General features: G+C 44.7%; 1 protein-coding gene across 2 annotated transcripts; it reads right to left on the bottom strand.

The window, feature by feature from the left end:
* Window positions 1-28,348: 28,348 nt before the first annotated feature.
* pirt (phosphoinositide interacting regulator of transient receptor potential channels) lies at window positions 28,349-56,572 on the bottom strand. Of its 2 annotated transcripts, XR_013499226.1 has the most exons (4): window positions 56,434-56,572; window positions 38,911-39,394; window positions 36,844-36,885; window positions 28,349-28,403 (listed from the first exon to the last, which is right to left on the bottom strand). XR_013499226.1 is itself a non-coding variant. In XM_078225978.1 (2 exons), the coding sequence occupies exon 2, from the start codon at window positions 39,387-39,389 to the stop codon at window positions 38,958-38,960; it is 432 nt and encodes a 143-aa protein (XP_078082104.1). In that variant the 5' UTR covers window positions 39,390-39,394; window positions 56,434-56,572; the 3' UTR covers window positions 38,126-38,957. The 2 variants fall into 2 exon arrangements, 1 of the variants encoding a protein (XP_078082104.1); XM_078225978.1 differs by lacking the exons at window positions 28,349-28,403; window positions 36,844-36,885 and having other exon boundaries at window positions 38,126-39,394.
* Window positions 56,573-72,089: the final 15,517 nt, after the last annotated feature.

The following is a 72,089-nucleotide window of genomic DNA, read 5'->3' as shown; positions in this document are numbered from 1 at the left end:
GCTTAATCATTTCCTCATATTGCAAAACTGCATTGCAAATATGCAAATCTCAAATTTTGGACTGAACAAGTATCAATTATGATGGCTCCAATTGAATATTTTTCTTCTTAAGCATCTAGTGACACATGACACAGGCAAAGCACATTCTTATGTCGGTTTCTGTAGCTTGTTTTTCGTAGAACAGGCCACCAGCCTGAAAGTGGAGGCTATAGCAAACTCCACACAGACACCCTTGGCCAGAATCGAACCCGGGTCCCGGGAGCAGGAAGGCAACAGTTAACCACTGTGCCAGCCAAATATATGTTAGAAAGAGCATCGACAACTTGAATTTGTACGCCTATAATGTAAATATCAAAATGCTTCTCAGTAGCATTATCAGGCAGGATGTGACCAAAAATCTGCTCAGAGAGGTAGGCTTTAAGCAGCATCCTAAAAGGGGAACGGTGGAGGGACAGAGATATTTTGGGAGACAACTCTAGACCTCGGGGCCTACAGTCACTGATGATGGAATGATTTAAATCAGGAATTCACAAGAAGCTATTGTTGGAGAGTACAGCAGCCAGGAACATACATCCCAGAAAGAAGAGGTCAAGTGTGTGTCTTTTCAACATCTGTAACAGCTCAACACAAAATTAGCTCAGGAACTTCCAGTGCAGTTTTCACTGGATAATCCACAGCATGCCACTTGTTCGTAAACAGTTTTAATCAGAAGCTACGAAGGTGCATAGTGTAGGAAGTAGAAATATTACAAGAATTGAATGGGTTTGGCAAAGGGAGTAACGAAGCATTGTGATGATGCGGTGGAGGCTGATCTCTATGTAACCGTTTCGGGTCGTTTTCACTGTTTGCCCTAATGGTGTTCCCCATGTTGCATTTTCTGGGACATTGCTATGCCCCAAATGGCAGTACAACAGTCATGACACATCAAAGTAATTTATTATATGTGAAGTCCTGAAACATTCCTGAGATAGTGAGCTCTATAAATATTCTTTAAATACCAAACTAGTCACGTGCTGTCTTTACTCATCTCAAGTACATTATGGTATGTGATTTAAAATATAACTTTCAGGAACAGATTCATATTTCCACCACAGGCTTGCAACATCGCAAATGCCACTCCCAGCGATGAGTAGCTGGTGTATCTTAAGTACGTCAAGCAATACAAAAATAAAATTCCCTTGTCAAAAATCAGAATGATTTGGGAGTCAGTGAAAGGTGTGACACGCTGTGCTTTTTCTCCTAAACATTGTCTTTTACTAGTCAGAACAAATTATTTAATATTTTGTTATGTGAATTTTACAATGCAACATAATTTTCTGACCTTTATGTCACAACTTGACGGCAAATGCACAGAAAACTGGGTGGTATCACAGAGTGTAATCTCAAAACAGCTGTAAAAGACCACAGTCCACTATAATAAAATTCTACTGGTCCTAATTATAAATAGATAGAGGAGTTTGGGGATGAGAGTCGCAGAATCATAGATTGGGATTTTCCGGCGGTGTTCACCCCAAAATCCTGCCCGAGGTCAATGGACCTTTCCATGATCCGCCCCTCGCCTGCTACGATTCCTGTGGCGGGCAGAATGGGAAAATTCACCATGGAATGTCATTGGACTAATAATCCCGAGGCCCAGGCTAATGCTCTGGGGGACATGGGTTTAAATCTCACCTTGAAATCTGGTGGAATTTAAATCCAGTTAAGCAGAAAATCTGGAATTGAAGGCTCCTCTCAACAATAGTGACCACAAAACGATCGTTGTAAAAACCCACCTGGTTTGTTTAATCTTCTTTGGGGAAGGAAATCTGCAGCCCTTACCTGGTTGTGCTGACATGTGATCCCATTTACAGCAAGGCGGTTAACTCCAAATAGCTCTCAAGGGCAGTTAGGGATGGGCCTTGCCAGCAACGTCCGCATCCCGTATGAATGAATTAAAATACTTCTTGGCCTTTTGGATTAGATCATGTGTAGTATCAAGCCCGAGATTAGGTGTAGTGTCTATTCTTGTCAGCATGGGTCTAGTGGCCTGAATTCTCCGACCGTTCATGCCCCACCGCCGCTGCAAGTCAGGATGGATAATTTGGTGCTCAGCCAAATCTCCCTTCACTGCAGTGGCACAGTGGTTAGCACTACTGCCTCACAGCACCAGGGACCTAGGTTCGATTCCAGCCTTGGGTAAATGCCTGTCTGGAGTTTGCACGTTCTTCTCGTGTCTGCGTGGGTTTCCTCGGGTGCTCTGCTTTCCTCCCACAATCCAAAGATGTGTGGGTTAGGTGAATTGTCCATGCTAAATTGCCCCTTAGTGTCCAAAGATGTGTAGGTTAGGGGGATTAGCAGGTTAGATGCATGGGGTTACAGGAATTGGGCAGGGGGGTGGGACTGGCTAGGTAAGATGCTCTGTTGGAGAGTTGGTGCAGACTCAATGGGCTGAATGGCCCCCTTCTGCACTGTAGGAATTTAAAGGGACCAGAAAATCCTGTTGGCTTGAATGGCAAGAAAATTCCAAACTTTTCAAAATTCCAAACAAAAGGAAATTCCAGCCACATGTCTCTTTTATGGACACCATGAATTGGATTCAATTTGAATTTGAATTGTCTTTTGGAGCAAGCAAGAAGATGGATTAAAAGTTTGCCCAGTCCATTCTACACATTAGCTTTGTAACTTTGAGAAAGGAATAACATTATTTTTAAAAAGTCTGAATTAAAGAATTGCAGAATGGGATCCCTCAAATAAAGGGTAAAAATGGAATTTAACTTGATCACCACAATTTTGATCTTGCTATTGCAAACTATCTTGCCTACAGAATTTTGGAGAGCTGACTTGATGCTTTTTAATAATGAGCTCAATGTATGAATAAACTCTTCCATTTTTCCTTGTTTAAAATTTCTTGATCAGCATTAATTGCTACCTTCATTTTACACATGTAGCAGGTTGCTTTTATCAAATAAATGTAGTGCAGAAAAGGGACTCGAGCAAATCTGATTGCTGTGATTTATTTCAATTGACATAGGTTACTCTTCTATGGTCTGCACTTGCAAGTCGAGAGCTTTCTTTCCCTGAGGCTTTGCTGAAGTAATCAATGTTTCATTTTTCCACAGCCCTGTAAGCATCACCTGCTTCATTTAGCCAACTTTCCCCTTAAAGCAGACCCTGTTTCAACAGAATGGCCAACATTCCACCTCATCACGGACTAAAGTTCTAAATTCCAGAAGAAAGGTGAAAGTAACTGGCCTTCACATCAAGGCAGGATTTGACATGAAGGAGCACCAATAAAATTGAAGTCAATTGGGGGAAATTATCTTCACAGGCTGGAGATATATCTAAGACAAAAGGAAGATGATCGACAATGTGTCACGGTTAATGATGGGAGGATATTTTCCCTTATGGGTGAGTCAAGAACTAGAAGACACAGTTTAAGAATAAGAGGCTTCCCTTTTAAGACTGGGATGAGGAGAACTTTTTTCTCTCTTTCCCAGAAAGCAGTGGAGACTGTGTTATTGAATTAATTCAAGGCAGAGTTAGGTAGATTTTTGATAGACAAGGGAGAGTGACAGGAGGCCAGGAAGATCTACATTCCATAGTTATTATGTAAAATGTTTATTTTAGTCAAAATCCAGGAACTTCTTCCCTAACAGCACTGTGGATGTACCTACACCGCAGGCAGTGCAAGAAGGCAGCTCCATGCCATCTTCTCAAGGCAATTATGGATAGGTAACAAAAGCTGGCCTAGCCAGCGACATCCACATCCTATGAATGAATACTTTTAAAAAACTTAACATGGTTCTTTGAGTTTTGCATTGTTCAATTTCAGTCTTTACAATAAAAGATTGAACTCAACTACTGTCTCTTTCTTGACTAAGAGTTTAATTGTAATTTTGTACATCATTCCTGCACAGTTAAGGACGAATTGATCATTTGGGGTGTGTGGTCTGCGTGATTCGGAATTCATGCACTCATACAGCGGTTACGTTGACTGAATTTAAATTTTCCTCTGTGGTGGAAATTTAACTCAGCCATTGTCTCCACAGGACTTTCACAATCTCACACAGAATTGATGTGGCAAAGCACGACTTTCACCATGGTGGAATCACTATTAATAATATCATGGTTCATAATGCTCACACCAGGAGACAACTTGGGATTACTGCCTCCAACCACTATCAATGAATGAGCCAGCAATCAATGCCAATAGGCTCTCAACGCGATGGAGGATGAGTGCCTGCTAGCTGTTATCAACTGGGTATCAACCAGCTGAGGTCAAATGCCAGCTTTCCAGGGTTCAGCCCATTTTTAACCAGTCAAAGGGAACTGTTAATCAAAGATCAACCTGCCAGGGCAGCCACATGCACTGACCGGTGATTGACTGTGGCCCAATTATCCAAAAGCATAGTTGCTAACCAGTTTGGTTGACTGTTTTTTCAAAGTGCGGGGGGGGGGGGGGGGGGGGCAAACAGGAAAGTGGAATTGAGACCACATGCAAATCAGCCATGATCTTCCTGCTCCTGGCGGAGCAGGCTTGAGGGGCCAAATGGCCTACTCCTACTCCAAAGTCTTATGTTCCTATGGTGGAAACCACTCGCCTCAGTCACAGGACATTTTGTCAAAGCTTTTTGCCTTGAACTGATCAAGACAAATGCAACAATACCAACATCAGGGAAAACAACAACTTTATATTCTATGAGAAGAGGGTGATTGGTTGGCAAGTGGACACTGATTAGTCAAGGCATTGCCCCAGGGAATGAACATTACTGCAAGAGATCCTCAGGCAGGTGTCCTAGACCCAAACATCTTCAGCTATTTAATCAAGAATCCCTGTCTTTTTTTATTCATTTGTGGGACATGGGCACGCTGGCTGGCCAGCATTTATTGCCAATCCCTGGTCGCCCTTGAGCTGAATAGCTGGCTAGGCCATTTCAGGGAGCAGTTGAGAGTCAACCACATTGCTGTGGCTCTGGAGTCACATGTAGGCCAGACCAGGAAAAGATGACAGATTTCCTTCCCTAAAAGGCATTAGTGAACCAGATGATTTTTTCTGACAATGGTTTCATAGTCATCAGTAGATTCTTAATTCCAAATATCTTTTATTGCATTCAAATTCCACCATCTGTCATGGTGGGATTCGAACCCGGGTCCGCAGAACATTAGCTGAGTTCCTCCAAAACCCTTCATAGTTAAAAGAAACCTACATATAGCCTCCACATTTCACATACTTCATAATTAAAAGTTTTCCATCCGTGGCAACATCAAGGAGAGTCAATTCTGCATGGACCATGGGCAGTGGAAGGGGATTTTTGATTGAACTTTAACTTGCTGTCACATAAACTCATGGAAACAATGTTCTGATCAATCCTACTCAAAATTAATATTGTGGGGAGTTTGAGGAAATCATGTTGCGTAATATTTCTGCTCGATATTATGGTGACTTGACTGCAAAGCCAAAAGCTAATTATTCAAATAGCAGTGTCAGAGTAGAGATAGCAGCAGCCTTAGAACAGTGTCCATAAATTTCTTTACCACACTGTCATATTGTGCTTACTGATGCACCATTGATTATGCAAAGACTAGATGTTGCGCAACAACAGGCTTTTATTAACAAAGAACTGGAGCACTCCCAAACCGATAGCTAATCCAGACTGAGGCAAAAGGGGCGGAGAGCAGCCACCTTTATACCCCGAGGGGGGTGGAGCCCCGGATTGAGGCTATATCATATAAACTATCACATAAACAGACAACTACAGTGGTTCACCACATTCACCCCCTGTTTAAAAAGAGTTCGGCGGGGGCGAGGTGGTGGAACGACAGTCACAAGTTATTGATTCAATTTACAAGTTCAGTCTCTCTGGTGGCTTGATCTTCCACTGCGACCGCCGCAGTGTCAGCCGTGGTGCCGGTTCAGGAGGCCGCGGTGATGAGTCAGACGCCAGTCCATAACCAGTGAAGCCGTCCGTAGCACCTTCAGACTGCCGAGTGTGTGGAGGCGGCTCCTGGGGCTCAGTCGTGCCGTACCCGGGGGCTAAATGAGCGTGCTGCGACTCTGGTGCATCATGGGCAACGTTGGGAGCTGGGGGAGAGGGACCATGGGACGCAGTAACTGCGGGGGCCAGATCGCGAATGGAGACCATGTCCTCCCGCCCGTCGTGATACGCCACATAGGCGTATTGGGGGTTGGCGTGGAGGAGCCGGACCGTTTCGACCAGGGGGTCCGATTTATGGGTCCGCACGTGCTTCCGGAGCAGGACAGGGCCAGGGGACATCAGCCACGACGGTAGTGAGGTCCCTGAGGAGGACTTCCTGGGGAAAACAAACATTCGTTCATGAGGGGTGGCATTGGTAGCCGTTCACAGTAGTGACCTAATTGAGTGTAGCGCATCAGGGAGGACCTCTTGCCAGCGGGAGACTGGAAGACCCTGATGCGCGATTAAATCACTCGGGAGGCTAGATTGTACCCGGGAAATAAAGGCTTTTATTACTAACAAGAATGGAGCACACTATAGACAATACAATCCCAGACTAAAGGGTCACCAGGCAGTGCAGTGACCTTTATACTTCCCCTGGTAGGCGGAGCCAACTGGAGTGTACCACAGAACAATATCAACAGGTAGAACAGCCCAACCCTAACACCAACAGTAACTACAGTAACATATCTACAAACACCCATAGTGCTGACCATCCATGGCTCAGCACTCATAGTGGTAACCAACTATGGTTCACCACATTCACCCCTCCTTTAAAACAAAGGCCGGTGGGGCAAAAAAAACAGAACAACTGTTCATATATTCACAAGTTCAGTCGTATTGGAGGACCGCACCGTCTCTGCGACCTCCTCAACACTGGCGGTAACGCCGGTTCTGGTAACCGTGGTGACCTTCTCTCCAAGGCGGTGTCCAGTGACTCCTCCAGTTCCTCACGGACAGGTGGACCACGAGGTGGCGACAATCTGCTGGACTCGGGCACGCCTCGAGGTGGTGACAATCTCCTGGACTCAGGCAAGCTGTACCTGGGAGTAAGAGGATTAAGTGGTGGTCCCGATACTGCCCGCGCCGTGTCAGGAGGGGAGATAAGGGTCGGGGGGTCCCTACCTAGGGGTGTGGAAGCGACTGGGGTTTCCAAGTCCCCTGCTGGCGCCAGATCTCTAATAGAGACCGTGTCCTCTCGCCCGTCAGGATATACCACATAGGCATATTGAGGGTTGGCGTGGAGGAGATGGACCCGTTCAACCAAAGGGTCGGACTTGCGGGTCCTAACATGCCGCCACAGGAGGACAGGTCCTGAGTGCGTCAACCAAGACGGTAATGAGGTCCCAGAGGAAGACTTCCTAGGGAAGGTAAACATCCTCTCATGTGGAGTAGCGTTGGTTGCCGTACACAGGAGTGGGCAGATAGAATGGAGCGCATCAGAGAGTACCTCTTGCCAACGGGAGACTGGAAGACCTTTAGACCTCAACGCCAGTAAGACAGCCTTCCAGACTGTAGCATTTTCTCATTCAACCTGTCCGTTACCCCGAGGGTTGTAACTCGTAGTTCTACTTGAGGCAATCCCTTTTGAGAGCACGTATTGCCTCAAGTCGTCACTCATGAATGACGAGCCCCTATCACTGTGGATATAGCTGGGGTAACCGAACAGGGTGAAAAGATCCCATAATGCTTTGATAACCGTGGCAGTGGTCGTATCAGAACAGGGAATGACAAAAGGGAATTGTGAGTACTCGTCAATCACATTGAGGAAGTACACGTTCCGATCTGTCGAAGGAAGGGGGCCCTTGAAGTCCACACTCAGTCTTTCGAAAGGGTGAGTGGCTTTAATGAGGTGTGCCCTGTCAGGTCGGTAGAAGTGCGGTTTGCATTCAGCACATACCTGGCAGCTTCGGGTTATGGACCTGACATCCTCCACTGAGTAGGGTAGATTCCAGGCCTTTACGAAATGGAAGAGCCGAGTGACCCCCGGATGGCAGAGATCATTGTGGAGAGCCTGTAATCGATTCTCCTGCACACTTGCACATGTTCCACGCGACAGGGCGTCTGAGGGCTCATTGAGCTTCCCTGGACGGTACATGATATCATAATTGTAGGTGGAGAGTTCGATTCTCCACCTCAAGATTTTATCATTTTTGATCTTACCCCGTAACGTGTTGTTGAACATGAACGCCACGGACCGCTGGTCCGTGAGCAGGGTGAATCGTTTTCCCGCCAAGTAATGGCGCCAATACCGAACGGCCTCCACAATGGCCTGGGCCTCCTTTTCCACCGCAGAGTGCCGAATTTCGGGGCCTTGGAGGGTGCGAGAGAAAAAGGCGACGGGCCTGCCCGCCTGGTTAAGTGTGGCGGCCAGGGCGAAATCAGATGCATCACTCTCCACCTGAAAGGGGATGGACTCATCAACAGCGTGCATCGTGGCTTTCGCGATGTCGGCTTTTATCCCTTCAAAGGCTAAGCGAGCTTCTGTTGCTAGGGGAAAGGAGGTAGACTTGATGAGCGGACGGGCTTTGTCCGCATAATTGGGAACCCACTGTACATAGTATGAGAAGAAGCCTAAGCATCTTCTCAGTGCTTTGATGCTAGTGGGCAGGGGAAGTTCCAGGAGGGGACGCATACGGTCTGGATCAGGGCCAAGGACCCCGTTTTCCACCACGTATCCGAGAATTGCTAAACGGCGCTTGCGAAATACGCACTTCTCCCTGTTGTAGGTCAGATTCAGGCGAGACGCAGTGCGTAAAAATCTAAGGAGGTTGGCATCGTGGTCCTGCTGGTCATGGCCGCAGATAGTGACGTTATCCAGGTACGGGAAGGTAGCCCGCAGCCCGTTCTGGTCCACCATTCGGTCCATTGCACGCTGGAAGACCGAGACCCCATTCGTGACGCCAAAGGGAACCCTTAAAAAGTGATAAAGGCGACCATCAGCCTCAATGGCCGTGTATTTTCGGTCCTCTGGGCGAATGGGGAGCTGGTGGTAAGCTGACTTCAAGTCAATGGTGGAGAACACCCGGTACTGCGCAATCTGGTTGACCATGTCAGATATGCGCGGGAGAGGATACGCATCCAGCTGCGTATATCCATTAATGGTCTGACTATAGTCTATGACCATCCAGGGTTTGTTTCCAGTTTTAACCACCACTACTTGCGCTCTCCATGGAGTAGAGCTAGGTTGGATGATCCCTTCCCTGAGGAGCCGCTGAACTTCAGATCAAATAAAGATCCGATCCTCAGCGCTGTAACGCTTGCTCTTGGTTGCGATGGGCTTGCAGCCTGGCACGAGATTCTCGAATAAAGATGGTGGGGTGATTCTGAGTGCCGAGAGGCTACACGTGGAGCGCGCTGGGCAATTTGGAGGCTGCTGTGCTCCCACTGAAAGTGGAGGGAGTGGCCCATCGTACTGCAGGGTTACATTCCTCAGGTGGACCATAAAGTCTAGTCCCAGGAGTATTGGAGTGCAAAGATGCGGTAACACAAGGAACCTGAAGTTCTCGTAAACTGTGCCTCGCACCGTCAGGTTGGCCACACAGCTCCCTAGCACGGTAACAGACTGGGACCTCGACGCCATCGAAATTGTCTGTCTGACAGTTCGTACTCGGAGACCGCACCGTTTCACGGTGTCAGGGTGAATGAAGCTCTCCGTGCTCCCGCTGTCAAACAAACAATGAATTTGGCGTCCATTTACCTCTATGTCCATCATGGACTTGTTGAGTCTGTGAGGCTTGGCCTGGTCCAGGATGATTGACGCCACCGTTGGGTCTTGGGTGCCACTGCAGGCAGCAGAGATGGTTGATGATGATGACCCCTGCTGGTCGTCCGCGGTCGGTGCCGACCAAAATGGCTGCGCCCATGGATCGCACGTGGTCGGTGGCGCTAAAAGTGGCGGCCCCTGCAGGTCGCACGTGTCTTGCGTCTCCGTCGTCAGGAATGGCGGCACTCTGGAATCGCACGTGGTGGAAGACCTCGAAGACACTGGACACAAGGAGACAGGCTCAGGAGAATCACACGCCACACTGCTATGTTTGGAGTGTGGTTTGGTCCTGCAGACTTTGGCATAATGCCCTTTCTTTCCACACGCGGAGCACAATACCGTTCAAGCTGGACATCGCTGCCGAGGGTGTTTCGCCAATCCACAGAAGTAACACCGCGGGCCTCCTGGAGCTGCCGCCGTCGTCAGGTCTGAGGTTGGAAACACAATCGCGCAGTTTTTCGGAGCCGCTGAATAAAGTAGAGTCGGTGGCTGTACTTGCCACGATGTTCCCACGTGGTCGGTGGGGTACGTTTCTAGACTTCTGGAGGCCGTCTCCATAGCGTCGGCCAATTCTACTGTCTTAGCGAGGTCTAGATTACCTTGCTCTAGCAGCCGAAGGTGAATGTACGACGAGCCGATTCCCGCCACGAACGCATCACGGATCAAGTCGTTCGTATACTGGGCCGCCGACACTGGCTTGCAGTTGCAGGCTCTGGCTAGCTGCTGAAGTTCACACAGGTACTGTTCTGTCGTTTCGCCGGGCTGCCGCCGTCGAGTGGCTAGAAGCTGTCGAGCATGGATCTCGTTTGGCAGTTTGTTGTACCGTTTAAGTAGTTCGATGGCCCCCTTGTAGTCTTGGGCATCGTGGATTGCTAAGTATACGGTGTCGCTTACCCTCGCGTGGAGGACCCGCAGTCTATTGGCGTAGTTTTGAATGGCTGTTGAGGCATCGATGTAGTCTTGAAAACACTTTAACCAATGGTCGAAAGTGTTCGACGCTCCTGCTGCACGTGGATCTAAAGTAAGCCGATCGGGTTTCAACATTTGCTCCATGGTTTTCAAAATTTTGTCAGTAATAAAATTGATGCACGATTAAATCACTCGGGAGGCTAGAATGTACCCGGGAAATAAAGGCTTTTATTACTGACAAGAATGGAGCACACTATATACAATACAATCCCAGACTAAAGGGTCACCAGGCAGTGCAGTGACCTTTACACTTCCCCTGGTAGGTGGAGCCAACTGGAGTGTACCACAGAACAATATCAACAGGTAGAACAGCCCAACCCTAACACCAACAGTAACTACAGTAACATATCTACAAACACCCATAGTGCTGACCATCCATGGCTCAGCACTCATAGTGGTAACCAACTATCATTCACCACAGACCCTTAGACTGGAGAGCTAATAAAACGACCTTCCAGACTGTCCGTTCCCCCTGGGGTTGTTGCTGGTGGTCCTACTCGAGGCTATGCCTTTTGAGAGTAGGTACTGGCGCAGCTCGTCGCTCATAAAGGAGGAACTCCGGTCGCTATGAATATAGCTGGGGAAACCAAACAGAGTGAAGAGGCTGTGCAGGGCCCTGACGACCGTGGCCGAGGTCATATCCAGGCAGGGAATAGCAAAGGGAAACCACGAATACTCATCAACGACGTTGAGGAAGTATATGTTGCGGTCAGAGGAGGGGAGGGGGCCTTTGAAGTCAATGCTCAGGTGTTCGAAAGGGCGGGTGGCTTTGATGAGGTGCGCTCTGTCTGGCCAATAGAAGTGCAGCTTGCACTCTGCGGAGACTTGGCAGTGCCTGGTTACAGATCTGACTTCCTCGATGGAATAGGGCAGGTTCCGGGCCTTGATGAAATGGAAGAACCTGGTAACCCTCGGGTGGCAGAGGTCATCGTGGAGAGTCTGTAACCGGTCGAGGTTCCTGCTGGCACAGGTCCCCTGGGACAGGGCGTCTGGGGGCTCATTGAGCTTCCCAGGCCGGTATAAAATGTCGTAATTGTAGGTGGAGAGCTCGATTCTCCACCTCAAAACCTTATCGTTCTTGATTTTGCCCCACTGCGCGTTACTGAACATAAAGACAACGGACCATTGGTCCGTGAGCAGGGTGAACTGTTTGCCAGCTAAGTAGTGGCGCCAGTGCCGCACCGCCTCCACGATGGCTTGTGCCTCTTTTTCGACAGAGTAGTGTCGAATTTCAGGGCCCTGGAGGGTGCGCGAGAAGAAGGCCATGAGTCTGCCCGCCTGGTTAAGAGTAGCGGCTAGGGCAAAATCAGATGCATCGCTCACCACCTGGAATGGGGTGGATTCGTCCACGGCGTGCATCGTGGCCTTCACGATATCCGCTTTGATGCGGTCAAAGGTCAGCCGAGCCTCCGCCGCTAGGGGAAAAGATGCAGATTTGATGAGCGGACGGGCTTTGTCCGCCTAGTTGGGAACCCACTGGGCGTAGTATGAGAAGAAGCCTAGGCATCTCCTCAGTGCTTTGCAGGTGGTGGGGACCGGAAGTTCCAGGAGGGGACGCATGCGGTCGGGATCGGGGCCGATGACCCCGTTCTCCACAACACAACCAAGGATGGCAAGGCGGCGCGTGCGGAATACGCACTTCTCCCTATTGTAGGTCAGGTTGAGGAGTGCCGCAGTGTGGAGGAATTTTTGGAGGTTGGCGTCGTGGTCCTGCTGATCATGGCCGCAGATGGTGAATAAAATTGATGCACCATTGATTACGCAAAGACTAGATGCTGCGAAACAACAGACTTTTATTAATAAAGAACTGGAGCACTCCCAAACTGATAGCTAATCCAGACTGAGGCAAAAGGGGTGGAGAGCAGCCACCTTTATACCCCGAGGAGGGCAGAGCCCCGGATTGAGGCAGCAGGGGCGTGTCCAGGCATATCACATCACATAAACAGACAACTACAGTGGTTCACCACATTTACTCGATCAACATTAAGAATGTCATGAAAAAAATGTTTAGTCCAATTTTATTATATGTTTGGAGGAAGCATGTTTCAAACGTGTGTGTAAATATAAATCACCATTTGTAAATTCAATTGAATCTTCACCTAACTAAAAAAAAAATGCATGTGATTTCTGAAATACTATAGACAGCTGCCTTGCAAGTATTAGAACCACAGAATCCATATAGTGTAGAAGGAGATCATCTGGCAGAGTCTGCACCAACTCCTTGAAAGAGGAATTTACCCAGGCCAACCCCACCTATCTTACCACATACAGTTTTGGTCATCCTATTATAGAAAGGATATTATTAAACTAGGAAGAGTGGATGGTTGGAGTTATAAAGGAGAGGTTGGATAGACTGGGACTTTTTTCCTTGGAGTGTAGGATGAGGGACATAGATCAGCTAAATGCTCAATATCTTTTCCCAAAGATAGGGGAGTCTAAAACTAGAGGGTATAGGTTTAAGGTGAGGGGGAGAGATACAAAAAGGGTCCAGAGGGCAATTGTTTCACTCAGAGGGTGGTGAGTGTCTGAAACGAGCTGCTGGAGGCAGTAGTAGAGGTGGGTACAATTTTGTTTTTTAAAAAGCATTTAAAGAGTTACATGGGTAAGATAGGTATAAAAGGATATGGGCCAAATACGGGTAATTGGAACTAGCTTGTTGGTAAAAACTGGGCGGCATGGACAAGTTGAGCCGAAGGGCCTGTTTCCATGCTGTAAACCTCTATGGCTCTATCCCCATGGCTATCAACCTAATCCACGCAGCTTTAGACTAAGGGGCAATTTAGCATAGCCAATCCACCTAACCTGCACATCTGGATTGTGGGAGGAAGTTGGAGCACCCAGAGGAAACCCACACAGACATGGGAGAACGTGCAAACTCCACAGTCACCCAAGGCCGGTATTGAACCTGGGTCCCTGCTGCACTGAGGCGGCAGTGCTAACCGCATTATAATCCTTTAAAAGTTTCCTGTATATGTTACATATTTGCATTATTGGGAACCACCGTTTTCATAAAGAGTCATGTTTCGAGCCCTTTATCTTGGTCAAATAATAGCCTTGCCAGTTATTCAACCTCCTGCTTGGATTAGGGGAAATTACATTCTGCTTCTCTACCATGAACACTGTCAATGATCACTGAAAACTGTGCTAGTCACTAATCTTTGGTTTTGCGAGTACAGCATGAGGCGGTAATACACTGATCCAATCTAGAAATATAAAATGCTTCTATGTAACAGAGTTCCTTTTGAAATCATTCACCTTTGCCACAAAACTCCTTTTCCCAGCACCAGCTTCCTGGTATGGTTGTTAAATATTCCGCATGTCACCAACTGTGCGAAATAGCCAAATGGTGTAATGTTTGACCCTTTCCCTACCCAGTTACGATGAAATAGCTTCACACTATTAACATAGCTTGGCAAATGCTCAGATGTGTAAAAAAAAAAGCTTTATTCGTCATGGTTTATTATCTGCAGTTAAATACACATCCTGTCGTGTTCAAACGCAATACAATATTGAATTTAATAGATTACACATTGGTACAAAAGTAAACAAACCCTTTCAAATGTGATCATGAGTGCTTATTATGTGGCTACACTTCTTGTATTGTGACTTTTAATGAGGGAAACTCAGGTGCTGGTTTGAAGTGGTTGTGGCAAGAAATATTGTTCTTCTGAATAGCAAAGGCAACTCAGGCAAGGATAGAGTGTGCTGGGGCTCATACAAAACTCAAGATGGATTATTTGCCCATGGGTTTTTGAGGTATCAGAGCTTTCATTGTTTTGAGAAAGCAAATTGTGTGTAACATTTAATCAGTAAACAAACGGTTTTCATTCTTCCATGGAACAGATTCTCTTTCATATTTCACATACCCGAGTGCCATGTGACCACCTGCTGGAAGAGATAAGATCATCAATTAGTAACTTGACCATTTTCAATATTAGAGATACAAAAATCAGGAAGTTAAACTGCTCAACTTTGTAAAACTAGTTACAGCTCCAAACTATTGCTTAAGTCAATAGCACATTCAACAACTTTTCTTTTAGTCTAAAGTGACATAACAACTTACATTTATATGATGTATTTAAGCTAATGAAACATCTTAAGGTGTTTTCAGTAGTATTATTAAAACAAAAAGTGTGACAGGAAGCCACCTAAAAATGATATTGGGCTGGATCTTCCTCTTGCCATATGGAACCACAAATCATGTTTTGCAATGTCGACCCCATCAAGGGTTCCCGTTCCCGCAGCATTTTTGTCTCCATGAGACATGATCACGCAACGTTCAGCCCTGCTACTTTCCAAGGCAGGCCCAAGGAGGTGACAGAGTGGGGATGGGTGGCATGGTAGGCTGGTTATGAGGCCCACCTTCATTGACTGACACATCAACCCAGTTCAATTTCCGGTGGGGTTGTGGGCCCTCTAGCTCTCACTTCTTACTCTACCCCGCACCTCATGGAAAACGTGGTTAGGCGTATTAGCCATGCTAAATCATCCCTCAGTGTACCCAAAGGAGTGTAGTGACCAGGGGATTTTCAATTTAACTTCATTGTAGTGTTAATGAAAGCCTAAAAAAAAACCTCACCAACACTCTCATGCCCGCTTGACTCCTTATATCCCCATAGCCTTTCCTGCTGCAGACTGTTTCTATGGATACAGATGGCCAAAAACATCTGTTTTTCCAGATGGCCTAGTTACAATTCCTAAGGGAAACTATGAACCAAAATAATCAACATTACCAATGACCTCCAGATTAAATAAAATACCAAGATTTCACTATTTGGAAATGAAGAAGTCGCATTGGACTCTAAATATTAACTCCTTTTTTCTCTTCACAAATGCTATCAGACCAGTTGAGTCTTTATTGTATTTTGATTTTAGATGCAGGAAGGATGTTTCTCCTGGCTGGGATTTCTAGAACCAGGAGACACAGTCTCAGAATAAGAGGGAGGCCATTTTGGACTGAGATAGGGAGGGTAGTGAATCTTTGGAATTCTCCACCCCAGAGGCCTGTGGAGGCTCAGTCACTGAGCATGTTCAAGATGGAGATTGATGGATTTCTACATAGTAAAGACACCAAGGGATATGGGGATAGCGCAAAGAAAATGGCATTGAAATAGAAAATCAACCATGCTCCAAATGAATGGCGGAGCAGGCTCGAGGGGCCAAATGGCTTACTCCTGCTCCTATTATGTTCCTAACAAGTTCACATTTGTGAGATGGGTAACAGGCACCCTGGAAAATTACCAGCGTCAGTGGAGAGAAGTGGCTGAGCAGGTCAATGGCAGCAACATGGTTCCGATAGAAACTACTTGCAGGGCCAGAAATTAAGAAATTTGAAGTAATCTCTGTGGCTGTCTGGAAGGTTCCACTAACATTAAAATTAGCTCATACTGTGACCTTATCTATCAGAGACAATGCAGTCCATGCTATGTTGCGATATCAGAGTCCCTATTCCTGAAGGCCACAGATCTGTTTTGACCTTCTTGCTAAATTGCAACCTCCTGATGCACTGGTTTGCGTTGATCTGAATGTAGGAGCTCTGGGTGGATAGGGCTCCCTTCTCAGTGCTCTCACTTTCTTGTCCTTCCCTCCTGCAGGAGTTGGCAATGCTCTGCCTACCCTCATCACCACCTCCTCCAATTCCTCATGCATGGCAACAGGCGACCCCTAGCAAGATGCATCCAACCAAACTATTCATTTCTGCCGTGCTGCCTAACAAAGTAGAATAGCACAGCACTCAATGTTTTTTTAGCCATGGTGCCCTCAGAGGAGAGCAAGAAAGAAAAATTGAATAGGATAAGCCTTTTCTCATTAAACCCTTCAATACTCGCCATTAGAATTCATTTTTCAGGCCGGGGAAAATACCTACAGGTTCTGAAATGAAGTGAGAAAATAATCTCCTTTTCATTCAAAGTATATAACTCCAAATTGAACTACTTGCTCTTAATCGGGCGGAAGGGTGGCACAGTGGTTAGCACTGCTGCCTCACAATGCCAGCGACCCGGGTTTGATTCCAGCCTTAGGCGACTGCCTGTGTGGAATCTGCACGTTCTCCCTGTGTCTGCATGGGCTTCCTCCGGGTGCTCTGGTTTCCTCCCACAGTTCGAAAGACATGCTGGTTAGGTGGATTGGCCATGCTAAATTGCCCCAAGGTTAGATGGATTAGCCATTGTGTGGGGTTACGGGGATAGGTGGGGCAAAGGGTTGAGGTAAGGTACTTTGTCAGAGAGAGCTGTTGCAGATTTGATGGGCTGAATGGCCTCCTTCCGCACTGTAGGGGATCTATGAATCTCTCCAGTTCTGCTTCATATTACCACAACTGTTGTTTACACAATAGACCCATGTCAGTCATATGGTTGCAGGTTTGAGATTCTTTATCCCGCAACGTTAATTACCAGCTGTGGTCCAGTGGTAACCTTTGAGTCTGAAGGTTGTGGGTTCAAGTCCCATGTTAGTACAAGATAAAACCTGAACTGATGCACCAGTGTAGGACTGAGGGAATTCTGCACTCTTGGGAGGTGAGACATTAAAATGAGGCTTCTCTGCCTTCTTAGGTGGAAATAGAAGATTGCCTTACCACAGTGACTGCACTTCAAAAGTACTTCACTGGCTGTAAACTGCTTTGGAACTTCGAGGTTGTGAAAGGCACTATATAAATGGAAGCCTTTCTTTCAAGGCCTGAACAGTGATCGTGCCCCAACGCCTTTCCAATTCACATTAAGAAATGCATCCATTATTCTCGACATCACACAAAGGAATTTACAAGCTCAAAGGTTCAAAATTACTAACCACAGACAGGTCCTGGCAAATCCCATGACTGCTTTTGTAAATGCAGACCTGTCGAGCATTACTCAACCGACAGCTGCTCAGTTTGGTTTAAAACAAAGCCTATTTTAATGTATGATACTTTTAACAATTTAGAAAATGTTGAAAAATTTACCACACAGGAGGCCACTACACCAGCCGAAGAACAAGTCACCTAATCTAATCCCGTCTTCCAGCATTTGGTCCGTAGCCCTGGAGGTTATGGGACTTGGGATGCATATCCAGACACCTTTTAAATGAGTTGAGGATTTCTGCCTCTACTACCCTTTCAGGCAGCAAGTTCCAGACCCTCACCATCTTCTGAGTGAAAACATGTTTCCTCATCTGCCCTCTAATCCTTCTATCAATCACTTTAAATCTATGGCCCCTAAACGTTGACCTCTTTGCTAAAGGAAATAGCCCTTCCCATCCACTCTATCCAGGCCCCTCATAACTTGGTACAGCTCAATTAAATCTGCCCTCAGCCTCTTCTGGTCCCAGTCTATCCAATCTTTGCACATAGCTGCAATTTTTCAGTCCTGACAACATCCTTGTAAATCTCTTTTATACCTTCTCTAATGCATCCTTTCTGTAAAGAGGTAACCAGAACTGCACACAATATGCAATTTGTGTAACTAGTATTTTGTATATTTCCAGCATAACCTCACTGCCGTTATATTCTATGCCTCGGTTAATAAAGGAGAGTATTCCATATGCTTTCTTAATAACCTTACCGACCTACCCTGCTACTTTCAGGTATCTGTGAATATTCACTTCATGGTCCCTCATTTCCACTACACCTCTCAGCATTCTCCCATTTATTGTATGTTCCTTTGCATTGTTTGACCTTTCCAAATGCATCACGATACCTCAAATTTCACTGGGCTGAATTCAATTTGCCACTTTTCTGTCCACCTGACCAGTTCATTGTTACCTTCTTGCAATCTATACCTTCCCTCCTCACTATCAACCTCTTGGCCAATTTTTCTGCCATCTGTAAACTTGATCATGACCCATACATTTATGACTAAATCACTTATACCACAAAAAGCAGGGGGACCTATTACCGAGCCCTGTGGAACCCCACTGGAAACAGCCTTCCAGTCGCAAAATCGCCCATCAACCACACAAACTAGAAGCAGGAGGAGGCCACTTGGCCCTTCTGATGGCTAATCTGATAGTAACCTCAACTCCCACATTCCCATCTACTCACATAACCTTTAATTCCCCTACTTATTAATTATCTTTCTAGCTCTCCTTTAGACCAGCGGTCTCCAAACTACAGTCCACGGGCCACATCCGGCTGGAAGTTTGGAGACCGCTGCTTTAGACCATAAGATATAGGAACAGAATTAGGCCATTTGGCCCAAGTTTGCTCCGCCATTCAACCATGGCTGATATGATTCTCACCCCCATTCTCCTGTCTTCTCCCCGTAACCCTTGATCCCCTTATTAATCAAAACCCTATCTATCTCTGTCTTAAAGACACTCAATGACATGACCCCCACAGCCCTCTGTGGCAATGAGTTCCACAGATTCAAACATTCTATGACTCTGCTTCCACTGCCTTTTGAGGAAGAGAGTTCCAGAGACACTCAGAGAAAATAAATCTCCTTATCTGTCTTAAATGAGTGAACCCTTATTTTTAAACAGTGACCCCGAGCTCTAGATTCTCACACAAGGGTAAGCATCCTCTCCACATTCACCCTGTCAAGACCCCTCAGGATCTTATATGTATCAATCAAGTCGTCTCTTACTCTTAGCTCTGGTAAATACACATTTAATCTAACCAACCTTTGCTCATAAGACAACCTTCACATTCCTGTTATTAGTCTAGTGAACCTTCTCTGAACTGCGTCTAATGCATTAATGGTGCACTAAGGCAGACTTTCATCTGTTTCCATAGTAGATTTTACTGGAAAAGGTCACCAGTCTATCGCCAGAGGCTTATATAGCTTAAGGGGTCCCACTCTGCATCAAGCGTGGCTGACCAGGAGTCTCTTACTGCCAGCCATTGGCGTGTTGGAAGGATTTGCAGGTTGATGCTGAATCTGTTTGGTTGCGTTATGAACGCACCTTCCTTGGCCGTCAAGTCCTGGGGTGGGACTCGAACCTGGATCTTCTGGCTGAGAGGCAGGGACACCACCCACTGCGCCAGCTTGTGAAAAACCTTGCTAAAATCCATATGGACCACATCAACTGCATTACCCTCATTAATCCTCCTTGTTACCTCCTCACAAAATTCAATCAAGTTAGTCAGAAACTATCTTCCCTTAACAAATTCATGCTGACTGTCCTTGATGACTCCATGTCTTTCTAAGTGATGGTTTGTTCCGTTTCTCAGAATTGATTACAATAATTTGCCCACTATCGAGGTTGGACTGACTGGCCTGTAATCATTCAGCATATCCCTTGCTCCATTTTTAAACAAAGGTACAGCATTAGGAGTCCTCCAATTCTCTGGCACCACACCTGTATTCAGTGAGGATTGGATAGCGATGGTCAGAGCCACTCTGAAAGATGTGCTGGTTAGGTGCATTGGCCATGCTAAATTCTCTCTCAGTGCACCTTGAACAGGCACCGAAGAGTGTCGACAGTAACTTCATTGCAGTGCTAATGTAAGCCTACATGTGACACTAATAAATAAACTTTAACTATTTCCTCCCTGGCTTCTTTTAACAGTTTAGGGTACATTTCATCTGGCCTGGTTAGTTGTCCACTTTAATCCCCACACTCCCCTGCTTAACTATAATGTTTAAATTGTCCCCCTCTTTTGTGAAGACAAAGGTCGGAATTTTCTAGCCGTTCATGGCCCGCCGCTGCTGCAAGCGAGGATGGAGAATTTGGCGCACAGGAAAATCTCCGTTCAGAAGAACATAAGAACTAGGAGCAGGAGTAGGCCATCTGGCCCCTTGAGCCTGCTCCGCCATTCAATAAGATCATGGCTGATCTTTTCGTGGTCTCAGCTCCACTCACCCACCCACTAACCATAACTCTTAATTACTTTACTGTTCAAAAATCTATCTATCCTTGCCTTAAAAAATTCAATGAGGTAGCCTCAACTGCTTCACTGGGCAAGGAATTCCACAGATTCACAACCCTTTTACCAGAAAATCCCACTGGCCGGAAAATTCCACCCAAAGTACTCATTAAGAAACTTGCCCACATCTTCTGCCTCTACACACCTTTTTGTCTTTTAATGGGGCCCTACTCTTTCCTTAGTTATTCTCTGACTCAATATATTAATAATACATCTTTGCGTTCACCTTGATTTTGCTTGCCAATATTCTTTCATGCCCGCTTTGCTTTTCTAATTTCCTTTTAGATTTCACAACAGCACTTTCTATATTCCTTGAACATTGTGCTCTCGGTGTCTGACTTAAGCTTTCCTTTTCTGCCTCATCTTACCCTGCATGTTCCTTGGCACTCATGAGGTGGAGATGCCGGCGTTGGACTGGGGTAAACACAGTAAGGAGTCTAACAACACCAGGTTAAAGTCCAACAGGTTTATTTGGTAGCAAACGCCACTAGCTTTCGGAGCGCTGCTCCTTTGTCAGGTGAGTGGGAGATCTGCTTACTCCCACTCACCTGACGAAGGAGCAGCGCTCCGAAAGCTAGTGGTGTTTGCTACCAAATAAACCTGTTGGACTTTAACCTGGTGTTGTTAGACTCCTTACTGTGTTCTTTGGCATCTAGGGAGCTTCAGATTTGACCATCCCACTCCTTTACTCTGAACCTCTTGAATTTCCCTTTGAATGCCTCCCACTGCGCCACATCAAGTCCAAGATAGGGTGCAATGCCTTATCCTGCCAGCTTAGATCTGGTTTGTCTCTCTCGTAGGGGGGCCTAAATTCTACTTAATTGGAATTTGAATTTGGTTTTTGGAGCAAGCAAGGAATGGATTTGGGTTTGCCAAATGAAGGATGGTGTAAAGAAAACACTGGGTGTCTGAGTTCCAAGAAGTTCCTTTGCTCAGAATGAACACTTCTCACCTTAAGTGCAAGGATTATTTTTTTCCTTAACAAGAGATGGTGGTGGGGTGGTATTAGAACTGGTCAGTAACCCAGAGGCTCAGGCTTCTAGGGTTGCAGTTTCAAATCCCACCATGGCAGATGGTGGAATTTAAATTCAATTAATAAAATCTGCAAATTAAAAACTAGTCTCAGTAATGCTATCCATAAACCCATCAACAACTGTTGCAAAAACTAATCTGGTTCATCAACGTCCTTTAGGGGAAGGAATCGGCCATCTTTACCTGGTCTGGCCTACATGCGACTCCAATGTGGTTGACTCTTAACTGCTCTCTGAAATGGCTGAGCAAGCCTTTCAGTTCAAAGGCAATTAGGGAGTTCATAAGTTCAGGAGATATTGGAGCAGAATTAGGCCATTCAGCCCGTCGAGTCTGCTTTGCCATTCAACCATGGCTGACATGCTCCTCATCCCCATTTTGCTGCCTTCTCCCCATAACCCTTCAATCCATGACCAATTAAAAATCTGTCTAACTCCTCCTTAAATTTACTCACTGTCCCAGCATCCACTGCACCTTAGGGTAGCGAATTCCACAGATTCACAACCCTTTGGGAAGGGGAACAAGTGTCAACATTGAAAGAATACATTAACAAAAACAGTTTACGCATTTGGGGCAAACTAGCCATTGAATAAAATCTATAGATTCAGATTCTGAATTGCCGGTACCTCACACCCTACTGCGCAATGATGTTGTCAAACAATAGCACAATGTGAGATTTAAAATTACTGAAGCACCGCAGTGCAACTGGGCTGAATTTTCAAGATCCACTCATGGTACAACAAGAACCCTCACACATGCCAGGAATGTCCAGGTAAAGTGAAGATCCAAACATCTGTCAATCATCAAGCTACTTTCTCCTGCAACTAAGGGCTCTGCTTTTCGAAACATTCAACCCTGCAGTAACACATTATCCAAAAGGAAACATTCATTCACCATCCCTTTCAGACTTTTGGATCATTCAATTTTAAATTGGCAGCTTCCCTCATACAACAAATAAAAATTTAATAAGATGGTCATAACACAAATGAACATTTGTTTAGATTCAGGTAATGGAGGCGGAAAAACAGCGAATGGAAACAAGTATGCTTATGAAGGATAATTAAGTCCACAGTATCTGTGTAGATGTGTGTTATTTCCTCTCTTGATAGATAAAGAGTTTTGTACAGCTTAAAGACAAGACAGGATGACATGATTGTATGGAGATCAGTATCTAGCTCATGTCAGTGGCACTTATCCTTGCAACAGTCAATGGATTAAAAACAAAATTCCAGGCATGCCAATAGACTTTCCTCAAAACATCTTAAACTATGTGGTTGGCTTCAGTTATAGCACATCTGAGCATAGATTCATACATCACAAAAGACCAAATGCTCAGTGTGCCTGGACCATTCTCTGGCAGTTATGCCATTAGTCCCAGTTTCTTGCCTCATAGACTTGCAAATTTTTCCCCATTCAGCATTTATCCAGCTGCCTTTCGAAAGTGACTATTGAACCCTCCCCCTCTCTTCCCCCGACCCTCTGCTGCTCTTTTACTCTTTCAGATCCCAGTTTGGAACAACTCACCATGTATCAACAAAAATAATCTCATACCTGCTAGTTATCATAAGATAAAGGTGAGAACAAGAGTCTCCCTTGTTCTCACATTTCACCCCACCAGTCTCCACATGCAAAGCATAATCCTTTGCCATTTTCGCCAGGTTTGGCAGCATCTGTAAGGAGAGAAAAAAGCTGACGTTTCGAGTCCAGATGACCCTTTGTCAAAGCTAGAAGGCATAGAAAGGAAAGGGGGGATAAAATAGGGGAAAGAGAGGGGGGGGGGGGGAAGAAAAATAAAGGAAGACAATAAAGTAGTAAAAGGTAGAGAACAGTTAAAAATTAAATGAAATGAAAACAAGGGGTCGAAGTGGGGGAGAGCTAATCATCTGAAGTTGTTGAATTCAATGTTGAGGCCGGATGCCACCACTAAACACATCTTCCCTTCACTCCTTGTCAGCATTCCGCAGTGACCATTCCCTCCAGGATAACCTAGTCCACTCCTCCACTATACCCAACACCTATGGCACCTTCCCATGCAATTGCAGAAGGTGTAACACCTGCCCCTTTATCTCTTCTAAGCTCACCACCTCAAGGTCCAAAACACTCATTCCAGGTTAAGCAGCGTTTCACTTGCATCTCTCAATTTGGTGTACTGCATTCGCTGTTCCCAATGCGGTCTCCTCTGTATTGGAGAGACCAAACATAGACTGGGTGATCGCTTTGCTGAGCACCTCCAATCTGTGCGTAATCAGACCCTGACCTTCCTGTTGGTTGCCATTTTAACACACAATCCTGCTCTCATTCCCACATGTCTATCCTTGGCCTGCTGCAATGTCATGATGTCCACTCCATCTGACGAAGGAGCAGCGCTCCGAAAGCTAATGACATTTGCTACCAAATAAATCTGTTGGGCTTTAACCTGGTGTTGTTAAAACTCTTACTGCTGCAATGTTCCAGTGAAGCTCAACGCAAAGTGGAGGAACAGCATCTCATCTTCCGGCTAGACACTTTACAGACTTCCGGTCTCAACATCGAATTCAACAACTTCAGGTGATTTGCTCTACCCCACCTTGACCCCTTTGTTTTAATTTAATTTAATTTTTAACTGTTGTCTACCTTTTACTTCTTTATTGTCTTTATTTTTCTTTCCCCCCCACTCTTTCCCCCTATTTTATCCTCTTTCCTTACCTATTCTCCCCCTTTTTCTCCATTTTAACTCTCTCCCTCCCATTGCCCCCACCCCCACATCTTCATCTGTCACAGCTTATCCTCCGATTTCAGCTTCTCTGCCGTTTGGCCATTCACACCTTCTATTCTCTCTATGGACTGCCATTAGCAGCCTTTCCCCTTGTTTTGGTGGCTGTGACTCAACTTTCATTCCCTCACCCTGCAGTATAAATATCTCCTACTTTCTATGCCTTTTAGCTTTGACAAAGGGTCATCTGGATTCGAAACGTCAGCTCTTTTCTCTCCTTACAGATGCTGCCAGACCTGCTGAGATTTTCCAGCATTTTCTCTTTTGGTTTCAGATTCCAGCGTCCGCACTAATTTGCTTTTATTTTTGCTAATTATCATAAATCAATGTGGTCTGACCTCTTTGGCCATGGTAACAGTTTCGCTCTAAGTACTTCATCAAAACCCTTCACAGTTGGAATGTCTCAATTCAATTTCCCCATAACCTTCTCTGCTCTCGGAGGAGCAACAATCCCCAATTCTCCAGTCTTTTCATATGGTACCAATTTATTAAAATTTTACTGCACCCTCTGCGAGGCCTTGATACTCTTCCTGAAGCAGTGGTGCCCAGAATTGAACAAAATACTCCAGCTGAGGCTCAACCAGTGATTTATAAAGCTTTGCATGACTTCCATGCTCTTGTACTCTATCTACAAATCAGAGTATCCCATGTGGATTTTAAATAGCCAAAACTGCCATCTTCAAAGATTTGTGTACATCAATCCTGCTCAAGCCTCTCTGTTCCTGCACCCACTTTAAATCACCCATTGTGAAACCTGAACAAGAAGAATATACTTCGCAGAATGATCTTATATCTCTTGCTCTCAGTGCATCTTGAAGTTCAATTGCCACTTACTGCTCAATTTATACTCTCATTCATGTGTGCATCCAAAAGCAAAGTGAGGAAGGCACGATGGCACAGTGGTTAGCACTGCTGCCTTACAACGCCAGGGTCCCAGGTTCAATTCTGGCCTTGGGTCACTGTCTGTGTGGAGTTGGCACATTCTCCCCGTATCTGCATGGGTTTCCTCCGAGTGCTCTGGTTTCCTCCCACAGTCCAAAGATGTGCTGGTTAAGTTGATTGGCTATGCTAAATTGACCTTAGTGTCAGGGGGTTTAGCATGGTAAATGCAAAGGGTTACGGGAATAGGGCCCGGGTGGGATTGTGGTCAGTACAGATTCGAATGGCCTCCTTCTATACTGTAGGGATTCTATGAAAAGGAATGGAAGAATGCCATTTGAATCCTTACTACATGTTTTAGTGTGTCATCTTGAATGCTATGCAGCTTCACCCTTGTTCAGCAAAAACAGTTGAAACATCATCACAGTACTGAGATGAGTTAAATCAACACGTTTTATTTTCAGTTTAGAAGTAGTTTTACAGATATTCATGGTCAAAGCTATTGTGCACAAGGACAAAAGTTGACAATCCCATGCAGTACTGAAGGGTGTAAGAGATTCCAAGGCACTATCTCATTTGGAGTATTGTGAGCAGTTTTGGGCTCCTTATCTAACGAAGGATGTGCTGGCCTTGGAAAGGGTCCACAGAAGGTTCATAAGAATGATCCCTGGAATGAAGAGCTTGTCATATGAGGAACGGTTGAGGATTCTGTGTCTGTACTCGTTGGAGTTTAGAAGGATGAGGGGGCATCTTATTGAAACTTACAGGATACTGCGAAGCCTGGGTAGAGTGGACGTGGAGAGGATGTTTCCACAAGTAGGAAAAACTAGGACCAGAGGGAACAACCTCAGGTTAAAGGGACGATCCTTTACAACAGAGATGAGGAGGAATTTCTTCAGCCAGAGAGTGGTAAATCTGTGAAACTCTTTGCCACAGCAAGCTGTGGAGGCCAGGTCATTGTGTGTCTTTAAGATGCAGAGATAGATAAGTTCTTGATTAATAAGGGGATCAGGGTTTATGGGGATGAGAAAAATATCAGCCATGATTGAATGGCGGAGCAGACTTGATGGGACGAGTGGCCTAATTCTGCTCCGATGTCTTATGGTCTTATCTCAAAGAGGAGGAGGAGATTTATCCACTTTACCCTGGCATCAACATCACAAAACCAGATTATCTGATCATTATCACATTGCTGTTTGTGAAGTCTGCTCTGTGCTAACTGGCCGTCACACTTCCTACACTTCAAAAGTACATGACTGACTGTAAAACACTTTTGGAATATCCTGTAGTCGTGAAATACAAGTATGTGTATATAAACACAAATCTTTCCCTTTAAAACCATGTAAATCACTTGGTAATCAATAATGGAAAATCTCAGTGGTTAATGTCCATAACGATATGGTCTCCAAATCAGAGATGAATGATCATTTACTCCAGAACAACAACTGGTGCTGAGGGACAGAACAAGTGTGCCATTCACGATAATTAATACTCATTTGTACTAGGGCAGCCCCCAATTTTTTTGGTCAAAACTAATTATTTTGTTGTATTTATAAACTTTAAAAATCGACCTCAGTGATTTTCTGGAACTGAATGAAGAAAGTATTTCAAAGAGAGATATTAGTCATGAATAGCCATCCAGCTCACCATCTCTACCTGACCCACCCACACTAATCCAACCCTCCAAATTTAAGTTGAAGTTTAAGTTTATTTATTAGTGTCACAAGTAGGCTTACAGTAACACTGAATTGAAGTGACTGTGAAAATCCCCTATTGTATTTGATACCATTTTAAAATAACCTGTCAGCGCTGCTTGAATGAAAATGTGTGGTTGAGTATTTATGTTCCAATTGCCTTAATGCAACAAACAACAAGAACAATACAGCACAGGAACAGGCCCTTCGGCCCTCCAAGCCCGCGCCGCTCCCTGGTCCAAACTAGACCATTCTTTTGTATCCTTCCATTCCCACTCCGTTCATATGGCTGTCTAGATAAGTCTTAAACGTTCCCAGTGTGTCCGCCTCCACCACCTTGCCTGGCAGCGCATTCCAGGCCCCCACCACCCTCTGTGTAAAATATGTCCGCCTGATATCTGTGTTAAACCTCCCCCCCTTCACCTTGAACCTATGACCCCTCGTGAACGTCACCACCGACCTGGGGAAAAGCTTCCCACCGTTCACCCTATCTATGCCTTTCATAATTTTATACACCTCTATTAAGACATGTCTTTTTTTAAAAAAGCTCTTTAATTCTTGACTCCAGTCCCATGTAATCTCTGGGAACCAATTCTCACCCCTTAAAGAAAATCTGTTCTTAAAAAAAAATCTAATTAGTCAAGAGAATATTAAATTGCTACTGACTGCTTCGTTATTTTGAGGCCTTGGCTGGGCTCAAAAAAGTGTTTGAACCCATTTTTCACAGATTGGACCCCTTATCTGGTGTCTCGTGTTTTAACTTTGTGAAACTAGAATTGAGTTAATTCCCTCGGAAGGGATTGAGTGCAACTCTATCCAACAGTCAAGTCTTATACTGCTCAACCGTATGGACAGTGGTATAACTCATATTTAAATCCCTCGCTTGGAATCCTCACCGTTTAGACCAGTCGCTCTCCGTCCAGCTGTTTTCTTGGTGGTAAATGCTGGGGGAGCCACACATTATTCAGCTCCACGTATCTGGGCTCCTGCCTCTCGGGAGGAGACATCTCACCCAAGCGCCTCACCATGTCCCAGCTGATGGCCGTGGCTATCTCCCCCACAGCCAGCTCCTTCTCCTGCGACACCTTGCTGCTTTTCGCGGACAGTCTTTGGGAAAGCCTTCTGGTCAGCTTAGCCAAACTCTTCCCCTGGACCACGATCTCTCTCTCCAGCTCCTCCAGGGGCACCTCGATGTTGCCCGTGCACCAGAAGAGCCACCAGACCAAGCTGAAGAAGACGACGATTGAGCCGCTGTAAACGAGGCAGTCTCCAAAGCCCCTGCCACCCACCCGCACGTTGGCAAAAATGCCAATTAACAGCAAGGTCAGGCCCCCCAAGTCCAAGCTAACAGCCACCCAGAATAAGACAGGGCACCTTCCAATGCCTCTCAGCACCATTGCCTCTTGCACTCAGCCCACCTCCAATGGATAAAAAAAAACCGTTTTGGGGAAAAGGATCCAAACTTGTCCAGGTGTTTCTCCTTGGGGATAACCCCGCTTCCCGTGACGTAAATCCTGTTCTGTTTGGACGGAGAAATTGCGGGTTAAAGTCTCAAAAGAGTGTTGCATACAAAAGCAAACATGACAAAATTCAAAACACAACAGAGGAATACTTTCACTTTTATTATCTTTTTGAATTGGAATATGCAACGCTTTAGTGGTACAGCACCTCTCACCTCTGAATAATACACCTAAAATAACTTTTTAACCACTTAGTCTTAGTTTTGTTTTACTTAAGAACTATGTTAGTCATACTAATGTGCCACAGATTGTGTCATTATGTTTCTGCAGCTTACAGTTTGAGGACTGTAGTTGCATAAAACTAACACTTTAAAAAAAAAAATCACCTGAAAATCTGATATCGATCCAGAAATTACAACAATAACTTGTATTTTTGTAGCACTTTTAACATAGCAAAAGGTCCCAAGGCTTTTCACAAGAGTATTATGCTAAATTTCACACAACCATGATTGACACATATAAGATTCTGAGGGGTCTTGAGAGGATGTTTCCTCTTGTGGGATAATTTAGGACTAGGGGGTCATTTTTTTAAAAAAGGGGTCCGCCCATTTACAATGGGGCTGAAGTGAATTTGTATTCACACAGAGACCAAAGATGTGCAGGTTAGGTTGATTGGCTATGCTAAAATTGCCCTTAGTGTCCTGAGATGTGTAGGTTAGAGGGATTAGTGGGTAAATATGTAGGGATATGGGGGTAGGGCCTGGGTGGGATTGTGGTCGGTGCAGACTCGATGGGCCAAATGGCCTGTTTCTGTGCTGTAGGGTTTCTATGATTCTATGAGAGCCGTGGGTCTTTGGAAATCTTTCAGAAAAGGTCAGCAGAGTCTCTGAATATTTTTAAGGCACAGGTGGATAGCTTCTTGGTAAGCGAGGGAGTGGTAGACTATCGGGAGTAGATGGAGGTAATTATTTGATCACCCATGATTTTATTAAATGTTGGATTTGGCTCAAGGGGTTGAATGGCCTACCTTTGCTCCTTGTTCGTATCTAAGCCCATAGCTTGGTCAAGAGGGAACATCTTCAAGGAATAAAGAGAGGTAGAGAGCTGGAGAGATATCGGAGGGAATTCAATACCTTAGGCTCTAAGCAGCTGAAGGTAGAGTGATTAAAATTGCCAACCCCACAGAGGCCAAACTTGGAGGAACACAGATACCTTGAATGATTGTAGGGCTGGAGGAAATGATAGAGAAGGGGAGAGATTTGAAATCAAGGATAGGAATTTTAAAATTGAGACATTACTTCATTGAGAGTCCCTATAGGTTTCATTGAAAGTCATTGTAGGTTCATTGAGAGTCCCTATAGGCTTCATTGAGAGTCACTGTAGACTTCATTGAGTCCCTATAGATTTCATTGAGAGTCCCTATAGATTTCATTGTGAGTCCCCATAGGCTTCATTGAGAGTCCCCATAGGCTTTATTGAGAGTCACTATACATTTCATTGAGAGTCCCCATAGGCTTCATTGAGAGTCCCTATAGGACAGTGAGCACAGAAGTAAAACGAACAAGACTTGATGAGAGATAGGACACGGGCAGCTGAGTTTTGGATGAGTTTTGTGGGACAGCAGCCAAAAATAGTCAAACCTAGCAAAGGCTTCAGCAGCAAATCAGCTGACGCAGAGGTGGAGTTGAATGTTTATGGAGGTGGAAATAGGCAGCCTTTAGTGATAGTGCGGATATATGGTTGGAAGCTTACAAAAAGGTCAAATATGACAACAGGGTTACAAACAGTCTGGTTCAGTCTCAGAAACTTGCCGGGGAGTGGGATGGGGGTGAAAGGCTTGGGGATGGTTTTGTGAAGGGGGCTGAAAACAATGTCTGAAGTATAATACGCCTGTGGATTTTTCTTTTTGCCATGCAGGTGGTAACTGTAAATTTGTTACCATTTGAAAACAACCTCCACAAGGAGCTGGTGACTGCAACCAGGAAATTATGTTGACATGTGGGCAAATCAGAAAGCAGTTGATTAATTTCTTTAATTGTAATTTTATAATTATTGCAATGTCGAAGTGAAAGGCCGCATTCCAGGACAAGGTTTAGGTTAAATCAGCAGAAGTGATTTGGGGAAGCTAAGCTTGAGCTTTGCAAGTCTGTATATTGAAATGAAGATTGAAACAAAGATTAAATAAATGTAAGAGGTATGAGATATGGGAGTAATATGCAGTGTATAAGTCTGCCACCAGTGGCAATGTGGGAACATGCAATACACAGCACAGAATCTAGAATCTCTACAGTGCAGAAGGAGGCCATTCGGCCTATCGAGTCTGCACCGTCAACAATCCCACCCAGGCCCTATCCCCGTAACCCAACATATTTACCCTGCTAATCCCCCTAAGGGGCTATTTAGCCTATCCAATCCACCTAACCTGCACATCTTTAGACTGCAAGAGGAAACCGGAGCACCCAGAGGAAACCACGCGCAGACACGGGGAGAATGTGCAAACTCCACACAGACAGTGACCCAAGGCTGGAATCGAACCTGGGTCCCTGGTACTGTGAGGCAGCAGTGCTAATCACTGTGCCACCGTGCCACCCATGTCTCCTGCTCTCAAGCATCAATGATGATGCTACTTTCCAAAATATTGCACCAAATATAAACAGAAATTTTCAGCCCACACCTCACTATAGGAAGGATGTGATAGCACTAGAGAGGGTATGGAGAAGGTTCACCAGGATGTTGCCTGGGATGGAGCATTTGAGCTTTAAGGAGAGACTGGATAGGCTTGGATTGTTTTCCTTCGAGCAGAGAAGGCTGAGGGTGGACACGAGTGAGGTGTATAAGATCACGAGGAGTATGGAGAGGTGCGTAGGGAGCAACTGTTCCCCTTGGTTGAGGGGGTCAATCACGAGGGGGCATAGATTTAGGGTGAGGGGCAGGAGATTCAGAGGGCATTTAAGAAAAAACTTTTTCACTCAGGATGGTGAGAATCTTGAATGCACTGCCTGGGAAGGTAACAGACGCTGGGAACTTACAACTTTTAAAAAGTATTTGGATGAGCACTTGAACTATCATAACATTGAAGTATATGGGACAAGTGCAGGAAAATGGGATTAGTGCGCCTTTAGTGATAGTAATTGTCAGTGCAGACTTGATGGGCTGAAGGGCCTTTTCTGCGCTGTATGATTCTATGACTATGACAACACAATTCCTTTTTTTAAAAACCCGGGCAGAAAAATTGCCCTTGAGTTATTTGGACAGGGAATATCTCAGTTTATCATAGAACCATAGAAAATTACAGCTCAGAAACAGACCTTTTGGCCCTTCTTGTCTGTGCCGAACCATTTTATGCCTAGTCCCACTGACCTGCACTTGGACCATATCCCTCCACACCCCTCTCATCCATGAACCCGTCCAAGTTTTTCTTAAATGTTAAAAGTGACAACATCATGTTGTGACTCAGCATGTAATATGCCACCATTAATGTTGTTCCAAGGAGTGTATATGTTCAAATGAGAAACACTCATCCAAACTGCCAGACATCAATTGCTCAGTCTGTATTTGCTCTAAACGTGAAGTATCATTCTCAAACAGCCATACTGTCTGCCTGCTGATCTGTACAGTCCATTTGCTCTGATGTGATGTTTATTCATCTTTTTTTATGACGCAAATAAAGCCAAACATTATCATTTCTATCTTGCAAAAGTTACAAAATAACTGGGGGAATAAGTTCACATAAATACATAGCAGATTAAATTGACTGTTTTAATGGAATTATTGTTTTAATCCCAGGTTGATGCCAATAATCTGCCCACCTGATTTTTAACTACATCATTGGTTTGCACAGTGATCTTGCATGTACCAGGGGAAGTGGGTTTTATAACACTTACTACAAGTTGTATTCTACAAACGGTGTTTATCCACAACTATGAGGAGTGGTTATAACTGTTGTGAATTTTTCCAGCATTGTGTCTTGGAATATGTCCCAGTTATATCTGGATGAGACTAGAAGGACAGTTTGTCATGATTCATGCTGTCCAATTTATTCCAGCGTCTGTGTCTGATTAACTGAAGCACAAGATTGTTAGTATAATTAGGAAAATGGTGCAATTTTGTTAACTCATTTTAATTCCTCCTTCAGCTTTCTACATCATGTTCAGACTGGGCATCTGTCAATACTACTCCGTAAGCGAACATTAGTGTGTGCAGTTGTGACCTGGACTGTTTTGTCTTGTGTGTGTTTATGTACATGACCTCCTCCACTCACACTGACAACTCCATCAAATGGACAATCATTCATGCTATAGCAGGTTAGTAAATAAACTCCCTGACATCGTTCAAACCTTTATCTACTGTAGCTCAAGTTAGATTATCAGTAAGTGATCTGGATGAAAGACACAGTCTTTAATCACACATCAAGGATGCTGAGACTGTCCTTATTTTTTATCAAATGTAAGCAAGGCACAATGTTATGTTAAAACTGCCACTGTATTTTGCTTGCATGCTCCATCAATGTCACACACCCATTTGGGTTCTGTACAGACTGGCTGCTGATTCATATCACCAGTTTACCTTAATATAATACCGATGATATTTTTAGGAGGCAAGTCACAGCACGGTGGCACAGTGGTTCGCACTACTATCTCACAGCGCCAGGGACATGGGTTCGATTCCCAGCTTGGGTCACGGTCTGTGTGGAGTCTGCACGTTCTCCCCATGTCTGCGTGGGTTTCCTCCGGGTGCTCCGGTTTCCTCTCAGTCCAAAGATGTGTGGGTGAGGTTGATTGGCCACGATAAATTGCCACTTAGTATCGGGGGACTAACAGGATAAATAGGTGGAGTTATGGGGATAGGGGCTGGGTGGGATTGTGGTTAGTGCAGACTCGATGGGCCAAATGGCCTCCTTCTGCACTGTAGGGATTCTAGGATTTTATGAATCCAAAATGTAACATTCGTGTTATGAGAGCGGTATATGATTGGGGATAGTACGTATGCTGAAATTTATTTGCTGGTCTGTATTCCCTATTGTGATGCTGCCTCATTCTAAGTATGCTGTTTTTTAGTCAGTTCAGTTTTCACTAAGACAGCTTTTCAAAAATGCTATAGTGAACATACAGTTCTGTCATACATATATAAATCTTACAATACTAATGGAAAAAGAGTAAAATAAGTACGGACATGTTTTCTTTTCACTAAGTCAATACGTAATCACCCTTTTAAAAAATTTTGAGTTCTTTATAAAATTTATTTATACCATTTTATTAAACTACCAAATGGTTGCAGGATGTTCCATCTGAGAGCCAAGGCAATTTGTGCACTTATCCAGACAGTTATAGATTTCAACAAATTTGCTTTGTAGCCAGAGAACAACTTAGAAGATAATAAAATATTCTCAGAGCATGCAATATTAGGTCATCTTCTAACATAAAATATATGGATTTTGGCAGGCTGTCCAGTTTCTTTTTAATTTCTCTGATTAGCTAAATAAACTTCAGTGTCTTTTCTTGTTGAGTTTGATGTTAGTTTCCTCTCTTTTCTTATTGTGCTGTCATCTAGTTCTGTGGCCTCCCTGCATTATGCATTATTTTTTATCTTCGGGGAAGGCACGGTGGCACAGTGGTTAGCACTGCCGCCTCAAAGCGCCAGGGACCCGGATTCAATTCCGGCCTCGGGTCACTGTCTATGTGGAGTTTGCACTTTCTTCTTTATATGTGTGGGTTTCCTTCGGGTGTTCCGGTTTCCTCCAAAGATGTGCAGGTTAGGTTGATTGGCTATGCTAAATTGCCCCTTAGTGTCAGAGGGATTGGCAGGGTAAATGCGTGGGGTTACGGGAATAGGGCCGGGGTGGGATTGTTGTTTGGCTCAATGGGCCAAATTGCTTCCTCCTGCGCTGTAGGGATTCTATGATTCTGTGAGGAGGACATTTGGGTTTCCTGGATTCTATTTTGTAATCGTTGGCGAAGAGGTATAGAGAAGTGCCATAGTGTGAGCTGCCCTCCAACTTCCCCTGCATCTCAGTGGGAAAATGTCTTGCTCCACCTTGTACATCGACTGTACTTGTTGTTTGGCTGTAATATAGACATTGTTGGAGAATAGTGGCTACAGACCTCCCATTACTTGGTGAAATGCATTTGCCCCAATTTGCATTTGCCACCCTGCTCAAACTTGAAATTATTCTTTCTTGCAGTTTTATTTTTCCTTATCATTTCTCATTTACAGGTATTATTTATGGTACTGTACAGACAGTAAGCTCTTCAGTACCTGTCTCACATGGACATTCTTCCATTATAAGCCCTGACAGTAAATGTTAGGATGTTATTTTATTACAGGGAACGCATCTAACAGATCAGTAGTGGGATCTTGGGTTGATCTTTTCCTTCCTGAGACAATGGGACTCAGACCAATTGCGGTGTTGCCCACACCTTGGCTGAGATCAATTAAATTAGTCCATAACAGAGAAGATGTACAAAAGGACTACGGGTAATTTTCCGGATGGACTTTTCATTCAGGGAATAAATTATGAATAAACAGCATGTGAATGCAAACAGAAATATCAAGCGGGAGTCTCATTGTAGACACAGGGTCAAGTATCTACTTTTAAAACATTCAGGAGGCACTTAAGCTCCATATCTTGGAGAGATATATTTTAGCGTAAAAAATGATAAGAAACAATTCAGTGATAAACCTATAAAACATTGGGTGGAATTCTCCAGTTGCCCACCCAGCCTCCCCACCGTAACCGGTTTTCCCGTGATAGAAGCGGCTCACTGTCGGCTGCCGGTGGGACCTTCTGGTCTCACCAAAGTAGATAGTGAGTTACATTCCTCGCTCTTGCTGCCGTCGGAGAACCCATGGTGGGGGTCAACTTTGATGGCACCGGAAGATCCCGCCTGCCGGAAGGGTTTTGCCCAATCTAACTGTTGATAGGGACGATGGCTGGGATTCTCCGATCTCATACACACAACCCCTCCCGCCCACCTCTACCGGCAAGAATGGAGAATTTGGCGCTCAGCCAAATCTCCATTCACTGCAGCAGGACTGGAGAATCCCAGCCCTGGGTGAGGTTGGAGAATTCCAGCCTATATTGTTGTTTCTTAGGTTCAAGAGGAATTGTGGTTCTATGCTGAAATCTAACTTTAAAATCACATTACTCCTCAATGCTTATAGTTAAAAATCACTGTTAAGTATTGAAAAAAATATTCTTTTGACAATAGTAGAGATAAGTTAATGACTTAACACAAACCATTCCGGAGTAATACGGTGTAGTAATACTGTGTCGGAATTCTCTGACCTCTGCCTAGCTGGGATTCTCCAGTCCCGCCACTGTGAATGGAGATTTGATTGGGTGCCAAATTCTCCGTTCTCACTGGCAGCAGTAGTGGGGCATGTGAGACCAGAGAATTCTGACCCTGATTTCAATTTCTCATGTTGCGAGTACCTGATTTCTGATCATTAGTTCAGAACTGTCATGGGAAGGGAGAGGTATTGATTGCTACGTGCAGTAGAGGCAAGGTAAAATCTGCAGCCAGTTATAGACTCCGAGATGACAAATGGCAAAGGAAGTATTACTCCAGATGACACACAACCTTTTGGGAGAGATACTCTTTTATAAAAAGGGAAGATGATGGGGTAGTGGTAATGTCACTGGACTAGTAATCCAGAGGCCCAGGCCAATGCTCTGGGGATAAGAATTCATATCCCACCATGGCAGCTGGTGAAATTTAAATTCAATTAATAAATTCAGAATTGAAAAGCTAGTCTCAGTAATTTTGATCATGAAACTATTGTTGACTGTTGTAAAAACCCATCTGGTTTACAAATATTATCTTGGAAGGGAAATCTACTGAGCTTACCTGTCTGGCCTACATGTGACTCCAGATCCAAGGCAATATGGTGGAAACGGTGTGGCAAGCCACTCAGTTCAAGGGCAACTAGGGATGGGCGACAATTTCTGGCTTTGCCAGTGATGCCCACATCCCACAAGAGAATAAACAATATCGCTGTCTTGCACCATCACCCTACATGGATTCCCAGCTGGGGCATGGGTGTGTGTTCTTACATAGAATCCCTAAAGTGCAGAAGGAGGCTATTTGGCCCATCGAGTCTGCACCAACCACAATCCCACCCAGACTCTATCCCCGTAATTCCATGTATTTACCCTACTAGTCCCCCTGGCACTAAGTGTCAATTTATCATGGCCAATTCACCTAACCAGCACATCTTTGGAGTGTGGGAGGAAACCGGAACACCCGGAGGAAACCCACGCAGACATGCAAACTCCACACAGACAGTAACCCGAGGCAGGAATTGAACCCGCATCCCTGGTGCTGTGAGGCAGAAGTGCTAACCACTGTGCCACTATGCTACCCAAGATGGTACAAGGAAACTGAAAGCAAACAGTTGGCAATGAAGAATATGATCATCTAAAACTTTCACATAAATACTCCTCTCAACGTGGGGGCAATTTACTTCAAGTTTTTTTGTATTAGTTCCTCCCGAACCTACCTGTGGAAATCACAGATGAAATCTCAAATTCTAACCTTCACTCTGTTTAAATAAAAAAAACAGAAAAATGAGATAAGTTGGTAAATTTAATTATGCTTTGTTATTTTGTTTTACTTTTTTAAATTTCTTAGCTGAGTATTACTGAATTTCACTGAGAAGAAATGTATGCGGTTTTAATCTATTTTCACCTAAGATGTAAGAAAATCATGAAGATGTTTTGACAAATTTTGCTGACGGTGTTTTTGGTGAAGTGCCACAGGATATATTCTTCTAGTCATTTGGTAGCACAGAACTTGAGTATTGCTGAAAAAAGCCATTTTGTCGAAGTTTGTCAGGGCAAACAACAACTTTATATTGTGGTGTGGGAAGAGAATGCTGACTGGTTGGTAAGTGGACTTTGATTGGTAGAGGCATTGCCATAGAGAATGCACCAGTTAATGGTGACTGACAGTTAACTGCCAAGCATTGTTTGAACCAGGCAGTTTGACTCTTTCTGTTCTTTCAGGCTGCCCTGTGTATTAATATATGTAACTTCCAGTACAGTTGGGCTCATAGTGTGGTGCGTATACAGGAAAGGTTGATACAGTAATGGTACATACAGTAATAAACAGGACCCTGTTCTTTGCAAACTGAAAGAAATGTACACACATTGCGCCTGTTTCAGCTAAACAAAATAAGCAATAGTCACTCACTGGCTCAGTCTTCAGGGCAATGCCTTTACCAATCAGAGTTAAGCTGCCTGTTTTCAAGTTTCAAATGATGTTTGGCAGTTAACTGTCAGTCACCATTAGCTGCTATGTTCTCCATGGCAACACTGCTATCAATCAGCACTCTCTACTCATACAGCATAAGGTGTTGTTTCCCTTGATGTTGGTATTTCTGCAATTGTCCTGATGAGTGCAAAACTAGAACCTTTGGTAAAATGTCCTTTTTCAGCAATACTCAAATATGTTCCTATGTAAAATGTGCGATATAATTGAACAATATTGCTGAAATATGCAGTTCATGCTTCAAATGGATGTGTTTATGATTTATTTTAGATTATAAGATATAGGAGCAGAATTAGGCCATTCAGCCCATCGAGTGTGTTCCGCCATTCAATCATAGCTGATAGGTTTCTCAACTCAGAATGTTAAGGCATTGTGTGTGCAATGAACAATCATTGCACACCTACTTAATTAGTAAGAGAATTTACACCATATTGATTTTAATAGTAGTCACCATACCAAAGGTGATTGGTTGCAGATCTCATTACAAATTCCATTGGATATGATGGGTGAACTTGAGTGATGACTGGACAAACATATTGGAGTGCAAGCATTTGAAATAAGGCTATACTGTGGACAGATAATTTCCAATGGAGCAAGGCAAGTTTTTAATGATTAGGTGCAGTATTTGGTTTGGTGCATTTTCTTAGTCTCAGCCTAAGACACCCAAAGTTATGCACCATGGGAAGCATGCATATTTTCTACTATCGTCACCTGTTGATTCACCCACTTATTTCTCGGACAATATTTACAAGTAACTTTACATCATAAATGATAACCTTTTACCAGCACGGTTAATTTCATGACCACAGAATCTATTTGCCACATACTAGGTAACTTGATAGACCACAAACGATGAAACAATTCTTGGTCCTTTGTTAGTTTGTTGCTTAAACAGCCTTATAGTCAGAACTGGATTGGTCCCAAGAGGTCAAAGAATTAAATTCTTTGATAAAGATCAACCAGGTAGAAATGTTAGAAAAAAAATTAAGTTATCCATTGAAAGAAGACATCCATTTTTTTCAGTGATCAGCAAGTTAATAAAATTCATTAAAGGTCACATTGTTACTTTATTCCACGTGTTATGACCTATCACTGTGACTACTCTTAATTGGCTATAAAGTGCTTTGAAATGTCTTCATGTCATGAACGTCACATTATAAACTCAAGTTTCTTTTTCTTTCTGACCAACTTCACTGATACCAAAGAGTACATAAGGAATGTAGTGTCATACACTTCCATTAACTCCCATGGGCCCATGTAAACGTGAATGACAGAACATCAGGAGACATCCACTCACGGAAGTCATTAGCTTAGCAGCAAGCTTCTCTGCAGTGCAGTTTTGCTTCACAGGTTAAAGAATGATGGTGGTTTATGGTTCCTTAAGTACCTTGACATGGTCTTCTGTTTTCGTTTCTCCTTGAGGATTGGCAGCCAGACTACTCCAAATACAAGAAACATCATCCCAATGGAGAGAAACGCAGGCCCCAGTACATTGCATGTTTTCTTTATGATCTGCGCAAAATACAAGCCAGTCATTATGGACCCCAAGAAGAAAAAAGCCCCTCCGACTGACAAGACAAAAATTGGCTTGTGGTAGACTTCCCAGGCAGTCTGTGGCTCTGAAGTCCAAATGGATACACTTCTGGAACTGCTGCAGTAGGTGCTTCCTGTATGGCTGGTCAGCAGATCATTGGACTCAGAACATAGTCGCATGCCCAGATCTGTATTCTCAGTTGAACTTGACTGCATCATTGGATCTGGAGTGGACGCCAACATGAAACCTGTGTTTAAACAAACAAGCACATTATTGAAGGTGAGCATTGATTACACTGACAGAGGGTACGGTGGAGAAAATGAGAAATATTCATTGTAAGAAGTCATCCATTATCTTCAATGACCATCAAGCTAATAAAATTTATTTTGTCACATTGTGACTCTATTCCAGATCCCTCTGACGCAAGTTTCTATTTTGTTTGTTCACTCATGGGGGACATGGGCGTCGCTGGCTGGCCAGCATTTATTGCCCCTCCCTAGTTGCCCTTGTTCAGAGGACAGTTGAGAGTCAACCACGTTGCTGTGGCTCTGGAGTCACATGTAGGCCAGACCAGGTAAGGACGGCAGATTTCCTTCCCTAAAGGGCAATAGTGAACCAGATGGGGTTTTCAGACAATGGTCATCATTAGATTCTAACTTCCAGATATTTTTTATTGCATTCAAATTCCACCATCTGCCGTGGCGGGATTCAAACCCGGGTCCCCAGAATATTAGCTGAGTTTTTGGATTAATAGTCCAGAGATAATACCACTAGGCCATTGCCTCTCCTTAATTCTGATACATTTGCCAATGTCTAAATACTTTTCAAATATTTAAAAACAGAAGTATAGATTTATGAAGTACATCGGCATCAATGCTCAATAAAGTATCATCAGAATAGGATGTTAACAAACTCTTCTCAGAAACAGAAAGGAACTGCATATCTTCTTGGAATGTAACAAATAAGCAAATCAGTCGGCACTGGCTGATATGTTTGCTCAGCTAAATTAGATGATACAGCTGGAAGAAAGCTCTGTTAAGCTGAGATGGAGCAAACAGGAACTGCACCATCCAACTGCTTTGTACTGAAGCACTGCTGAGCATAGAAATGGCGCAAACACACTGTTTAATACCATGGGGACCGGGGTGCATTATCAATCCCTTTAATCTCATCTTGGTTTTGATGTTTTAAGCTTCCTTTGAGATTCTGTGTACTTTAATGCAGTATCCCTTTAAGGAAATGCACTTTTAATTTATCCCACAGTCTGCTGATTTAGTTTATTTGGTGAACGAAAAGAAGCATGCTGTTTACTTTTTCCTTTAATTTCTATTTTTATAACCCAACCTATAATGTTCTTGCAAAAGGTTCCACTTTAGAGGCTGGAAGTTGGATTCAATATTTGACATTCAGCCTATAACGTCACATCAGATGCAAGGATAATACTTACTCACGGGAGAGTGGAACAAACAGTTAAATTATCCCAATGCAATGTTGTGAGTGAGGATATATATAATTGATTAACTGCTCCTGCATTGTAGAATCAATGTGTGAATCCTACTTTAAGTTATTTTATTAGTCACAAGTAGGCTTTCATTAACACTGCAATGAAGCTACCGTGAAAATCCCCTAGTCGCCACACTCCGGCGCCTGTTTGGGTACACTGAGGGAGAATTTAGCATGGCCAATTCACCTAACCAGCACGTCTTTCAGACTATGGGAGGAAACCGGAGCACTGGAGGAAACCCACACAGACAACGTACAGACTCCGCACAGACAGTGACCCAAGATGGGACTTTAACCCGGGTCCCTGGTGCTGTGAGGCAGCAGTGCTAACCACTGTGCCACCGTGAGTTGATAGATATTTCAACATTTTGTATAGGATACTATCACCTTTGCTGGTCTTATCCATCTGCCATTCTGTTCAATAACTGCTGAATTAGTTTTTTGACCAGTGAGAGGAAATAGAATGGCTGATGTGATTTATTGCTCTGCAATATAAAAACCAGGCAAGTTACTTTGGAAAGGAATGAGTGGCCCAGTTTGTTATCCTAATGATTTTTCACACCTGGGATCCAGTTTTACATGTGAAATGAATGAACGTCACCATAGTCCCAGAGAATCATAGGCTGCTCTCCCCTTTGAGGAGAGAGAGCTGACTGGTAGCAATTTAACCCGAGGGTCACCACACCTCAGGTGAGGGGCAAGGTTGAGAAGGCAGGGCCTTCATGGATAACCTCAGCCAGTACAGGAATTGAACCCACACCTTTGGCATCACAAACCAGCTGTCCAGCCAACTGAGCTAACCGACCCCCTGATTTTAAATGTAGTACAAAGTGAAAAGATGTTTTCCTTGATTGGGATAAGAGATGAACATGAGAAGAGAACGGGCAGTAATAAAGCACTTCCTCAAAGTTGAGTTTATTCTGCAAAATTGCTCATAATTTTGCACACGTTTGCATAAAATTGATAGCCTGGATTCAAGATACTGAGAGACTAAATGGGCTGGAAGAGTAACAAGTAAAACTGATGTGATGGATGATCCTTTCCTGAGACGCAGAGTTAGTCTGCTGGGACAGGGTAAAGGGAATTGACCTCCACGGGCTAAAACTTTGATTAAATTCATTAGTGGGGATAGGCATTATAATGCGATCAGGACTCATGTCCAGCATTGATATGCTCCAGCTCACCCTCGCACACTTACTGATGCTGCAAGCCTCAATCCCACATCTCACAGCTTTCACATACTTCCAGCTATTCAGCTATGATATACACAGCAGCACACTCACTGATACTCTTCCCTCTCTCCGGCAGGACAAGGTCGCGTAGTGTGAGCAGCAGTGAACAGACAGAGGACAGACTCGAGCTCCTCAGAGCAGACAGTGTTCTCAATCAGGGCCAGAAGTGACTGAGGTACAGCCGACAACATTCAGTTTGATAGTTTGAACTAGCCTTATCCCTCTTCTTAAATCCCACTTTACCCATATCTTCCTACCTGGCATGAGGTTAAAGCTGCACATGGTGTGGCCATGCACCTCCTGTTTTCCTCACTATCCCCCTGCCCTCACCCCAACTCTTCTTTCCTGCATTCATACCTTCAGGTACCCAAAGCCCATCACCTGTTCAACCAGTATCGTCTCACCATTAAGGCTATCAGCAAGAGTACCATTATCACTTAAAGTTAAAGTTAATTTATTAGTCACAAGTAGGCTTACATCAACACTGCAATGAAGTTACTATGAAAATTCCCTAGTCGCTACACTCCGGCACTTGGGTACACTGAGGGAGAATTTAGCATGGCCGATGCACCTAACCAGCACATGTTTCGGACTGTGAGAGGAAACTGGAGCACCCGGAGGAAACCCACGCAGACATGGGGAGAGCGTGCAGTCTCCACACAGACAGTGACCTAAGCCAGGAATTAAACCAGTTCCCTGGTGATGTGAGGCAGCAGTGCTAACCACTGTGCCACCGTGCCACCCCCACTTGACCTGACACTCACAACTCCAGCTTAGACTCTGGAATTGTGCACGTTTTAGACGGCGGTATCTGGTTGGCAGGGGTGAAACCAGGATCACGCATGTGGTTCACCTGACAGGGGGCAGCCAATGATCAGGCAGATTGATCTCCCAGGATGGGGTCGAGTCAGTGATCAGGGTAGCTGATGAGGCTTAACCGGGGCGTTGCCTGATGCAATTTTCCAAAGCTATCTCGGCCTTTTGGCTAAGATAAAGTGTCAGATCAAGCCTGGGGGGATGGGTACGATGCCTCATCCTGTCAGCCTGGATCTTGTTTGTCCCTCACGTAGGGACCATGAATTGGATTCAATTTGAATTTGTTTTTTGGATGGAATAATTTTTAAAAATAAGTGGTATAGAGTTGCTGTGTCATTGGGCATGAGTGGGTTGCAAACAGGCCAACTCTCCGGCAGGTCAGATTGTAGATCAATTCTGCTGCAGAGGACTCAGGTGAGGACTGTGAAGGAGCAGCGTACAGGAGAATGCTGATGGGCATGTACACAGAGAAGGACACAGTGCTGGACACACTGACAGGCCTAGTATGAATTTGTAGTCACTGTTAAGGAGTATGGAGGAGTCCAGCTCCAATTTCACACAGGATTTTGCACACAGCTTGGGGGCCCATCCTTACCAGTGAGGAAGAGCCGCTCATTGCCATGACAGCGCTTGTGGATTCAGTTCTGATGCAGTGCCTAGCAGCTAATATCTCAGCTTCCATTGCAACACAAGCAGAAGCCACTCAGTGTCTGTGTGCCACACAGCGGTCACGGGATCCAGGCTTGCTGATAAACAAGAACTGTTTTGTGCCTCACTGTTGCCACTATGGCTGCAGATGCCAATGCTCAAAAGCACAAACAACTCTCACAATCCGTCCTCCAGCAGAATACAGTGACCCCACTCTGACAGTATTTGTGCTTCCGTTGCTGCCAGTCCACCAGTGCCCTTGCTGTTACCTCTCGGCCAGCTAGTACAAGCTGCCCCTGCCCATGCCAAGGTAGCTCAATCTGAAGCCCAGCCTTTACAGTCTCCCCAGTGAAAGTCAGCCATGTTGCACCAGCCATGCTGCAACAACTGGAAGAGCCAAGAGACAGTTGAAGGAACATGCAAGATCGGCACCAAGGGAAGGCCCAAAGGTGACTAGTTTCATTTTGTGTGTAATATTGCAAATGTTTTGGGTAAAGTTGTTCTGGAAAAGTTTTTTTCTGGTGTCAAGATTTTGGCCAAGAGGATGCTTGAACAATTGAATAATTGAACACATCAGAGAAACAGAAAGAATATTAAGAATTAAGAGCAGGGTAGACTATATAGACCCTTGAGCCTGCAAAGTTGGGACTTGTGGAGCAAAGGAGATGTGAGGATGAGATAGAAACATAGAAAAACTACAGCACAAACAGGCCCTTCGGCCCCACAAGTTGTGCCGGACATATCCCTACCTTCTAGGCCTACCTATAACCCTCCATCCTATTAAGTCCCATGTACTCATCCAGGAGTCTCTTAAAAGTCCCTATTGAGTTTGCCTCCATCACCACTGACGGCAGCCGATTCCACTCGCCCACCACCCTCTGTGTGAAAAACTTACCCCTAACATCTCCCCTGTACCTACCCCCCAGCACCTTAAACCTGTGTCCTCTCGTAGCAGCCATTTCCACCCTGGGAAAAAGCCTCTGAGAGTCCACCTGATCTATGCCTCTCAACATCTTATATACCTCTATTAGGTCTCCTCTCATCCTACGTCTCTCCAAGGAGAAAAGACCGAGCTCCCTCAGCCTATCCGCATAAGGCATGCCACTCAATCCAGGCAACATCCTTGTAAATCTCCTCTGCACCCTTTCAATCATTTCCACATCCTTCCTGTAATGAGACGACCAGAACTGAGCACAGTACTCCAAGTGCGGTCTGACGAGGGTCTTATATAGCTGCATCATTATCCCCGGAATGCCCGATATTAAGGGTATCAAAGTTTGATGAGCTGCTCACAGGCTACGATCCAGAGTGAAAGCGTCCCAGATTCCTCCCCCCTTCTCCTCACCAGGTGCCACAGCAAAGGCCTGGTGTAGCTGTGCCCGCATGAGACCAGGCTGTCGAAGACATGGCTGTTATAACTCTGCACTCACTGAGTGAAGGAGGCATCTGGAGCCAATCCTTCCCTAACACAGGTTTATTCACAGAACACAGGCACGGCTTCCCTTTTCCATCCCAGCTGTCTGGGTGGAAACCAGTCTGTATATAAACTTGAGAATAATGCTCTAACCTTAAATTAGTAACAGCTGTTCTCACTTACAATGAGAGCATGCACCTCATTGTGACTGGATTGCAACATTAACAATGACCGCTGGTCTGCTTGGAGGAGATAGCACAGGTGAATGACTATCTCCGTGGTGAATTGTAGTCACCTCAGACGCTGCCCTGCCTGAGATGGGGGTCGGCTAATTGCTCTCATAAGACAATAGATGGGTAGAGCCTTCTATTGAGAACATTCCCCCTCCTCCCTCTGCTTCTCCTCACTCATGTCATAGAAATCATAGAAACCCTACAGTACAGAAAGAGGCCATTCGGCCCATCGAGTCTGCACCGACCACAATCCCACCCAGGCCCTTCCCCCATATCCTGACATGTCTGTACTGCCCGTTCCTGTTCTGCTGCAGCCATGATGTGGAGATGCCAGTGTTGGACTGGGGTGAGCACTGTAAGAAGTCTCACAACACCAAGTTAAAGGCCAACAGATTTATTTGGTAGCACAAGCTTTTGGAGCGCTGCTCCTTCATCAGGTGACCCAGCAGCGCTCCAGAAGCTCATAATTCCACATAAACGTTTTGGACTTTAAGCTGGTGTTGTGGGACTTCTTACTGCTGCAGCCTCAGAGGGTCTGAAATAGAGTTCCAATTAGTAACAGCAGGTATTGTAATAAATCTTCAATGTACTCTGACCTCCTTGTCAAAGTCTAGCACCACATCCTTCTGAATGTTTCAAAACTCCTCCAGCTCCTTGATGGGTCGAATGGCCCCCTTCTGCACTGTAGGGATTCTATGGTTCTAAGGTTAACACACTCATAAATTCAGCCAAGTCAAGGACACATCGCCTGAAAGACCCATGCTGATGTCTTTAAATACAGTAGTGTGGTGTCCCACCTGCAGATAAAGTCGCCAGAGTCCCAGATGACCATAGGCTGCTCTCTCCTTTGAGGGGGGAGAGCTGACTGGTGGGGTTTTAATCTGAGGATCACCACTTCGTGAATAACTTCCGCCGGTACAGGAACTGAATCCATGCTGTTGGTGTCACTCTGCATCATGAACCAGCCATCCAGCCAACTGAACTAACCTACTGCAGATAAGGACAAGCTCAGTTGGTATATTTGCACACTTCTGGTGCATGCTGTCACACTTACAAGCATGGAATGGAACACAGGTCATGCTGGGAGCGATGCGGCCACATTTTGAGTCTCTGGCCTGGATTTGCGACCTCACTTGGGCGAGGCCAATGGAAAATTCCATTTTGTGAACCTTGCCCGCCACAATTCCAGGGTGGGCCAGGTGGTAAAATTCCGGCCTCTGGGTCTTGGTGGTGCTGACACCAGTGATGCTATGTTGTCAAATTTTGTAGTCTATACCTTCACTGAACAAGTCACCCAGGAACATTTGGATGCATAAATTAGAAGTGCTCCCTATTTCTGAATTGTGATGTCCTCCAGTCTTATTAGCAGAACAATTTGCAGAAATCTGGTCAAGTTACATTTATTTTGAATGCAAATCTAGTAAATTGACAGATCTAACGTACAGATTGTGTGAGATAATAAAGTGATAATAGTGGTGTATGGAGGAGGAGGTTGGGTGGATAGCCTACTAAAACCCTCCCACCAAAACTGGGGATCATAAATACAAGATGAATTAATCATACTGGGAATCCAAGAGAAATTTCTCTACCCAGTGAATGGATAAATCAGGGGTCTTACTACCACAAGGAGTAGTTGAGGTGTAAAACACTGATGGATTTACAATGAAGCTGTATAAACTGGTGAGGGAGAAAGGAATAAAAGGTTATGTGCTTAAAATGAGTCAGATGAAGAGGGTTTGAAGGAGGCTTCTGTGGACAATTGGACAGTTGGTCGAATGACCTCTACATCCTATATAATTGTTTGGAAGGAACTGAAGGAGTGCTGCATCCATTTTGTTACGTTCCTGTCACATACAGATTGTGTTTAACAGGATTTATGTCCTCACATTATGCAAAGAGAAAAGGCCCATCAAACACTTAGCCATGAAGATAATTCTTCCTTAATAGCACAAATTAGCTGACAAGAAAATATATACTAGTATACACTTTGGCAAATGTCTTGACACATAGTTATAGAGTAAGCAATGACAGTGTTATTTTATGGTAATCAAGTTTAAATTGGCACGTGGTAAACTTGCATTGATTATGTCTGAATCAATAATGCTTAAATGATGCAGCCATTATGGATCCATTGTTTTAGCATCAAAGCCCATGCGACAGTAGCAAAATAAGCAAATTGGTAACAGAATAAAACAGCAAACAAGCACATTGGAGTGGTTTCCGAATGAGACAGAGGTGAAGATTATCAGTTACATCAGTTTCACATAGCTGGGTTAAGGTGTGATGTAGACCCCTCGACAAGAATGAGGATATTTACTATTCCTTGGATGACACAGTTATTAATGATCCAAAATAAGAAATCTTATATTATCTCAACTATAAAGAAAAGCAGGAAGTTTGTAAACCATTGCATCTGATCAATTATAATCAGATTATATTGCAGAGCCTTCTGGGGGCAGAATACCAGAATTAAGTTAAGCAAATTGGTTACCACTCAGCTTAACTCAAAAATCTGGCATTTTCACTGCAACCAATTCTCACTATGCAGAATTGTGCTATTTGATGAGATAATTATACTACGCATGGTTAGTACAGAAATTTGTGAAATTTATCACGGGATGTCAAGCAACCCTGGATATAAGGGTTATTATATTTTAATAATAGTTTAAAAACCATGAACATTTTGTTTAAAACCTTGACTTGTTTCTGTACAAGTCTCATTAATTATGGATCTTTGACAGGGAAATTGTTTCACAAGATGAGACAATCAGAAGACAACACTCTTTGTAGCTGAGGGTTTGGATACGAAAGATTTGCTTTTCTACCACAAACACACATCTCTTTTCCCGCATAATCACATGAAGGGGTAATAACTTTGAACTGTATTTTAAAAATCTAAACTGATCAAAATGTGAATGAATTCATGCAGTTCAGAAAAATTCTACGATTCAGTGAAATATAAAGTGATACGTCCCAGATGATGATCATGAGTGTTTTGTTCAATGAGTTTCAATTGACCCAAGTTCTGTCTTATCTGAACATTACCAAAGTACCTCCCACTACTTCAAACTTCGCAGCAAGGTAAACACATAGAATCATAGAATTCCTACAGTGCAGAAGGAGGCAAATGTGTTGCTCTGACAAAATCTTCAAAGACTTGCTTTGATGTCAATAAATTTGATTTATTTTTGGATGTTGTATGGTTAGCTTTTCAGCTTTTCAAAACATTTTTTCATTTCCACCATATGTGTCATTTTACTAGTGATTTCATTATTGGTATTGTTAAGAAAAAGAAACATAGGAACAAAGCTAATTGAAATCTGAAAATGTTAGGTAGTGAGCTTGGGCTGCGACAAATTGGAGAAACAAGCATTAGAATAATGTTTCTGGTGGCATGTTCAATTGGTGGAGCTTACTGAGCAGAGCATTGTTGTGAGGGCTTACAAAAAGGTATTAGCCTCTTCAATGATGAACTATTCAAAACCGATGGTGCATTAAGACAGGGCATCAGGTCAGTCCCATAAGTTGTCAACATAGCTAAATTTATACGTAGTGTCAGGTTAATAGAAGTTTAGAACATCAGTTTGACCCATCGAGTTTGCACTGACTCTTCGACAAAGCAACTTACCTAGACCCATCCTCCTATTCTATCCCCGTAACCCCATGTATTTACTCCGCAAATCCTCTGAACCTACATATTTTGAGACACTAAAGGGCAATTTAGCATGGCCAATCCACCTAATCTGCACATCTTTGGACTGTGGGGGGAAACTGGAGCACCTGGAGGAAACCCACGCAGACACATGATGAATGTGCAAACTCCACAGGCTGGAATTGAACCCGGGTCCCTGGCACTGTGAGGCAGCAGTGCTAACCACTGTGCCACCATGCCGTCCAGCCCTATTCCATGGAGCAAACAGGCAAAGTGATCAATGGACCAGTAGTTTACAGAATTGACATGAAATATGACCACTCAGAAATGCATTGCAGAGGAAGTTTAAAATTTGATCTTCCAATGAAGCATCTAATAAGAAAGTTGTGCATTGACAATATTACACCTATATTCAATCAGATCAAAGTTGAATCATGCGTGCAGCTATACTGAATATTGTGTCTTCAAAGCAATCTCCACTTTACAAGAGTTGGATCAATAACTTGACCGATTATAACAGGAGTGAAACTATTCCTGTGTGTATTTCATAACCCATTCTGCTGCATGAAATACATACTGGGAACGCTAAAAATAGGAGCAGGACTAAACATTATCAGCTGTTGACCCTAGTCCGCCATTCAATATGATCATGACTGATCTTGAACTTCAACTTCATTTTTCTGCTCATTCCCCATATCCCCGGAGAGACCAAAAAATCAGCCTATCCAGCCTTAAATGTATTCAACAAAGGTCATGTGCATAGCAGAGCATAGGTTGTCATGATGTTTGGACCTACATAAGCAAGGTGCATCATAACTGAAGCATTTTCCAAACCAAGTCCAATGTTTTTATCATCAGCCTTTACTTTTATCCTCTCCAAACTGCATAACCGGGTTCATCAATATGTGAGTCATCACACAAATGCCAATGATTCTTGCATGCCCAAAATGCCTTTCAGACTGCCAGCTCATCTCAGGATGGGTGAAAATCTGTTCCTTAGCCACTGATTCATCTCCCTCCCTGGCCACTGTCTAAGGCTGAAACATGATGTGGAGATGCTGGCGTTGGACTGGGGTGGGCATAGTAAGAAGTCTCACAACACCAGGTTAAAGTCCAACAGGCTTATTTGGAATCATGAGCTTTTGGAGCATTGCTCCTTCATTAGGTGAATACACCTTACTCACCTGATGAAGGAGCAGCTTGTGAAAGCTCGTGATTCCAAATAAATCTGTCGGACTTTAACCTGGTGTTGTGAGACTTCTTACGAAGGCTAAACCAGACTTTGGGAAACCTGGATGTTCTGTTGAATCCTGAGCTCAGCTTCAAGTGCCACACCTTTCCCATCACCAAGCTTGCTCACTTCTCCCTCTGTAAATGTGACTCCTTTCCACTTCTCCCTCAAATCGTCTGCTGGATAAAACCATCATCCTGTTACCTCCTGACTTGACTATTCAATGCTCTCCAGGCAGCCCTCCATCTCCTGCCCTCTAAAACCTCAGTTCTTTTCGAACTTTGTTGCCCATATCCTACCTCCTACTCATTGCCCTATCTCTCCTGTGCTCATTGATCCACATCAGCTTTCAATCTGGCAATGCCTCAAATTTAGAAATTCGTGTTCAAATCATCCACAAACCCGCTCTCCCTAATCGCTGGAATGTCCTTTAGCCCCACAACCCTCTGAGAACACTAGGATCATAGAATCCCAACATTCAGCCCATCGGGTCTGCACCGACCACAGTCCCACCGAGGTCCTATTCCCGTAACCCCACATATTTACCCTGTTAATCTCCCGACACTAGGGTCAATTTAGCATGGCCAATCAACCTAACCTGCACATCTTTGGAATGTGGGAGGAAACGGCAGCACCTGGAGGAAACCCACGCTGACACGGGGAAAATGGGTAAACTCCACACAGACAATGACCTGAGGCTGGAATTGAACCCAGTCTCTGGTGCTGTGAGACAGCAGTGCCAACCACTGTGCCACCGGGCTGCCCATTCCTACATTCCTCTAAATCTGACCTCTTGCAAACTCCAAAGAACAAAGAACAGTACAGCACAGGAAACAGGCCCTTCGGCCCTCCAAGCCTGTGCTGCTCCTTGGTCCAACTAGACCAATCATTTGTATCCCTCCATTCCCAGGCTGCTCATGTGACTATCCAGGTAAGTCTTAAACGATGTAAGCGTGCCTGCCTCCACCACCCTACTTGGCAGCGCATTCCAGGCCCCCACCACCCTCTGTGTAAAAAACATCCATCTAATATCTGAGTTATAATTCGCCACTCTCACCTTGAGCCCGTGACCCCTCGTGAACGTCACTTCTGATCTGGGAAAAAGCTTCCCACCGTTCACCCTATCTATCCCCTTCATAATCTTGTACACCTCTATTAGATCTCCCCTCATTCTCCGTCTTTCCAGGGAGAACAACCCCAGTTTACCCAATCTCTCCTCATAGCTAAGACCCTCCATACCAGGAAACATCCTGGTAAACCTTCTCTGCACTCTCTCTAACGCCTCCACGTCCTTCTGGTAGTGCGGCAACCAGAACTGGACGCAGTAATCCAAATGTGGCCTAACCAGCGTTCTATACAGCTGCATCATCAGACTCCAGCTTTTATACTCTATACCCCATCCTATAAAGGCAAGCATACCATATGCCTTCTTCACCACCTTCTCCACCTGTGTTGCCACCTTCAAGGATTTGTGGACTTGCACACCTAGGTCCCTCTGTGTTTCTATACTCCTGATGACTCTGCCATTTATTGTATAACTCCTCCCGACATTATTTCTTCCAAAATGCATCACTTCGCATTTATCCGGATTAAACTCCATCTGCCACCTCTCCGCCCAATTTTCCAGCCTATCTATATCCTGCTGTATTGCCCGACAATGCTCTTCGCTATCCGCAAGTCCAGCCATCTTCGTGTCATCCGCAAACTTGCTGATTACACCAGTTACACCTTCTTCCAAATCATTTATATATATCACAAATAGCAGAGGTCCCAGTACAGAGCCCTGCAGAACACCACTGGTCACAGACCTCCAGCCGGTAAAAGACCCTTCGACCACTACCCTCTGTCTCCTATGGCCAAGCCAGTTCTCCACCCATCTAGCCACTTCTCCTTGTATCCCATGAGCCTTAACCTTTTTAACCAACCTGCCATGTGGGACTTTGTCAAATGCCTTACTGAAATCCATATAGACGACATCCACGGCCCTTCCTTCATCAACCGTTTTTGTCACTTCCTCAAAAAACTCCACCAAATTTGTAAGGCATGACCTCCCTCTTACAAACCATGCTGTCTGTCACTAATGAGATTGTTCCTTTCTAAATGCACATACATCCTGTCTCTAAGAATCCTCTCCAACAACTTCCCTACCACGGACGTCAGGCTCACCGGCCTATAATTTCCTGGGTTATCCCTGCTACCCTTCATAGAAATCATAGAAACCCTACAGTGCAGAAGGAGGCCATTCGGCCCATCGAGTCTGCACCAATCACAATCCCACCCAGGCCCTACCCCCACATATTTTACCCGCTAATCCCTCTAACCTACACATCCCAGGACTCTAAGGGGCAATTTTTTAACCTGGCCAATCAACCTAACCCGCACATCTTTGGACTGTGGGAGGAAACCGGAGCACCCGGAGGAAACCCACGCAGACACGAGGAGAATGTGCAAACTCCACACAGACAGTGACCCGAGCCGGGAATCGAACCCGGGACCCTGGAGCTGTGAAGCAGCAGTGCTAACCACTGTGCTACCGTGCCGCCTTCTTAAACAACGGGACCACATTCGCTATTCTCCAATCCTCAGGGACCTCACCTGTGTCCAAAGAAGCGACAAAGATTTCCGTCAGAGGCCCAGCAATTTCATCTCTCGTCTCCCTGAGCAGTCGAGGATAGATGCCATCAGGCCCTGGGGCTTTGTCAGTTTTAATGTTCCCTAAAAAACCTAACACTTCCTCTCTTGTAATGGAGATTTTCTCTAACGGGTCAACACCTCCCTCCGAGACACTCCCGGTTAACACGCCCCTCTCCTTCGTGAATACCGATGCAAAGTATTCATTTAGGATCTCCCCTATTCCCTTGGGTTCTAAGCATAATTCCCCTCCTTTGTCCCTGAGAGGTCCGATTTTCTCCCTGACAACTCTTTTGTTCCTAACGTATGAATAGAATGCCTTAGGATTCTCCTTAATCCTGCCTGCCAAGAACATCTCGTGACCTCTTTTTGCCCTTCTAACTCCCCGTTTGAGTTCTTTCCTACTCTCTCTGTATTCCTCCAGAGCTCCATCTGTTTTCTGTTGCCTGGACTTAATGTACGCCTCCCTTTTCATTTTAATCAGATCCTCAATTTCCCTGGTTATCCACGGCTCTCGAATCCTACCTTTCCTATCTTTCCTTTTACAGGCACATGCCTATCCTGCAGCCTTATCAATAGTTCCTTAAAAGACTCCCACATGCCAGACGCGGACTTACCCTCTAACATCCTCTCCCAATCAACATCCACCAATTCCTGCCTAATCTGGCAATAGTTAGCCTTCCCCCAATTTAGCACCCTGCCCGTAGGACAGCACTCATCCATGTCCATTACTATCCTAAAGTTAACAGAGTTGTGGTCACTATTTGCCACATGTTCCCCTACCGAAACTTTGACGACCTGACCGGGCTCATTTCCCAGAACTCGGTCCAGTATAGCCCCCTCTCTAGTTGGGCTATTTACATACTGTTCCAAAGAACCTTCCAGTGTGCATTTTACAAATTCCTCCCCGTCCAGACCCCCAGCCCTAAGCACTTTCCAGTCTGTGCCAGGGAAATTAAAGTCCCCCACTACAACAACCCTATTTTTTCTGCACCTATCCAGAATCTCCTGACATATCCTTTCCTCCACTTCCCGTGGGCTGTTGGGTGGTCTGTAGTACACCCCCAGCATAGTGACTGCACCCTTCCTGTTTCTGAGTTCCACCCACAGCGACTCAGTACATGACCCCTCTAAGTTGTCTACCCTCTGCACCGCGGTAATATGCTCCTTAACTAATATCGCTACTCCCCCACCTTTTATAGCCCCTCCTCTGTCTCGCCTAAAACACTTATACCCCGGAATATTCAGCTGCCAGTCCTGTCCTTCTTTTAACCAAGTTTCCGTCACCGCAACCACATCCAAATTCCGCATAAGCATTAAGGCCCTAAGTTCGTCTGTTTTACCCGTTACGCTCCTCGCATTGAAGCAGATGCACTCCAGACCTCCAGGCCCACTCGGGTCATCCTCCTCCAGAGTGCTCCTCTTCTTAGCTAGCCTTGCCCTGGCCCCCAGCTCAACCCCGGCCTCAGTATTTACTGACCTACTGTTTTGTTCCCCACCCCCCCTGCCACACTAGTTTAAATCCTGCCGAAACACTCTAGCAAAACTCCCAGCCAGGATATTTGCTCCCTTCCAGTTAAGGTGTAACCCATCCTTTCTGTACAGTTGCCATCCTGACTTGAAGATTTCCCAGTTATCTATGAATTTAAAACCCTCCCTCTTGCACCAGTCCTTTAGCCACGCGTTCAACTGTAGAATCTCCCTGTTCCGAGCCTCACTTGCACTAGACACCGGGAGCAGTCCCGAGATTGCTACCCTGGAGGCCTTACTTTTTAGCCTCGCACCCAACTCCCTGAATTTCTCTCGTATGACCCCCCTGCTCTTCCTACCTACATCATTTTCACCAATGTGTATAATCACATTCGTTTGACTACCTTCCTTTTTAAATATGCTTCCTCCCCTATCGGAGACATCCAGTACCCCGGCACCAGGGAGGCAGACTACCATCCTGGATTCTCGTTCACTCCCACAGAACCGCCTGTCCGTGCCTCTAACCATTGCGTCCCCCACAACTATCGCTCTCCTAAACCCCTTCTTTCCCTTCCGGACCCCTGAGCCTGTCTCCGTGGAGGCGATCTGGTCCTCGTGGCTTACCCCTGGAGGGTCATCCCCCTCCACAGAATCCAAAACAATATACCTATTTTGGAGGGGGACAACCACAGGGGATCCCTCCACAGACTGCTCTCTCCCTTCCCTTCTCCCATCTGTTGCCCATCCCTTTCTTTTATGGGAGACTGCCACTGGGGTACTTTCTGGCACATCACCCTTCTGACTATTACCCCTCCTAACTGTGACCCACGTGTCTTCCTTCCGAGACCCTGGTGTCACTACTTGACTATAACTTTTATCTATTAATCTCTCATTTTCTCTAACTAAACTGAGTTCATCGAGCCTCAGCTCCAGCTCCCTTACACGATCCTTCAGGAGTTGCAGTTCCACGCATCTGGCACAGATATGGACTTCCGGGAGGCAAGTTGTCTCCAGGAACTCCCACATCCCACACCGAATGCAGTATACTGGCCTCCCACTCATACCAGCCATGTCCTTTTTAGTTTTTGGGAGATAAAACAAAAAAGGGGGTGTAACAGAAGAAAAACAACCAACCTTCCACTTTTATTTCGCTCCAGCCCTGGGTCAAACTGTCAGCTTTCTCGGCCTTAAGTGCTCAACCTTTCTGCCCCACTTTAAGACAATCCTTAAAACCTAACACCTCACCTAACATGTGTCTAAATATCTCCTGTGGGTGATTCCTTGCCAATTGTTGTCTGATTGTCTTCATGTGTAGCAGCTGACAGGGGTGGGGGGCATTTACCACGTTAAAGGCACTATATAAATGCAAGTTGTTGTTGCTTTGGAGGGCCACTGTTTTTTTTCACCAGACAATGCTTATTTCCCAGGTATAAATAGGTTGGGAATGGTAGCGGTGTAGCTACAGGGCACATTTGCACTAATACTGCTGTATTATAACTATACTGATAGCCCCCTCAATGTCATATATCGATTTACTCTGCAAAACTGCTCCAATTGACCAATTTTTTCTTCACTTTTGCAACTGGCCATTTTTGACTTTGGCATTATTATTTATTATTGCAGTAGTTTTGGGTGCGGTTATCAGTTTCCAGCCAACACTGCTCACTTACCCCCCGTTAGAAACATTTGCAGAACAGAGGCTCCTACCTCTTTTAAAAATAATTTATGGGATGTGGGCACCGCCGGCCAGACCAGCATTTGTTGCATCGCGTTCCGCAGCCCCAATTGAAATTGCACCCGGTTAGTTTCAGGTAAATGACACAGAGTGAGACACAAGAGAGAGCAACAGAAATCGACCAATCGATCCAACTTTCTAGAATGTCCACGTTTCTGCCTTGTGGCACTCTCACAGTTAAACCCTCGCCCGTGCCAAAGGCAGGTGGCTCGGTCACTTCATGCTGGGCACCCGGGGCCAGATATCGCTCATTTTAATTCAGCAACCCCACCCAAATCCCGGGCTTGTCATTCAGACTGGGAGGCTGGGGTGGATAAGCACGGGGAGGGAGAATCCTAGACTTCAGCCACATCAATGCAATCTGGCAACTTGCAAGTAGTTTCTAACTTCCATTCCACGGTGAATGTTTCAATAAGTTGCAAGCTTGTTTCAGCCTGGCGTTAACCCATTCAGTGCCGGCCCTTATTTTCTATGGAGTCGTAATTTCTACATATAATCATCAGGTCATTAAAAAGTGGGCGATTGTTGAGATGAAATTGAGTGGCCGCACAATACTCCTGTTTACAGCATTCGCACTGCCTTCCTCATCCCCCTGAACCATCTAATCTCCCGTCTCAACTCTCTGCTATACCTACCTTTCTTCCTTCCCTCCCTCCCGTAGTTGCTGCTCTCTCAACCCCTCTCGCTCCGCATTACTTTCCCACAGCAAGAAGATACTCACTTTTATTTCACCACTTTTTTTCCACCCAGCTTTGTCTCTCCACGGGACCCAAGGGAGCCTCTGATTCAACGCCCACAACACCGAAGACGGGACCAAGGTTTGTTCCGGCTCCCTACATTGGGAAGCTCATAACACACTCAGTGCCAGAGAGCCAGGGCTGGCGAGCAGCGAGGCTGGATAATGTGACAGGGAAGCCCTTCCCCAGGGCGGAGGAACTCAATTACATCATCGATGGGCCTGGCCTCAGATTGGAAACTGCAGCTTCAGGAGGTACTTCTTAAAGTTTATTTATTAGTGTCACAAGTAGGCTTACATTAACGCTGCAATGAAGTTACTGTGAAAATCCCCCAGTCGCCACGTCTATTCGGGTACAAGGAGGGAGAATTTAGCATGGCCAGTGCACCTAACCAGCATGTCTTTCAGACTGTGGGAGGAAACCGAAGCACCCATGCAGACATGGGGAGAATGTGCAGACTCTGCACAGACAGTGACCCAAGCCGGGAATTGAACCTGGGTGCCTGGTGCTGTGAGGCAGCAGTGCTAACCACTATGCCACCCCTTAGGGTTTTTTTTGTTTTTGGTTGCACTATTTAATTTTACAACACATTACAGACAATTACAAGGTATTTTTACCCTTTTGTGTAGTTCCCTCTCTGTTTTATATCTATGGCACATGCACAAAACTAATGGGAAAATTGATGTATTTGAAAAGGGCATTTTTTTGCATTCATCATTGCATTGTTGGGACAAAAACAAAAACAGAAAATGCTGGAAAATCTCAGCAGGTCTGACAGCATATGTGGAGAGAGAATAGAGCCAACGTTTTGAGTCTGGATGACCCTTCGTTAGCACATTGTTGGGATGTTGGGGTAATCGAGGGAGTAAGAATTTTTCCCTAACTTCTCATTGGTATTATACACTCCCTGGACAGATCTTTCAGTACTGCTCCAGCAACACTCAAGAACATACACGGTGGTGCAGTGGTTAGCTCTGCTGCCGCACAGTGCCAGGGACCCAGGTTCAATTCTTGGCTTTGGTCCCTCTCTCTGCAGAGTCTGCACATTCTCCCCGTGTCTGCATGGGTTTCCTCTGGGTGCCCTGGTTTCCTTCCATGATCCAAAAGATGTGCTGATTAGGTGCATTGGCCATGCTAAATTCTCCCTCCGTGTACATGAATAGGCGCCGGAGTGTGGCGACTGGGGGATTTTCATAGTAACTTAATTGCAGTGTTAATGTAAGCCTACTTGTGACACTAATAAACAAAATAAACCTAAAACATATGAATTAGGAGGAGGAGGCTACTTGGCCCTTTGAGTCTGCTCCACCATTTAATAAGATCTGACTGTAACCTCCTGTAAACCCACAATAACCTGAAACCCTGTTCCTTATCCAGAATCTGTCTACTCCTGCTTGGAAAACATTCAAAATCTCTGGTAAGGAGACCAATACTGTACACAATACTCCAGATGTGGTCTCACCAATGTCCTGTATAACATAATTTTATATTCAATTCCCCTCGCAATAAGCGATAATATTCTACTAGCTTTCCTAATTACTTGTTGTACTTGCATACTAGCCTTTTGTGATTCATGCACTAGGACATCCAGATCCCTCTACATCTGATCTCTCACCATTAAGATAATATGACTTACTTTTTTATCCTTCCTCACAAAATGAACAATTTCACATTTTCCCACAAACTCGAAACCATCCAGGAAAAATAGTCCACTTGATCAGCACCCCTTTCACATTCACTTGCTTCACACTTACCCACAGCAGCAGCAGTGTGCACCATTTACAAGATACACTGCAGCAACTCACTAAAACTCCTTTAACAGCACCTTCCAAACCCATGACTTCTACCACCCAGAAGGGCAAGGGCTTCAGGTGAATGGGAACACTGCAGGCTTCAGGTTCCCCTCCAAGTCACACACAGTTCTGACTTGGAACAATATTACTTCACTGTCACAGGGTCAAAATCCTGGAACTCTCTCCCTAACAGCACTGTGGGTGTACTTACATCCATTGAACTGCAGCGATTCAAAAAGCCACCAACTTCCCAAAGGAAATTGGGGATGGGCAATAAATGCTGACTTCATCAGCAAAGTCCACATCTCATGAACAAGTAAAACATAAATTCCTCTGACCTCGCTCGCAGTCGGGATTCTCCCATCCCGCTGCAGTGAACGGAGATTTAGTTGAGCGCCAAATTCTCCGTTCTCGCTGTCAGTGGCGATGGGGCATGAACGGCTGAAGAATTCTGGCAACAACGTATGAAAGGGCAAAGACTCTATTAAGGAATGTAAAACAGGTGAGCTTTATTTGTTTGCAATCACGATGAATGGAACTAAATTAAATCCAAAGATGTGCGGGTTAGGTTGATTGGCCATGCTAAAATTGCCCCTTAGTGTTCTGAGATGTGTAGGTTCGAGGTATCAGTGGGTAAAATATGTAGAGATATGGGGTAGGGCCTGGGTGGGATTGTGGTCGGTGCAGACTCGATGGGCCGAATGGCCTCTTCCTGCACTGTAGGGTTTCTATGATTTCTAAATTATCAAAGGATATATCACATCGCTCATTTGTAACTTTGCTACAGGAAATAGAAAGACTAACTGAATTAAAGAGAGTGTACTGGAGAATTTCAGCAGGTCTGGCAGCATTTGTTGAAAGAGAAACGGAGTTAATGTTTTGAGTTGGATGTGACTGTCTTTCAGAACTAGCTCCGAGTTCTGTTGCCTTCTGTTTCTGGGATAACTACGGCAAATTACAAGCACTTTTTAAAAAGAAATTCATTTGTGGAACATGGGTGTTGCTGGCTGGCATTTATTGTCCATCCCTAGTTGCCCTTTAGAAGGTGGTGGTGAGCTGCCTTCTTGAACCGCTGCAGTCCACGTGCTGTGGGTTGACCCACAATGCCGTTATGGGGTGAATTCCAGGATTTTTACCCAGCGACTCTGAAGGAACGGTGATATATTTCTAAGTCAGGGTGTTGAGTGGTTTGGAGGGGAGCTTGCAGGTAGTGGTGTTCCCATGTATCTGCTGCCCTTGTCCTTCTAGGTGGAAGTGGTCACAGGTTTGGAAGGTGCTGTCTAAGGATCTTTGGTGAATTGCTGCAGTGCATCTTGTAGATAGGACACACTGCTGCTACTGAGCATCGGTGGTGGAGGGAATGGATGTATGTGGATGTGGTGCCAATCAAGCGGGCTGCTTTGTCCTTGATGGTGTCAAGCTTCTTGAGTGTTGTTGGATTGTGGATGTACGCTCAGCAACAACAATTGCTAAGTCTTTCAGGGGTGGAATGATGGGTTGTTCTTTTGCTCTCATGTGCACAGGCCCCAAGGGCAATGAGTTTGGGAAGCTTCTGCTCACTTTCTAAAGGGCGGGGGTAGATTTTCTGTTTGTTGCCTTGGCATAAAACTGGTGTTGCAGATTGGCCACCCGTTATAGAAACCATTCATTTTTCATTGAACGGTTTGAGTTGGAAAATCCAGAATGCCTGCTTTACAGCTGGGCACATAAACCCACTGTCTGACACAACCATAACGTGACATGAAAGCAACACTAAGAGAATTGAAAGTTTATAAGGTGACAAGTGAAAATATCACAGTGCATATTCTAGGACAGGTTTGATCATTTTAGATGAGTTGAACTTTGAATGTAAGACTATGCTTTGTCTATGGATTTTGTGATTGACAGGTTTGACAAACGGGTCAATTAGACATTCTGGTTCTTGATTTTGGGATTTTGATTCTGGGGAAAAAAGAGACAATTCATCAGAGGCATCAGATGATGACAGTGAGCAGAGCTCTGTGAGAGTACATAAACCTGTCAGTGTAGCATTCCATTCTTCCTGGACGAAAGTGATTTGAAGTTTTTAAAAATTCATTTTGTGGGACTTGGGCGTCACTGGCTGGCCAGCATTTATTGCCTATCCCTAGTCGCCCTAGAACTGAGTGGCTTGCTAGGCCATTTCAGAGGGTAGTTGAAAGTCAACCACATTGCTGTGGCTCTGGAGTCACATATAGGCCAGATCAGGTAAGAACAGCAGATTTCCTTCCCTAAAAGACATTCATGAACCAGGTGATTTTTAAAAATTGAATTCAAATTCCACCATCTGCCGTGGAGGGATTCAAACCCGTGTCCACAGAACATCAGCTGAGTTTCTGGATTAATAGTCTAGCGATAATGCCACTAGGTCATTGCCTCTCCTTGCTAACGGCATCGAATGCGTTTGCCAATCCTGCATCACTCTAAGTAGCTGCTAATCTGTGCTGAAACTAAGCCTTTAAGAATGTGACAAACTTTACAAATCATTTTTACGCTTAATAATTATTCTTTATGAACGAACCGTACATTATACCAATCTCAGAATAACTGTGTTTGGATATAAATCCCCGCTGAATATTAGTACGAACAAGCTACAGAGCTGGTTTGTCTAGAGGAAAAGCTTTTTATACAGGGCTGAGGAGATAGAGTGGGTGGAGGTGGGATTGACTGGGTTGCTCCATAGAAATTCAGCATAGATTCAAGAGGTAATTGGGCTCCTTCTCTGCCATAAATGACTCTACTTGTTTCAAGCAGAGTAAGTAGCCTCACAACACCAGGTTAAAGTCCACCAGGTTTATTTGGTAGCACGAGCTTTCGGAGCATTGCCCCTTCATCAGGTGAGGGCAGAAGGGGCAACGCTCCGAAAGCTCGTGTTACCAAATAAACCTGCTGGACTTTAACCTGGTGTTGTGAGGCTACTTACTGTGCCTACCCCAGTCCAACACCGGCAACTCCACATCATGTTTCAAGTAGCTATAACATTAGGATTAAGGACCTGTTTAAATTATTAGCTTATCCCACCACATTATTCATTCACTATCTGATTTTGGTTCATAAATTGATGATAAACTCTGCTTTCAGAATGCATTTATTTTCCCACTCTCAATGCCTGCATCCTCATGGCTTAATGCATTTCTGACATGATTACGCTTCAAAGGCACTCCTTTGGCTGTAAAGTGCTTTGGGACATCCTGCAGTTGCGAAAGCCACTATGTAGATGCCATTCTTTTCATCCTGTTAACGTGAAATGTTAATCAAAGTGGATTTTTGTGATGATTCCCCCCCGCACCCACAACTCCTTTTCCATTACAGTGATAACTGTATCGCTGCCACTTCGTGCTCTTATTTGGACCTGGAAATCTATCGATTTTACTTCCAATTTCCACCCCTTTCTTATCTTCACATTGTCCACCTCTGACACCTCCCTTCCCTTCCTTGATCTCCCTGTCTCCATTTTTGGCAATAGTCTGACCACCAATATCTATTACAAACCCACCAGCTGGAATTTTACTGTCCCGCCCGCTACGAGAATTGGAGCGAGTGAGGGGCAGAGCGTGGGAAGCTCCGTTGACCTCAGGTGAAATTTTATGGTTTCAGGATGAGCGAGGCCATAAAATTCCGTCCACCAACTCCCACAGACACCTTGACTACAACTCCTCACACCTCGCTCCCTGTGACGAGTCCATCCCATTCTCCCAGTTTCTCCTCCTCTGTTGCATCTGCACGAAAATAGTGCTTCAGACATGTCTGCCTTTTCCCTCATGAGGTACTACATTGCAGTATTAATGTAAGACTACTTGTGACCCTAATAAGTAAACTGAAACTTAAACTATCTGTGTTATTTGTGTGGTGCTGCTATGATTTTGTTTACTTTAGGGTCAATGCCACAGCTTAATTAAACTTGGATTTTTCAAATACATTGTGCACATTTATTGCTTATTTAAATGAAGGATGTTAGTGCTCTGAAATAAGATGTCCCCATATTCTGACATACGGTATTAAGTGCTCCCTGACCATATATCTCATCAACCTGGGCTATTAAAATCCAGGGTCCTCGATATGAAATAAAGCATAAATTTACATTTGTATGGCAACATTCACCACCATAGGAAATCCCAAAGAGTTTTGTACCCAAAGGAGTACTTTGAAATACAGTTGTAATGGCGGAAATTCAGCAGCTAATAGAGTCATACAGTGCAACAAAGGCCCTTCAGCCCATTGAGTCTGCACTGACAATATCTTCTACACTTTCCTGCACTTGTCCCATATCCTTCAATATTATGATATTTCAAGTGTTCATCCAAGTATTTTTTAAAGGTTGTACCTTCCCAGGCAGTGCATTCCAGATTCCCACAATCCTCAGTGAAAAGGATTTTCTCAAATCCCCTCTGAAGCTCCAGCTAAGTTGTGTACAGCAGGATCCCCACAAGTAGCAATACGATAACGGCCAGATAAACTTATTTAATGAAATTGGTTGAGGGATAAGTATTTGCCAAGTAACCAGGAAGATGTTTCACTTTTATAATTATATAAAAGTACAAATCAGTTATAAGGGATTGTGGGTTCATTTATTTAAACTAGGCAGCTGAGAACAGATATCCTTGGATAGAAATCTTCAAATCATACAATCACAGAATCCCTACAGTGCAGAAGGAGGCAATTCAGCTCATCAAGTCTGCACCGATTCTGTGACAGAGTATCTTACCCAGGCCCTTTCCCTCACCCTATCCCCATAACCCCACACATTTACCATGGCTAACCCATCTAATCTACACATCTTGGGACATTAAGGGGCAATTTAGCATGGCCAATCCACCTAACCTGCACGTTTTTGGACTGCGGGAGGAAACCAGAGCACCCGGAGGAAACCCACGCAAACACGGGAAGAACATGCAAGCCCCACACAGATAGTCACCCAAAGCCAGAATTGAATCTGGATCCCTGGCGCTGTGAGGCAGCAGTGCTAACCACTGTGTCACATGCCCCTATCTTGAATACATCAGCAGCAGTGCTGTGTGCTGCTCATAGGCCAAAGTGAAACTGAGACTGGATCACTCCCCTTCTAGTGATGTCATGCTGCAATCTGTTCAAGGTATATTACAACAGAGAACTCCCCTTCTCTTTTAGTGCCAAGGGATCTTTACGAGGACACGCAGGGACTCAGGTTAACATGTTGTCTAAAAGACAGCATCTGCCACAATGCATTGCTCTAACAGTATGGCATTGGAATGCTAACCTAGCTTGCTACACTCAATCTTCAGCATGAGATTTGAACCCACAATTATCTGACTAAGAAACAAGAGTTGTACCACTGAACTACATGGGTGGGATTTTATGGCCTTGCTCGAGCGAGACCTGAAATTCCTGCCAAATGTCAATGAATATTTCCGTTGTCTGCCCTTCACCTGCTCCGATTCCTTGGCAGGTTACGTGGTAGAATTCCAGCGTATAAATCTGACTTATAACCTTCCCATGTCTAGTACATCCATCCACATTTGGAATATGATTTTTTATAATAATACAGGCAGAAAGCTGCAGTGCTATGACCAAGGATAATTCAATGCACAGACAGTTGAAGCGTTATTAGAAGGTGCAATGCTGCATATACTCATGGCCAGCATACTGAAATTCCAAAGGATACATTTCCGGAGAAAATATATACATTACAGTCGGGTGAAATCAGCTTGCCTGGAGTCTCCCATCTTCATCTCTCAACTTATGGCCACAATTTTACAGTATTTTTACTGATAACTAGTTGCGCTGCTCCCTTGGCATCCTCATTTCAGATGTCCCTTAGGACCTACCAAAGTACAAATGGAAACTGAATCGCCAGCCGGGGTGAAAAAGCAAATTGAAACAACAACAACCTGTATTTATATAGCGGCTTTACATCACAAAATGTGTGCAATTCAGCCTTAAGGTGTGTTGTGCTAACCTGTTGTACAATCATTTCCAGTCTGTTTGCAGTCTTTAATTCTAAGATGTAACTACAGACATTAATGAATTAATTCATTCCATATAATGATTTCCCTTATGATTTCTCAATGTTGATCTCTAACATCCTGAATAGTTTAAATATTAAATTATTATATTGATAAAGTAAATTGCTTGTTGTATCACAAATATTTAAATCCAAGCTGCAAAACAAGGAGACAAACAATGCAGCTTATTTTCAATCAGAGATCGGAATTACAACCATGCATGAACAAACTGGTACAAACTTTAAAATGGTGTTTAAGAAGCACCCACCGAGCTCACTTATAGTTATTGTCTGTTCTTGTTATCTCTTTTCTAACATTTGCCTGGGATTTTATGGTCTCGCTCGAGCGAGACTGGAAAACCCCACCCAAGGACAACAGACATTTCCATTGTCCGCCCCTTGCCCGCTTCGATTCCAAGCTGAGTGAGGCGGTAGAATTCTGGTGAGCACGGTGTGGAAGTCAGTCAGCAGTGACGTTGGCTGCTAATTTCTGACCAGTCTCCACCACCCGTTCACAGAATAAGTCTCGCTGAGAAATCTAATGATCTGATTATCTCTCTGGTAAGAATGGCTCCACATCTCCATGCAGTGGGTGGCACAGTGGTTAGCACTGCTGGCCCACAGCGCCAGGGACCCAGGTTCGATTCCTGGCTTGTGTTACTGTCTGTGTGGAGTCTGCACGTTCTCCCCTGTCTGCGTGGGTTTCCTCCGGGTGCTCCGGTTTCCTCCCACAGTCCGAAAAACGTGCTGGTTAGGTACATTGGCCATGCTAAATTCTCCCTCAGTGTACCTGAATAGACAGCGGAGTGTGGCGACTAGGGGATTTTCACAGTAACTTCATTGTAGTGTTAATGTAAGCCTGCTTGTGACTAATAAATAAACTTTTTTCTCAGTACTATTGTGACTGTGAGCAACATTCTTTCCTGGGGAATTCCAAGTCTGCAACACATCAGACTTCTGAGAAAAGCCTGAGGAAAGTTAGAGCCCATGGATTGAAAAGGACAGTCACAACATGGTCACAAAATTGATTGAGTGAAAGGAAACAGAGAGTAATGATGAATGCTTGGTTTTGGAATGAGTGGGTTGCCTTATGAGGAACTATATATAGTTTGTTCTCCAGATTAGGGAGTGATATAAATGAGAGAGTAATATTCAATGAATGGTGACACCCAACGGTGAAAACTGCAAACAATGGGAAATCTCATTGACAGCAGCAGGACTGGAAGTTCCTGCTGCTAATCAATGGCGGGCTGCCTTCACCACCGCAAAACTCACCGTGGGGCAATCGGGGGTGGGAGGGTGGTGGGGATTCTGCCTAATGCCTCTGCATGTTAACATACCTTAAAATGGTACCTTGGTAGTACAAGCAACTGTTGTAGCATAGACAAGTGCATCATAACCACACGGTCATATACGAATACAGAATGACAGTGTTAAAGAATATTGATTGAGAGTCCTGCTCTTCCATAGCTGTAGGTAGAATGGATGTAGTGTGGAGAAATAAAGAGATCAAATTGACTTTAGAGTTTACACACAGATTATGCACACCTGTGACAGATGGTAACCCTTAAAGTCAGGAAGGAGAGAACAGCATGGGTGGTGTCCTTTGTCAATAAACACGATTTATTCAAAAGCGTTAGTGCTTTTATATTCTCTGAAACAGGCTGTTGATTTTCATTTACTTAACATTCTTTTTTAAGTACTACGTTTTTGTTTTATTAACAAAGTAAGACTTTGCACTTAAATAATTTGATTTTGAGTGCAGTAGTCCCAAATGGAACTGAGAGGGCAGGACAGGAAAGTTTGCTCCGTCACTGTTACCTTCAGAGCATTGCCACATTGCAGTGTTGTTATCAACCCTAACCTTGGAGACGGATCCGGTTGGTAGCAATTAGCGAACACTCACATGCTAATTTGCCCATGTTGCCCTGGTAGCCTCTCTGACATCAACCATTTTGCTGTTGTGTTTTGCAGATGGCTTCGCTCAGAGTTAGCAACCAGCGATCGGATTCATTTTTACAGAAAAGTGTTCAAGTTTAAAATTTTGATTTGTCAAATTTTACCATTTGTTGCGGTTTTGGGAAAGAAGCAGGTCATGTTGCAGTTTGTTCAACCGAAGATCATGCAGCATTGAGCTGATGGGGATGTGGGACTTGCTACGATATAGCTAATATACACAGCGTGCAACAGAAATTAGAGCAAGTTCTTTTATAATCACTTCCTGACAAGATGGCTATTGTGTTTTGAATGAGATGAAGCAGCCTTGGACAGAGCAGGAACATAAGAATTTAGATGGGACCAGTTGTGAGGAAGCACTTCGTTTTCAATTGATGGGATGTACTTTCTAATTAATTTTTAAAAATTAATTCATGGGATGCGCGCATCGCTGGGTAGGCCAGCAATTACTGTCCATCGCTAATTGCCCTTGGGAAGGTGATGGTGAGCTGCCTTCTTGAACTGTTGCAGTCCATGTGGTGTAGGTACACCCACAGTGCTGTAAGGGAGGGAATTCCAGGAGTTTGTCACAGCGACAATGAAGGAACGGCATGATCTGAGTTTGCTGTTGTTGTTAAGATTGATATAATTGTACTGAACAGACCAGCATTTCCAATAATTCCATGTTTTCAAAGGCTGATTGTAAACCATACCTTGAGGAGAAGCTACTTCTCCCAAAGGGTTGCGAATCTGTGGAATTCACTACCCCAAAGTGCGGTGGATGCTGGGACAGTGAGTAAATTTAAGGAGGAGTTGGACAGATTTTTAACTGGTAATAGGTTGAAAGGGTATGGGGAGAAGGCAGGAAAATGGGATGGGGAGTATGTCAGCCATGATTGAATGGCAGAGCAGACTCGATGGGCCGAAGTTATTGAGAGAATTTTATCTGTGATTTATTTAATGGGAGGTGGCTGAGGCCTAGAACTGCAATACATGACCAATCGAGACATGAATAAATCATTTTGTTATTCTGATAACAATCCAATAGTATACTCAGACAATTTTAAAAAAAAAATAATTCTTTCATATATTAATGGCCCCTCAATAACCAGATTTGGCTGTTCTGGCCCTTCTCTCACTGTTGACCTCTACTGATTGAAATAAAAGCCCTACATATAATCCCTACTGTGCTGGAGGAGGCCATTCAGCCCATCGAGTCTGCACCGACAACAATCCCATCCAGGCCCTATTCCCTTAATTCCATGTATTTACCCCACTAATCCGCTGACACTAAGGGGCAATTTAGCACGGCCAATTCACCTAACCCACATGGAGTGTGGGAGGAAACCAGAACATCCAGAGGAAACTCACGCAGCCACAGGGAGAACGAAAAGATTATACAAATGTACACAAGCACAGCATCATTGCAACCTCCAGTATTTGTCACATTGAAAATGGATTACAAAACCAGTACCCAACTTTAAAAAAAAAAGTTTTTGAAATTTTTAGTATAGCGAGCGATTCTCCCCAAAAAATTCTAAGTGTTGAATTCGTGTGAAAACTGGAGTAAATCCCGCTGGTTTTTTGCAGTGGGACTTCAAAGAAGAATCTCCCATACTCTGGCTGGAATTTTGCCGGCATGCCCGCTCCAATTCCAGGGGCAGGCAAGGCTCGGAGAATGGCATTCTCCGTTGGTCTCGGGCAGGATTGTACGAACCTTGGGTGGATGTGCTGGTAAAATTCCACCCTCTATGTACTGCTGAGTGCACCAGCGTCAATCATGTTAGAAGCCGGGGGCGGTGCCTATTCCGTCCCTGGAGGCCGGCAGCATAGCGCTGAGCCTGCCATTGCATATGCGGCAACCTGTCAGCGCCGAGATCGGCGCATATGGAGTGGCCCCTGTCTGCCTAATTAAACATCGTAAGAAGTCTCACAACACCAGGTTAAAGTCCAACAGGTTTATTTGGTAGCAAACGCCACTAGCTTTCAGAGTGCTGCTCCTTCGTCAGCTGAGTGGGAGTTTTATTCACAAACAGGGCATATAAAGACACAAACTCAATTTACAAAATAATGGTTGGAATGCGAGTCTTTACAGGTAATCAAGTCTCAAAGGTACAGACAATGTGAGTGGAGAGAGCATTAAGCACAGGTTAAAGAGATGTGTATTGTCTGCAGACAGGACAGTTAGTGAGATTTTGCAAGCCCAGGCAAGTCGTGGGGGTTACAGATAGTGTGACATGAACCCAAGATCCCGGCTGAGGCTGTCCTCATGTGTGCGGAACTTGGCGATCAGTCTCTGCTCAGCGACTCTGCGCTGTCGTGTGTCGTGAAGGCCGCCTTGGAGAATGCTTACCCGAAGATCAGAGGCCGAATGCCCGTGACCGCTGAAGTGTTCCCCAAGTGCCAGAGATTGCACGTATCGACAAAAAGGGAAAAGCTTCAAACAACTGCACAACCTCAAACAGACTAATGTCCGCAGCAAACTACCCAGCCTTCAGGAGAACAGTGACCACGACACTACACAACCCTGCCACAGCAACCTCTGCAAGACGTGCCGGATCATTGACATGGATGCCATCATCTCACATGAGAACACCATCCACACGGTACATACTCTTGCAACTCAGCCAACGTTGTCTACCTGATGCGCTGCAGGAAAGGATGTCCTGAGGTATGGTACACTGGGGAGACCATGTAGACGCTACGACAACGGATGAATGAACACCACTCGACAATCACCAGGCAAGAGTGTTGCTGGCCATTGGTGTTGGGGAGGGGGGGGGGGTGGTGCGGGGAGATTGAGGCACACCGGGGCTGGGAGGTTGGGGCTGGCCCAGACATGTCTGGGAGACCAGCGATCGGAGGGTGGGGGGGATCGGAGGGGCTGCGTTGCGGGGTCGTGGGGCTGGCTAGTGATTGGGTGGCTGGCAGTGCGGGGCTACTGTGCATACGCCAATCTCCGCTGTGACAGATTGGCGAATGCGCAGTGGTCCACTCAGCGCTGTGTTGTACGCATCTACAGCAGGAATAGGCCCAACGCACAGCTTTTCAGCGTGATTTACATTAGGGCACTCTGTGATGCAGAATGTGGGCGATTCATTCTGAAAATCCTGCTGAAAAAAGCAGCGGATTTACTCCAGTTTTTACATGAATTAGGCACGGAGAATTTCTTTGGGAGAATTCCACCCAACATCTTTGGGAAGATTTGTCTGGGTCTTCAAAAAGAATTGAGCATAGCATGCTAAGATACTGCAGAGACCTTGGTCTGGTTCATATTATTTTCAAACAGGAAGCAACCACAACATAGCATTGCGATTTGGATAAAATCTAATTGGAACCAACGCCAGACTTCCCAAACAGTCGCTGATCAGTTTCATGTCAATTTCACATGAAATCACTCAGAAAAAGGAAACTGCAGCTTATGTTCTGATCCCTAAGGGAAAGAGAGGCAATAATGATTACAGGAATGATATCCTGGTTCCTGTTCATTATCCTTGTTCATTAGCCCAACTGAACAGACCAGTATCTTTTTTATTGTGTTACTGATTCTGCTCATTAAATCTGGAAAAGAAAAGAATCATGAAATAATGACAGGAAGTGAGCCATGTAGTGCTGTACTTTGATAATCCGCTTACTAATCCAAGCACATTGGTGAAAGCGAGTCCAATTGTTCGTTTGTGTAATAGATAAGCAAGAATTGAAGGCAGAATCAGGACCATCAGGGGAGATTGCATCTTGCTCCAATAATCATTATAAGGGGAAACCTTATTAAGATCAAGTTTAGTCCAAATAACAATGCCATTATTATTGATTGCAGTGCTCAGACTACAGGGGAGCGGCACGGTAGCACAGTGGTTAGCGCTGCTGCCTCACAGCGTCAGTAACACAGGTTTGATTCCCGGCTTGGGTCACTGTTTGTGCGGAGGGTGCACGTTCTCCCTGAGGCTGCGTGGGTTTCCTCCGGGTTCTCCGGTTTTCTCCCACAGTCCGAAAGACGTGCTGGTTAGGTGCATTGGCCGTGCTTAATTCTCCCTCAGTGTACCCAAACAGGCGCCAGAGTGTGGCGACTAGATGATTTTCACTGTAACTTCATCGCAGTGTTAATGTAAGCCTACTTGTGATACTAATAAATAAACTTTAAATGATAAGCCATTGAAACCATCCAGGGATGGGCAATAAATGCTGGCCCACCCAGTGACACCCACATCCCATGAATGAATAAAATAAATCTTCAAGTCCGAAGAACAAAAATGCTCCTTAGCTTTGAGCAGCATGAACTCTTGGTCATCTATAAATGAAGCAGTTTTAAAACAAAATGTTATTCGCACCTGCTTCTTTTGAAATTGTGTTTTATAACTTAAATTCATCTCCTTATTGGAACTTCCGCAAGCCACACAATCACATCATTCTGGCCTCGCTGGATGTCACGTTAATAACAGACTACACCCAAGTTTCATTAGCCACCAGTAAACAGCACATCATCGGCAAATAACAATGTGGTCTACTCTGTAAATGCGAAACAAAGAGCAGTACTGGAAGGAAGTGAGTATAAAGCGGTTATTCAATATTGATGACATCCTTTTGCTACGTATTTATTACTGTGCTGCGGAGAGGGTGAGGAGAAGGAGGGAGGCACAACAGGTCAGGTTCCAATATTGGAAACATGAGAACTACCAGGTATTTCGGGGCTTTACTTGCCAGCTTTTACAAATCGGGAGAATTTATGCAGAATTTCCCCTGCCAAAAGTGAATGAGTGTTGATGATGGGCCAAGTTGTAAGTAACCCATGCAAGGATTATGGCTGGAAAACAGAGAATGATGAGAAAACTCACCAGTTTAGACAGCATCTGTGGCGAGAGAAGCAGAGTTAATGGGCTCGATCTTACCGACCCTTCACGCCACGGTCCCGCTGCAGCGAGGTCAGAGAATTTGCCGCCCAGACAAATCTCCGTTCGTTGCAGCAGGATGGGAAAATCCTGCCGGCATGAATGGCAATAATATTCTTGCCAACGTCTTGAGTCCATTTAAGGAGCTCTGAAGAACAGTCATGTGGACTTGAGACATCAACTCTGGGCGGAAGTTTACCGGCATGTCCGCCCAAGGTTCGTACGATCCCCCCCGAGGCCAACGGAGAATGCCGTTCTCTGAGCCTCGCCCACCCCCGGAATTGGGTGGGCGTGCCGCTAAAATTCTGGCCTCTGTTTCTCTCTCCACAGATGCTGCCAGACCAGCTGAGCTTTTCCAGCATCTTTTTTTTATTTCAGATTTCCAGCATCTGCAGTATTTTACTTTTATTTCATGATTGGGGCTCATGGGCTAATTTACTGCTTCTGACTCCCTGCATTTTGATACTCTTGTATCCTTGACTTTACAAAACCACCAGAGCCACATGATATAAATTGCTGTCGTCACTCATGTCCAATCTGAATTCTACATTGTATTGTGTTGGTTTGTATTTTGCAATTATGGGCTGGAATTCTGTAACCTCGCCCGCAGCTGGGATTCTCCAGACCTGCTGCTGTGAATGGAGATTTGGCTGAGTGTCGAATTCTCCATCCTCACTGGCAGTGGCGGTGAAATGTCCGAGACCGGATAATTCCGGCCATGGTAATATCCATCCTTCCTCAGCCATCCACATGCCCATTCCTCCTTCCCCAACCTATCGGTTGACAGTCTGACAGGCATTTAATTCACAACTGAATTCAGTCCCAGTAATTTTGCTCTGACACTCCAGCTGCAGCTATTTCCCCTTCACCCTGCAACCATTTTAATTACAGTCTACAAAGCAATCCATCTGCCACTTGTCCTCTCCAGTTGTTAGACGACTTATTGGCTTCTTCTGCTGTCTCATTTTGAATATTGGACTGTCCGTTGCAGTATCTGTGTGGAAAATTACAATAGTTGAAATGAAAGC

The sequence above is a fragment of the Mustelus asterias genome, chromosome 12, assembly GCF_964213995.1.
Source record: "Mustelus asterias chromosome 12, sMusAst1.hap1.1, whole genome shotgun sequence".
Classification (NCBI taxonomy): Eukaryota; Metazoa; Chordata; class Chondrichthyes; order Carcharhiniformes; family Triakidae; genus Mustelus; species Mustelus asterias.
This window is presented reverse-complemented; position numbering and strand designations above follow the sequence as displayed.

Excerpts from the sequence above, each read along its gene's own strand:
- pirt (XM_078225978.1), bottom strand. The coding sequence starts at position 39,389 with ATGTTGGCGTCCACTCCAGATCCAATGATGCAGTCAAGTTCAACTGAG.